This window comes from Thamnophis sirtalis, unplaced genomic scaffold, assembly GCF_051295495.1.
Source record: "Thamnophis sirtalis isolate CommonGarterSnake01/CBP01778 unplaced genomic scaffold, rThaSir2_p1.2 scaffold_15, whole genome shotgun sequence".
NCBI lineage: Eukaryota > Metazoa > Chordata > Lepidosauria > Squamata > Natricidae > Thamnophis > Thamnophis sirtalis.
In genome coordinates, this window is record NW_028261395.1 from 31,488,272 (window position 1) to 31,560,360 (window position 72,089).

The window sequence follows — 72,089 nt, forward strand, 5'->3', positions numbered from 1 at the left end:
AACATCTTCTTAAAGTCTTCCAGTGTTGGGGCATTCACAGCTTCTGGAGGCAAGTTGTTCCACTGATTAATTGTTCTGTCAGGAAATTTCTCTTCAGATCTAAGTTGCTTCTCTCCTTGATTAGTTTCCACCCATTGCTTCTTTTTCTACCCTCAGGTGCCTTGGAAAATAGTTTGACTCCCTCTTCTTTGTGGCAACCCCTGAGATATTGGAACACTACTATCATGTCTCCCCTAGTCCTTCTTTCTATTAAACTAGACATACCCAGTTCCTGCAACTGTTCATGTTTTAGTCTCCAGTCCCCTAATCATCTTTGTTGCTCTTCTCTGCACTCTTTCTAGAGTCTTGACATCTTTTCTACATCGTGGTAACCAAAACTGTATGCAGTATTCCAAGTGTGGCCTTTCCAAGGCATTATAAAGTGGTATTAACACTTCACGTGATCTTGATTCTATCCCTGTGTTTATGCAGCCTAGAACTGTGTTGGCTTTTTTGGCAGCTGCTGCACACGGCTGGCTCATATTTAAATGGTTGTCCACTAGGACTCCAAGATCCCTTTCACAGTTACTACTGTTGAGCAAGGTAGCACCTTTACTGTACCTGTGCCTTTCATTTTTGTTGCCTAAATGTAGAACCTTACTCTTTTTACCATCGAATATCATTTTATTAGATAGTGCCCAATGTTCAAGTTTGTCAAGATCCTTCTCTATCTTTAGCCTATCTTCTGGAGTGTTGGTTATCCCTGCCAGCTTGGTGTCATCTGCAAATTTGATGAGTTCCTCATTTATTCCCTCATCCAAATCATTGATGAAGATGTTGAAGAGTACTGTGCCTAAAACAGAGCCTTGGGGTACTCCACTGCACATTTCCCTCCATGAAGATGCAGTTCCATTGAGGAATACACGTTGAGTGCGGTTGGTCAGCCAGTTACAAATCCATCTGGTGGTGATGCTGTCTAACCCACATTCTTCTACTAATGTATATGTGTGTGTCTGTGTGTGTGTGTGTAACCCACATTCTTCTACTAATGTATATGTGTGTGTCTGTGTAATATATATATATATATATATATATATATGTATGTATGTATGTATGTATGTATGTATGTATGTATGTATGTATGTATGTATATGTATATATATATATATATATATATATATATATATATATATATATATATATATATATATATATATATATATATATATATATATATATATATATATATATATATATATATATATATATATATGTATGTATATATATATATACTTAAAGTCACAACCCCTGGTATGCCCAAGTATGGGAGGAAGGTCACACTTCCACTCTCTGTCATTAGTCTCGTCACAAGAGACCATCCAGACAGAAACCCAATATTTTTTTTACTGTTGTCTTTTTTGTTACATTTGTTATATTTATGCTGATAAATAAATAAAGGGAGACTAGTATAGATCTATTTCAAGCTATTTAGCTCTCATCAGCTAGCCATACCCAAGTTTGGGAATCGAACCTGTGCTCCATTGCCTCCCAGGCAGGGAGTTAACCATTTGAGCTACAGAGATGTATATATATGTATATATAGTGTCACAACCCCTGGTATGCCCCAATTATGGGAGGAAGGATGGGAGGATTATTTATCAGCACAAATACAACATATACACTATATATATAGTATTTGTGCTGATAAATAAATAAATAATTTATTTATCAGCACAAATACAACAAATGTAACAAAAAGGCCGTGGCACAACAAAACCGCGGTCCACTAAAGCGCGCCCGATTAAAGCGCGTACCTGACGTCATCAGCAGCGCGACAAATACCACCGCGGAGAAAAAAGGGCGCTTTAAAAAGCGCTTTTAAAGCAAGCCGATTCACGTAAAGGTAAGGGTTAGGTTTAGGTTTAGGGTTAGGTTAAGGGTTAGCGTTAGGTTTAGGGTTAGGTTAAGGGTTAGCGTTAGGTTTAGGGTTAGGTTAAGGGTTAGGTTTAGGGTTAGGTTAAGGGTTAGGTTTAGTGTTAGGTTAAGGGTTAGGTTTAGGTTAAGGGTTAGGTTTAGGTTTAGGTTTAGGGTTAGGTTTGGGGGGGTTAGGGTAAGGTTTTCGCGTTAATTTTAACTTTACCGCTCACAGCGTGATGTTTTCGTTGCGCTGTGATGACGTCAGGTACGTGCTTTCGTCGAGCGCGCTTTAGTCTACCGCGGTTTTGTGGTGGAACCCAAAAAGGCAACAGTAAAAATATTGGGTTTCTGTCTGGATGGTCTCTTGTGACGAGCCGAAGGACAGAGAATGGAAGCAGTTAGCTTCCTCCCATAATTGGGGCATACCAGGGGTTGTGACTTTATATATGTGTGTGTGTGTGTGTGTGTGTGTGTGTGTGTGTGTGTCTGTGTATACATATATATATATACACATACATATACATACATACATACATACATACACACACACGTATACACACAACACATACATACATACATACATACATACATACATACATACATACATACGAAACTTACAAAATCTGCACAGACGAAAATAGAAAACACTTACTTCACAGATCTGTACATTGGGGAAACAAAACCACTTCACAAATGCATGGCACAACATAGGAGAACAAACCCATCAGCACTAGATTCAGCAGTCCATCTGCATTTATAAGACACAGCCCACTCTTTTGAAGACAGCAAAGTCCACATTTTGGACAGAGAGGACCACTGGTTTGAAAGAGGGGTCAAAGAGGCCATCTGTGTCAAAATTGAACAGCCCTCTCTCAACAGAGGGGGGGGGGATACAACACTATCTCCTGTCTACAACACAGTCCTTTCAACAGCTCCAAGAAGGCTCCACACCCATTTGCACCGCTGAGGACACAGAGAAAATCTCCAAGTGGCCTTAACGGATCTCCAAAAGGATGCAAATGGCCAGCTGTCTGCAAGGAATTCAAATCATCTTAACAAGAAGTTGCTTTTGCATTTCTTTACGGGACTATAAGGGACTGCTTCTCTTTAACCTAAGAAAGACATAAAACCATCTTCTCCTATCAAAGGTATTTAATATATTACATACTTAAACAAACATGTTACAAAAATACCATTTATTATTAATGATAGAGAACCTGAGCCAACAAGTTCAAAAACACTTCAAAGAATGAGAAAATATGGATCAAGAAATCACATTTTTTGTTAGACTGTTCCGTATAAAGGTAGTCTCAAACAACGACCGCAACTGAGACCAGAAAAAAAATCCATCATGATGTGACTTCACCCCCATTTTTAAATTCACTCTAAACTCTCACCACAGTTGTGAAGCCAGAGATCGCAGGATCTGTGACCTGTGACCTTCCTTGCGGGTTTCCACATGGACGTTGTTGGAAGCCAATTGTGATCATGCGACTGAAAGACACTGCAACCGTTGTACGTGAGCCAGTTGCCTAGTACCCAAATTAGTCATGTGGTTCGGGGGTGGGAAGAGATAATGTGACAGTTGTAACTTGGAGGATGGGTTGGAAGCCACTTTATTCGGCACTGCTGTAACGTTGAACTGTACAAATGGCCATTAATTTGAGGATACCTATATACGGCGTTTTCAACCTTCAGCGAAATGACTAGTAGAGAGTTATAAATTCACATAAAAGGGGTCATCACATTTCAAAATCTGATTAAAGACACACGTACATGGCTTCAATTTTTAACTCTGCTCGCTTAATGGAGATGTGTGCAATCAGTTACGGACTACAGCATGGCTATCTTCAGCTTGTCTTCGGCAGAATACAAGATGGCTGCTTACGTCAACAGTTCAAATTCCTCATAAACACTCCCCGCCCCCAACATGCAAGGACAGATAAGAGATATTTTCTGTTTCTTGTTTTGCAGGAGCCCTGACTGCAAATTCCATTAGTGTAGGATCCTGGTAAAATCAGAACCTACCTTTAGATCCCTGAGATAAAGACGATGGTACCAATGATGTGGATCACCAGCCTTAACTACATGCTACATCTATGTTACGAAACTGAAAGTGGAGATCTGGGACAGTAATCTGAATTAATCTAGCAATAGCAATAACAGTTAGACTTATATACCGCTTCATAGGGCTTTCAGCCCTCTCTAAGCGGTTTACAGAGTTAGCTTATTGCCCCCAACAATCTGGGTCCTCATTTTACCCACCTCGGAAGGATGGAAGGCTAAGTCAACCTTGAGCCGGTGAGATTTGAACCGCCAAACTGCAGATAACAGTCAGCTGAAGTGGCTGCAGTACAGCACTCTAACCACTGCGCCACCTCGGCTCTCCCCCATCCCAAAAAAAAGGGACGATGGGAAATCCGTTGTGAAATTCACGGCTCACGGTATGAACCAGCGAACCGTCTGGGTTTAGAATTTCTGTTTTAATTGGGCGTGGTAAGCTTAAAAGTTCAAAAAATTGAATTAATAATCCAGTTTGTCTACTTACAGTCTCAAATAGCTGTGGCAGCTATTTAAATCTACTTTTAAATAAAGCAAAATGCAACCCAACACTGGTTCTGATACAGAATTGTAAGAGGAGAAATATACCGTTGAGTATATACGTCAGCCATCATGCTATATTTACAACGGAGGATATACAACGGAATTCAATCATCAGGAGTTTTCCCTGATGACTGAATTCCCTCATTCAAAGCTGCATCTGAAATAAGTAACGTTCATTATTATTATTATTATTTTGCAAGTTAATAAAAATATTCCGGTTGTTCTGGTACCATAGTCCTAAATTCAGATTCTAAGAGCACCACATTCCTTGCAAGGCTAATTCTAAGCAGCCCAAACAAACATTGTTTCTTTTCTTGTTATGATCCAGGCACAGGAGGAATTTCAGATGAACGGTAAGAAATCCATTAATTCCATGTTTACGGCTTGGTGGCTTCTTCAGTCTTCAAGTCACAGAAACCTGAAAAGTTTTAACCGAGAGGCAATATATTCTTCTAAGAGTTTGTGTTTGAAGTTTAAAGGGGAAGAAGCTACTATGAAGCCATCTTGACTTAAATGGCCTACACAATCCTACTTCCACTCGAAATGGGGGAAAGAATTCAAGTACCAATTTAACCAACGGCAGGATAACCTTTTAATACAATCCAACTAGCTACAGTTCTCACATCTTCCGCTACTAAGCTACTGTGGGTAGAAAATTAAAATGATACAAGTTATTGAAACTAGGAGTTCAAGGTGATTCAAATGACAACTGGACTTCTTCATATACTTCAGCGGTGTCCAAGGGGATGAACCGAGAAATCTCTCTAAGTAAATAGTTTTGAGACATTCTTTTCTGCTTCTCTGATTCTTCAGAGAAGACATCTTGAGGTCACAGGTTGAATGATCACAGCTGGCCACAGTCGGTGATGACTATCTTCTTTGAAGTCTTTCCGCTCTTTGACCCAAAGCTTTCAATTTTTTTCACAACGTCCATTCCTTCTTTGACGTGGCCAAACACAACATGCTTTCCATCCAGCCTGCAATGCAAACAAAATAACAGACAAATGACAGACTGTCAGAATAACAGAGCTCGAATGGCTCAGACCACGAACAATTCAGATGCCGACTGAAAAATCCACTAAATGTTTCATTCAGGTCATGAACACATTCTCAGGTGCTGAATAAACACAGCCGTGGCGATTTCCCCTGCCGCAATGATTTCCCCTTCCTCACCATTTTTTTTGTGTGTGCATGCATGCACAGTCATTCTTGCTTCTGGTCACAACCAAATCAGGTACCAACCGAAGTCCTAGAACGGATTACGGTCGGCACCTGAGGTCCCACTGTAGGTTGATCCCCTCTTCCTTGGGGCAACCTCTTAGACATTGGAACACTGCTATCATGTCACCCTCTAATTCTTTTTTTCACTAGAATAAGGTAAAGGTAAAGATTCCCCTTGCACATATGTGCTAGTTGTTTCCGACTCTAGGGGGCGGTGCCCATCTATATTTCAAAGCCAAAGAGCCAGCGCTGTCTGAAGATGTCTCTTTGGTCATGTGGCCAGCATAACTAAACGCCGAAGGTGCACGGAATGCTATTACCTTCCCATCAAAGGTGGTTCCTATTTTTCTACTTGCATTTTTACGTGCTTTCGAATTGCTAGGTTGGCAAAAACTGGGACAAGTAACGGGAACTCACTCTGTTACACGGCACTAGGGATTCAAACTGCCGAACTGCTGACCTTTCTGACCGGCAAGCTCAGCGTCTTAGCTACTGAGCCACCACATCCCCTTTTCACTAGAATAGACATATCCCATTCCTGCAACCATTTTTCCTATGTTTTAGTTAAAGTTGGTGTATAAAGTACTGTTGTGAAGCTACTTCTGTGACAACATATTAAAAATGGACATTTTAGGAAGCTCCACCTAAAAGAAACCTTTCTAATGTCCCTTCTTTGGTGTTTTTTTTTAAAAACAACTATTCGCCATGATAAAAGCTGAACTAAGATGGGTTAGGAAAGTTGGCGCCATGCCAGAATTAGCCAGCCTTAATTTGAAACCACCCAGCAAACAATGATATAACATGGTTTGGAACAACATTGCAAACAAAGGGCTCTTCAAAGTAAGAAGGTAGTTACTAATTGGAAACGAAATTTAAAAAGTATAATTCTAGCAAAGACTCATTGGTAATTTACAGCACCACAGATTTACAGAGGCTATCCTTAAGGAAGTTTTAAATTCAATGTGATGCAAGCAAATTCATGTCTTTGTCAGGGATACAGGCTGGCAAATCCTCAGAAAAATATTCCTCTCTCCTATTATCTCCCAAGCAGCTTTATTCATTTTTAATCCAACATTCAAACTCCAAAAGTTGCAGTTGGGTACATTCGGAAATCCCATTAGCCAGATCTGTACTGGTGTATTGCTTTTGAAGAATGAAAATTAGTTTAATGACCATAGTTATCAATATCAACTGAATTATTCTTCGGGAGTTGGTCTTTTTCCAGTGGTGGGGTTCCAAATCTTTTCATACCAGTTCTATGAGAGTGTGCTTTGTGCACACGTTCACACTTTGTGCGTGTCAAAGACCGCCCTCGGTGTCAGCGCTGGTGAGCTGAGCTGTTGTTTAGCTCAGCTGAGGTGTGGCAATCCATTCTGCGGAAAAGAGAGAATATAGGACAGGGAACGGGGGCGGGAGGGTGGGGCCAACCAGAGGTGGTATTTGCCGGTTCTCCGAACTACTCAATATTTCCATTACCGGTTCGCTTGAACCGGTCTGAACCGGCTGAATACCACCTCTTGTCTTTTTGTAGTAGAAAGCTTGGGAGACTGATCAAAACTTCCTACTGTATCACATTCAGACCAGAAAGTTATTGGTTAACTTGTCTCAACAATACTTTCCTAGAACAGATACAGATTTTGAGTTTTAAGATTGAGTCCAGATAACCCTCAACTTACCACCACAATGCATTCCAACATTGATGTTGCTAAGCGAGACATTGGTTAAGTGAGTTTTGCCCTGTTAAAACCTTTCTTGCCACAGTGGCTAACTGAATTACTGCGGTTGTTAAATTAGTAATACGGTTTTTAAGTGAATCTGGCTTCCCCCATTGACTTTGCTTGTCAAGAAGGTCACAAAAAGGGGATCATATGACCTTGGGACACTGCATCTGTCGTAAATATGAGTCCGTTGCCAAGGGTCTGAATTTTGATCATGTGACCATGGGGATGCTGTTAATGGTCATAAGTATGAAAAACTGTCATAAGTCCCTTTTTTAGTTAAACCATTGTAACTTCAGTCACTAAATGAACTGTTGTTAAGTCGAGGACTACCTGTAGCTAAGGCTATTTTCACTTCAGAATAACTTTTTACCAACTTGGTCTGCCCCAGATGTGCCATGCTCAAACTCTCAACGTGGCTACTGTTTGCAGACAAGCGGAAAAGTTGGGAGAAAGAGTGGACCATATTTTTCTGAGTATAAGACGCTCCGGAATATAAGACACACCATAGTTTTTTGGGAGGAAAATAAGAAGAAAAAAAATTCTGCCTCTGCCTACCAGCATCCATGGGATTCAGCCGGCTAGCTTCCTGACTTGGAATGCATGTTAACAAGGTCAGCCAATGAAGAGGCATAGCAACTAAGTCAGCCAATAAGGGCTATTTGGACTCTGAAACAGTATTTGCTGTGTGAGCAACAAGGAGACTGGAAGGAGCCTGGCTTAGCTGAGAACTGAAAGTGAAACTGCTTGTGTTTTCCTTGTATTTACTGCTACTTTGGAAAACCGGCTTTTGGTATTGCATTGTATATTGTTATTATTTTGAATCCTGCTGAATCAGTTGCTTGTGTGTGCTTTCTGAATGTGATTCCTGCTGCAAACTCTGACCAACTAGGTCAGCTTCAGCACTTCAGCCTGATTCAGCACAGCTGATTGGCGGGTGGATTGGGCTGTTGGAATACCCATAATCAGCTGTTTCAGGCTGCAGGGATTGCTATAGACCATCGCTGCCTCCATGCTTCGCATTTTTGGCCTCTGATGGGTGTGGATGTGGGTGGGGCTACATTTGGTATATAAGACACACCCAAATTTTCACCCTCTTTTTTGGGGGGGGGGAGGTGCGTCTTATACTCCGAAAAATACAGTAAGTAAAAATCTTAATTTAATAATTAAGATCAGCCCTGGAAAAATTAGACAAACACTGAACTTTGGTAGGAAGGCTAACTGAGAGGCAGGATCGTCAGAAAAAAAATGCTTTTGCAACAGAAAGTTGAAATGTTGACAGAGCTCAAAGGCTGGTCAGCAGGGCAATCCCTGCTCCCAAAAGTGTACAGGATCATTGATCAGCTGAGTTGGTCTTTGACTCCAGTTGAGCAAACAAAATCATAGATAACTTGATGGCCAGTAGACTTTTGCTGAACACCAAGAGTAATTAAAAAGAAGAAGAAAAGAAATCAAAAGCCTCAGATTCCCCTCCCCGCCCCAAACCTGTAGCTCTTCTTTGTGACAACCCCTCAAATATTGGAAAACCGCTATTACATCACACCTGGTCCTTCTTTTCATTAAACTAGACACACCTAATTCCTGCAACCGCTCTTTGTATGTTTTGGCCTCCAGGCCTTTGATCATCTTAGTTGCTCTTCCCTGCAATTTTTTCCCCCAAAGTCTCAACATCTTTTTTGTAATGTGGTAACCAAAACTGGATGTGGTGTGGTGGTCTTATTAAGGTTTTATGTAGGGTCCAATCGAAAGAGATTTTATGCATGAAAAAGTCAACACTCAAATATTGGAAGACAGCTATCATGTCATGTCCTTCTTTTCATTAAACTAGACACAACCAATTCCTACAACTGTTCTTCATATATTATAGCTCCTAGGCTTCTAATCATCTCTGTTGCTCTTAACAGAATAACAGAGTTGGAAGGGATCTTGTCAGTCATCTAGTCCAACCCCCAGGTGCAAGAGACCCCACAACATTTCTGACCAATGGCAGTCCAGTCTCATCTTGAAAGCTTCCAGTGATGAAGCTCCCACAACGTCTGAAGTCAAACTGCTCCATTGTTTGAAGGCAAGCTTGTTCCATCTTCTCTGAACTTAGTGACTTCTTGTTCAGCAACCATTCAAAGTTACAACAGTGCTCAACAAGAAGACTTATGGCCGGTCCTTGAAGTTGTGGCTGTCCCCACAGTCACAGGATCATGATTGGGGCACTTGGCAACTGGCACACAGTTACAATGGTCACAGCTTTCCACAGCTACATCACTACCACTTATGATCTTCACTGCCAGTGTCCAATAAGTAAAGTCAATGAGGAAACCAGCCACCACCTGATGTTGTGTTTAATGACTGCAAACGATTCCTTAACAACCACAACGTGAACTGTCATTGTACACGGAAGATCACATTAATTTTGTTGTACAAGGTGCAGTGACAATAAAGTAAACAAAACTAAACTAAACTCTTTCCGAAATCTCAACATCTTTGTTGGCATTGGCCCAACCAAAACTGGATGCCATATTCCCGTGGAGGATTCTGGACCCCGTCACAATCGGGCCAGGGGTCCTAGTTGGGCATGCACGCATGTGCATGCCACTGCCCTGCAATACCCAGCTGCTCGGCTGTGCGCATGTGCGCAATTAGCCGGTTGCGTTATAAACAGCTATGGAATGAGGGCAGGTGGGCAGGCCAAACGAGCCACTATACCGATACGATGGCTGCTCTTCCTGGCTACTACCAGTACAGCTGTACCGGGCCGTACCACCCGGAACCCACTACTGCCGTATTCTAAGTATCAATCAATCGAATTGAGTACATGAAGAACACCCCGAGTCACGTTTTAGGCATTCCTTAATGCTTACCAATCTGTTTTGGCTGTGCAAATGAAGAACTGAGATCCGTTTGTGTTGGGGCCGGCATTGGCCATGGAGAGGATACCTGCAAGAAACAAGAGGGCGATTTAACTTCGCTAAACAAAAGCAGAGAACAGCCAATCATGGAGAGAAGTTTTCTCATGGAGCCAGAGGGGGGTTCCTACTGGTTCGGACCGGTTCAGCCGAGTAGGTAGTAACTCAGCTGGCCACGCCCCCGAACCAGTTCTAGCGCATCCCTGAGCAAACTGGCAGGAAAAGAAGCCGGAACCCACCCCTGCATGAAGCCTCTTCTTTGGTGGGTTTTATTTTTGGGGTCTTGTATTCAAGCTTAGGGAATGATGTGACATCCAAAAGGAAGGACGGGAAAACCTGCTTACCGGGTCCAACATGTTTAAGAATGAAATTTTCATCTGGAAAGCGACTGCCATATATCGATTTTCCTCCTGTGCCATTGTGATTCGTAAAGTCACCAGCCTGGGAGGTAAAAAAACAAACAAACATGTTTGTGTCAAATTACATACATGTTTTAAAGAAATGCAATCCTAGAAGACTGAAATTTTCAGCAATCGGAGGCCCTTTAAGTTTATAACAAAAGTTTTGCTAAATGAGAAGATTCACTGTACAGCTATTGTAGGTAACCAATTTAGTTAATACTGTTTACCCCACTTTTCTTTCAAATAAGAATCAGGTCTTAACCTGATATTTTAAAATATTATACAGGTTGTCTTCGACTTACAACAGTTCATTTAGTCACTGTTCAAAGTTACAACGGCACTGAAAAAAGGAATTTGTGGCTGTTTATCACACACACGACCGTTGCAGCATCCCTGTGGTCACGTGATCAAAATTCAGATGCTTAGCAAACTGGTTCATATTTATGACGGCCGCAATGTCCCAGGGTCATGCGATCCCCTTTTGTGACTTTCTGACAATGGAGAAGCCAGATTCGCTTAACAACGGTGCAACTAACTTAACAACAGCAGTGAATTGCTTAACAACTGCGATGACAAAAGTCGCAAAATGGAGCAAAACTCACTATTCTATTCTATTTCTATTCTATTTCTATTCTATTTCTATTCTATTTCTATTCTATTTCTATTCTATTTCTATTCTATTTCTATTCTATTTCTATTCTATTTCTATTCTATTTCTATTCTATTTCTATTCTATTTCTATTCTATTTCTATTCTATTTCTATTCTATTTCTATTCTATTTCTATTCTATTTCTATTCTATTTCTATTCTATTTCTATTCTATTTCTATTCTATTTCTATTCTATTTCTATTCTATTTCTATTCTATTTCTATTCTATTTCTATTCTATTTCTATTCTATTTCTTTCTATTCTATTTCTATTCTATTTCTATTCTAAGACACAAGGACAGTTTTTCCCGAATGCCATCACTCTGCTAAACAAATAATTCCCTCAACACTGTCAAACTATTCACTAAGGCTGCATTACTATTAATTTTCTCATCATTCCTATCATCGTCCCACTTATTGACTTGTATGACTGTAACTTTGTTGCTTGTATCCTTACAATTTATATTGATTGTTTCCTAGTATGATTTGATTGCTTATTTGTATCCTATGACTATCATTGTTGTACCTTATGATTCTTGACAAATGTATCTTGTCTTTTTATGTACATTGAGAACTTATGCACCAAAGACAAATTCCTTGTGTGTCCAATCATACTTGGCCAATAAATAATTCCATTCCTATTCCTATTCCATTCCATTCCATTCCATTCTGGAAATCAATTTAACACATTATGTGCAAAATTTGTATGCCTCATTCCCAAAACTTAACATGCCTGGAACCACACCTATCATTTAGCGAGGCTGACAGATCAAAGCCCTGTACCTTTAATTGTTTAAATTAGCTCTGCCACTCAGAGCTTAAATGTAAATTGTGGAATGATAGACATTGTTATTACAGCTCTTTATAATACACACTTAAGTGCAACTTACTTTTAAGTGGCAATACTTCAGATAACAATGCTATTTAGAAAACCTGACAACAGAATTCAAATATATCCAGAATGCAGGATGTATTATACATTTCCACTGGACCACTAATGATATTTCCAGGTGAAGTTATTTATGAATTATCTAAGCTCTTATCCTCATGTTACAGTATTTAGTCAATGCGATAGGGATAGGCGTAGGCATAGGAGAGAATAAAGTAGAGTAGAATAGAATATAGAATAGAATATAGAATAGAATATAGAATATAGAATAGAATATAGAATAGAATATAGAATAGAATATAGAATAGAATATAGAATAGAATATAGAATAGAATGGATATAGGCTAGAATATAGAATAGAATAGAATATAGAATCGAATTGAATGTAGAATAGAATATAGAATAGAATATAGAAAATAGAATAGAATAACAGAGTTGGAAGGGACCTTGGAGGTCTTCTAATCCAACCCCATGCTTAGGCAGGAAACCCTATAACATTTCAGACAAATGATTGTCCAATCTCTTGTTTAAAAACCTCCAGGGTTTTTAAGGTCTACAAACCTGATTACACTTGTATACAGGTAGTCCTCAATTTACAATTATTCATTTAGTGATTGTTCGGTACTTTAAAAAAGCCCTAATGAGTGAAGTGATCCTCCGTGCTTTGCCTGCTTTTTTCATTGCTGCTCCCTCCGATGATCAGCTGTGCTCTAGAACCATTTTTTCAACCCAAATGAGGCACTGGTGAGTGAAACGATCTTCCATGCTTTGCCTGCTTTTCTTATTGCTGCTCCCTCCAACTATCAGCTGTGCTTTAGAGACTGTTTTTTTATCCCCAACTAGGGGATAAAAAGTGTCCATGTGCACACTCAAAACCAGCTAACTTATGTGCTGAAGCTGACCAGACTAAAGACGCTAGCCAAATGAATACCTGGTAGGCAGATTTCCCCCCCTATTTTCCTCCCCAAAAACTAAGTCGCGTCTTATCCTCCAGTGCGTCTTATCCTCTGAAAAATATGGCAACTTTGCAAAATGGACATTTGGGATTTTATTACCTGGCACATGAACGAAGGTATCACTCGATGGAAGGTGGATCCTTTGTACCCAAAGCCCTTTTCCCCAGTGCATAAAATTCTGAAATTTTCTAAGGAGGGGGAGAGAAAAAAAAGCATTTTTTATTACTAAGGAAAGGTCAGCGATGCGATCATGCAGGTAAATACATGGCAAGGGCTGCAGAAGCCCTGAAAACAAAATATAGGCAGCCCTTGTTTAGTGATTGTTTTGTTTAGTGACCATTACAACGGGGATTTGAAAAGTTCACAGTGACCAATCCCCACATTTTACAACCTTTGCAAGTCTGGAAAAGCAAAGGGGAAGTGGAGTGAGTTCATAAAAACAGCATCCATTTCCCTTAGCAAACGCTTTCCGATTGAGGTCATTAAACAAGGACCAACTGCACAGTACTAAAATAATATTTAGAATAATAAGCTAAAGACATCCATCTATTCCCCACACTCTTGGACCCAGGGTGGATAAAAATCATTGATTTAAAAAAAAAATTAATGGCTTTTTAAAAATGTAAATCAGATATTTTAATATATTTTTATCAAATTTATTTTAACAAAACACTTTTGGTGTAAAAATCTATCTAAAACTAGTTTTCGATTTAAGATACATTAATGATTTAGGTTACTTAGCATGAAATGGAACTTAGTTTATGTAGCACGAGGTTGTATGTTGTGCAATATTTACATTTTTGGTAAACTCATTCAATGAATCCAAGCTCTGCAAGCTGAGAGAACACGCACTGCATTGATGCATTTGCACCATTTCACTATGTGAACTGACTATGAGATATACATCATAAAAAAAAGTTCAGGAATATTCCTTTATCCCATTGTTTTGCAAATCTATGTACACTACAAGCTGTATGTTTGAAGAGAAATGCATCTGTACCACCAGGCTCTAAGTGTGAAGAGGAACGGCAAGCAGTAAAAATGAAAGTGAAACCTTCTAAGCAGCTTATAAATATAATATTAAAGAGCACCTGTCATTTCAGATCCATCATGGCAGTGCCTGTTAGCGGGCATCCATTCACCTGCTGCCTGCCACGTCCTTCACCTCGTCGTGTCACTGTTGCATCACCAGCCGTCCCATTAAAGTGAATGGGACTGTCGGTGTGTCAACAGTGGGTCAGAGGAGAAGCCGCTGCGGGACAGAGATGACAGTTGATCTTTAAAAAATTACGATTTAAATCGAGTTGATTTAAATCAAGCCTTTTTACTAGTGATATCAATCGACTTGATTTAAATAAAATCCACTCTGCATGGACCTATATAGAGCCACAGAGATGGTGCTAACAGTCTTTTACACTTTTCTGTCTGCTATTCTGAGTCGCTAAGAAGTGCATATCTGAAATGTATGGGGGCATAGAACACTTTTTAGCATGCAGGAAACAACAACTATCAAGAGATGCTCAGAACTTGGTTTGTGCAAGTAAGGCCAGCCAGACCATTTACATGATCTGATGGATTGTTTTCTGGATTGAAGCTAGACCCAGAAATGCTCTCATCTGAATGGCGGGCAAGCTACAACCCAAAACAACCAGGTTAAATGTTGGCAATGTTTTTGTCTTCTCTGTAACAGCAAGGAAACCCACTGCTTCCTCTGCCACTTCCTGGTTTCTCTGCTTCCCCCCCCCCTTCTTCGTGTTTTTTTTTTTTTTTTTTTTTTTTTTTTGCTTTGGGGAGTTTTTAATATTATCACAGACAGTCTAGGGTTGAGAGCTGAGGTCACTGTGGGCTAAGACTAAGTCTTCAGAGCTAGTTTTACAACTCAGGTGGATGTACTGTCCAACATGACCATCAAGAAGCAAAAGTCCTGGAAATAGTATCATCTATTATGAATGAATGAATGAATGAATGAAGAATGAATTTGCCTGTCTGTCTATCTATCTATCATCTACGTATCTACATATGTCTCTATCATCTATCTATAATCTACATATCTCTATCTCTATTATCTATCTCTCTATCTCTATATATATATCATCTACGTATCTATCCATCCATCCATCCATCTCTCTCTATCTCTATCTATGTATCTCTATATCTCTATATCTCTATATCTCTATATCTCTATATCTCTATATCTCTATATCTCTATATCTCTATATCTCTCTATCTATCTATCTCTATCTATCTATCTATCTATCTATCTCTATATATATGTATATGTATATGTATATATCTATCTCTATTTATTTATATCTTTCTATCTCTATTTCTATCTATCTATCTATCTATCTATCTATCTATCTATCTATCTATCTATCTATCTATTTATCGCTATCCATTAATTTACTATCTATTTACTATCCTCTATCATCCATCATTTATCTCTATTTTCTATCTATCAATCTATCAATCATCCATCTATCCATCCATCCATCAATCAATCAACAATCAATCGATTATCCATCAATCTACTATCCTCTATCATCCATCATCTATTTCTGTCTATCTTCTATCTATCTATCAATCAATCATCTATCTATCTATCAATCAGTTATCTATCAATCAATTATCTATCAATCTATTATCCTCCATCTATCTATCTATCTCTGTCTATCTATCATCTATCTAATCATTTATCTGTCCATCTATCGCCCCTCATCTATCCATTCATCCAGAACTTGTCAAGATAATCAAAGTATTAAAAAGGAAGGAAAAAAAGTGGGGGAAACCCCCCAGAATTTGGATTGCCTCTCTTTGCTAATTTGCTCTCTTCCCACCCTATTAAGACATCTTTTTAATCCCCAGAGGCATAAATCATCAATTCGGTCTTTCCTTTTTTTCTGCAAAAAGTCCCTATCAGGCTTCCAGTTTTTGACGGTTGGGTAACGGATCAATAAACAATTACCTATGATTATTTAAACATCCTTATGATTTTAACTAGATTAGCAGAATCAGAGCGTCCTAACCCAAGGAGAAAAACCACAGGAAGAATATGCTACAAGTAAGCGAGACGAATTTTGTTTCTGAAGAAAGTATTAATTCATTATTTAAAAGCATTTCAATTCCCCTTCGTTTTCTTGCTGGGATGTTCTCTGAGGAAATCTTAAAAATATCATTAAGGGGTTTCTTACCTGCTGTTTTTGGCACCACATCAGCTTTTAGCTGTTAGAAGAAGAGCATAAAAACACAAATTAGCCTCATGAAATATACACCCATATTTCAGGAATAAATTACATAGAGTCATAACAGTGTAATAGGAGATTGCAGAATGAATCCAGTCCTGAGCATACTTTGAAATTAAAAGTAGAATCTAATTGTCCCTGACTTTTAAGTGAAACGTTTTTTAAACCATCAGTTTCAAGCATATGCTTTATAAGAAAGTTCTATGCCAGTTAAAAATATAGAACCTGAAATATAAAACATGGTAGTTCTGTTTTATCTGAAATATAAGGTAAAGGTTCCCCTCGCACATCTGTGCTAATCGTTCCCGACTCTAGGGGGCGGTGCTCATCTCCGTTTCAAAGCCAAAGAGCCAGCTCTGTCCAAAGACGTCTCTGTGGTCATGAGGCCGGCATGACTAAACGGGGAAAGTGCACGGAACACAATTACCTTCCCACCAAAGGTTGTTCCTATTTTTCTACTTGCATTTTTTATATGCTTTCGAACTGCTAGGTTGGCAGAAGCTGGGACAAGTAACGGGAACTCACTCTGTTACGTGGTGCTTGGGATTCAAACTGCCGAACTGCTAACTTTTCTGATTGACAAGCTCAGCGTCTTAGCCACTGAGCCACCACATTATTTTTAACTATGCCACTTAATATAGAATCTGAAATATAAAACATGGTAATTCTATTTTATCTGAAATATAAAACACAGCAATTCCATAATTATTTCAGCTGTACTTGCCACGTGGAAAGAATAGAAGAAAAATCAGTCAAATCATCATTTTATTTACCAATAATACATATAGCATCATAGTCTAACTTATTGGGGTTGTTTTTTTTTAAAGATTTGCACTAACACATAATTTCTTCCAGCTGCTCCATGTACACATGACATTTGTAGCTTTCAGGGAGTCCTTGACTTACAACCATCCGTTTAGTGACCATTCAAAGTTACAACAGCATAGGAAAAAAGTGATTTAGGATTGTCCCTCACAACTTACAACCACAGTTAACATCCCCTATGATAACTTGGTCCTTGTATGTATTTACGACAGTGGCGAGATTTGTTTAATGACTATGAAGAAAAGGTCATAAAATCAGGAGTGACTCACTTAATAACCGCCTTGGAAATTTTCAATAGAAATTCGGAGTCAATTGTGGTCATAACTGGAGAACTGCCTGTATACCTAAAGATTCATGATGTATTATCGCCGAAGCCCTAACACCAGAGGTGGGTTGCTGCCGGTCCGGCCTGGTTTGATCGAACCGGTAGTGGTATTTTGAACCGGCAGCAACAAAGGCTGGCCATGCCCCCAAACAGTTTCCTGGTCACCGCTGCTGATATGTTGTTTAGTAGCATGTGGTGTGTGTGTGTGTGTGTGTGTGTGTGTGTGTGTGTGTGTGTGTGTAGGCCTTTGGTTATTCGGGTTTTCTGCCACGTAAAATTGGAAGTATCTTGGCGACGTTTCGACGAAGTCTCATTCGTCATCTTCAGGCTGATTTACTCGGCTTCGTGCTTCCAGGAGCAAAGTGTCACCAAGACACTTCCAATTTTACGCGGGAGAAAACCCGAATAACCAAACACCTACATACAAACACCCGCGAAAACCTCAGAAAATTTGGATACATGAAAGGGATACAACTAAAAAGAAACATTAGGACAGGGACAGTAGGCATGTTGGTGTGCTTATGCACGCCCCTTACAAACCACTTAGGAGTAGGGTGACGTCGTCTTTTCTGCAATCGAGTTTGGAGTGGTTTACCTTAAGTTTGTATCTATTGTGTGCTGGTATATTGTTGTGGTTGAAGTAGTCTTTGACGTTGTAGCAGATAATTTTATGTACTATGCTTAGGTCAGACCAAAGGCGGCGAAGTTCTAGGTAGTCTAAGCCCAAAATTTCAAGCCCGGTGGCATAAGGTATTCTGTTGCGAGCAGAGGAGTGGAGGATTCTTCTCGTGAAATATCTCTCTCAATTGTATTAATGCCCAATATGCAGTGCAGGTTCCAGACAGATGAGCTGTATTCGAGAGTTGGTCTAGTAAAGGTTTTGTATGCTCTGGTTAGTAGTACAGTATTACCGGAGAAGCTACACAAGATTAGGTTAACAACTCTTAATGCCTTTTTGGCAATGTTATTACAGTGAGCTCTGGTACTTAGATCATTTCTCAATCTTGGCCATCTTTAAAAAAAGACATTTTCATTCCAAAATACACTTAATCACCTGGGATCATAACTCAACACCTTTTTCTGCCTTTGTGCAGGAAACAGAAACAGCTTCTACATTTTTTTAAATGAAGAACCTTGTAAAAATTCCTCCTTTTACACACAGCACTTAACCTCTTTCACAACCTAACCCCTTCAGGGGTGCTTAAAAATAAGTCACAAAGTGATATCTCAAATTTCAACTAAAGCCGCAGAAATGCCCCAGATCAGACAAACTAAATTACTGCTGAAGGGCCAAAGAAATTTCACAGCTCAACATTTTACAGCTTTCATTTTCCTGTTTGTCTAATAACTCTTCTTCCCAATGATTTTGAGAATCTGTCAGCTTGTTATACGGGGCCTCAGTTATTGTATTGTGGTTATTTGAACTCCGTTCTTCATTTTGTTCACAGAAAGTTTCATTTTCTTGTTTTCATGTGAAATTGCTGTCCAAAATGATGGGTGCAAGTTGGGACAGGAATATAATAAATATTCTAAACCAGTTTAACATTCTTGCTCAGCTTAATATCATGTGACATTTTCTGGATGGTTATTCACAGCCATTTGTATGTGTCACTAGGTCAGCTTATGATGACATAAGGCACAACGCACATGGCTCATGGGTGTGATACTGCAAGTATTTACATGTGAATACATTACATCATAATGATTCAGGGAAAGAACATTCCGGAAATTGCCTTACACACGAAGTGTGGCAAACGTTAAGATGCATCTCATGCCACTGAATGTGTGTGTGTGGGGGGGGGGGGGATTCCAAGAATATTTTAAAATGTCTAAGAATAATCCTGACATATCATGTGGGACTTACCGGCAGGTAACTAAATGAGATATTTAAAATCTTCCCTCTCAGATGGGGTGTCAAACTCATTTCATTGAGGGCTGGATCAGCATTGTGATTGTCTTCCGGAGACCCGGGGGGGGGGGGAAGGGGCATGGCCAGGGTGGTTGCGACTGACTGGGCTTGGCCTGGGGGTGTGGCCAGCTTTACGTCACTCATATGGGTGGTGCCTGTGGGGGCGGGGCAGGTGGAGTTGGGGAGGGAATCCAGGGGTCTCCAGTGAGTGGGACGGTGGGCAGGAGGCTCATCCCACAGGATGGCATGGGCCAGGCCAAAGCAATGCGAGCCAGCTCCTTAGTTTCCAGGATGGTCACCCAGGCCATACCGGACCATATCGCGGGCAGGATTTGGCCCCTGAGCCTTGAGTTTGACACCTGGTCTGACATCCTGACATCCTGGTCTACAGGATGAAAGGGATAAGGAATTTAGGATCCTTTTTAAAAAAAAACCAGATTTCAAAAATTTTGAACATTTCAAATGGGGTTTTCATGCTTCCTTCGAATCAGTTGAATAAGAAATGCATTTATTTCGAAGAATTAATTTTATTTTGCTGGCTACAGCCAACCCAACCTTCTTACAGGCCCGCTAATCAAACTCTCTCTGAAAGCCCAAAGAGATACAAGTCAATCAAGGTGGACACAGGAGGTAGATGTGACAAGTGACAGAGTCAGCATTGCATCACTGACAGGCACCTTCTGCTTGTTTTGCTCATGCATCCATCTCATGCACATAAAAAGGGGGCAGAGCCAGCATTGCAACCCCACAACATTGCATTTATTCCCGCAAACAAGAGAATGTAGTAAAGGGACAGATCTGGACCAGATGACAGACTACGATTAGAAAGGCAAGGGAGAAAGATAAAAATCACAATCTGTTCCTGAGGATCTCAAATATCTTTGAAGTTTGTTACCTTGGGGGTGGGTGGGTGGGTAAAAAAGATTCTTTTTTAAAAAGGCAACTGGGACTTCCTTGGTTTTCCTTGAAGACGTTTCGCTTCTCATCCAAGAAGCTTCTTCCGTTCTGATTGAATGGGGGAGATGGGTTGAGACTGAATTCTCCGCCATTCTGTCAGAACTGAAGAAGCTTCTTGGATGAGAAGCGAAACATCTTCAAGGAAAACCAACCAAGGAAATCCGGTTATTTTTTTAGAAAATGACCTTTGGGACAACCATGACCTAGATAACCGAGAATCTCCTTAAATAACCAATCCCAAAAGCAAGAAATAGACAAGAACAGTTGGAAGAGGTCAACGGAATTCTGAAAGTATCCTTCAGTATAGGGCTGAAAATTAATCTGGAAAAGAAAATATCACTAAAGAAGTGCTTTATTTGCAGATGATGTTGTTCTCTTATCAGAAGACCCAAAATATCTACAAAGAAACATACAGTACAAGAGCTGCACAAAGCAGGAGAACCATTTGGCTTAAAAAATAAATCTGAAAAAGAACCAGGTTATGTTTAATAAATTCACCAAAGAAAGAGAAAGAAAAAATATTATATCTGGACTATACATAGTAGACCAGTGCATATAGCTTGGCCAATATGGATCTCAGTGGAAGGCGATACAAAAAAGGAAATTGAACGCCATGTTAGAGAACTTAGAATAACTTTATTGTCACTTTGAATGTACTCTAATCGGCATACATTAAAGTGACATTTCGTTGTATACCAGCTCTCAAAGGGTCACCACCTCCAATATACACTACATAAACATGACAAAATAGTAAATACAAAATTATGCATGGGTAAAGGTAAAGGTTCTCCTCGCACATATGTGCTAGCCGTTCCCGACTCTAGGGGGCAGTGCTCATCTCCGTTTCAAAGCTGAAGAGCCAGCAGTGTCCGAAGACGTCTCCGTGCTCATGTGGCCGGCATGACTCAATGCCGAAGATACACGGAATGCTGTTACCTTCCCACTAAAGGTGGTTCCTATTTTTCTACTTGCATTTTTTATGTGCTTTCAAACTGCTAGGTTGGCAGAAGCTGGGACAAGTAACGGGAGCTCACTCCATTACGCGGCACTAGGGATTCAAACCGCCGAACTGCTGACCTTTCTGATCGACAAGCTCAGCATCTTAACCACTGAGCCACCGTGTCCCATATATATATAGCAGACATGTTCAGCATCACAAGACAAGATAGAAAGACCTGTACATGGATCAGAGAGCAAACGAAAGTATACTACGCCATCAAGAGAGTAAAAGAATGGAAATGGGCTGGTCACAAAGCAAGAATATTTCACAAGAAGAGTCCTCGTCTGCTCGCAACAGAATCCCTTATGCCACCAGACGTGAAATTTTGGGCTTACAACTTAGAACTGCGCCACCTTTCACCTTCTCAACTCCTCCTCTCACCTTCACCCTGCTTTTCCAGATGATTCAGAAGAAGAAGAAGAATTCCTAAGCGGAATACATAAAATTATCTGCTACAACGCGCTTTTGTGGTGGAACCGAGCATTCCAGGCGTTGACCCCTCTGTTGCTGAAGTCGTATTTTCTGCAACCGAGTTTGGAGTGGTTTACCTTAAGTTTGCATCGATTGTGTGCTCATGTGTTTTGATTGAAGCTGAAGTAGGACATTGTAGCAGATAATTTTATGTATTCCGCTTAGGAATTCTTCTTCTTCTTCTGAATCGGTTCCACCACAAAAGCGCGTAGGACAAAATCGCGCTCGACAAAAGCGCGCTATGACGTCATCACAGCGCGACGGAAAAGATCGAAAAATGTAAAAATAAAGCGAAAACCTTACCCTAAGCCCCCCAAACCTAACCCTAAACCTAACCCTAAACCTAACTCTTAACCTAACCCTAAACCTAACCCTAAACCTAACCGTTAAAGTAACGAAAAACCTAACGCTAACCCTTATCCTAACCCTAACGCTAACGCTAACGCTCTAAAGCTAACCCTAACCCTTAACCTAACCCTAACCCTAACCCTAAACCTAACCCTTACCTTTATGTGAATCGGCTTGCTTTAATTTAATTTTTATTAATTTTTATTTGAATTTTTCGATCTTTTTCGTCGCGCTGTGATGACGTCAAAGGCGCGATTTTGTCGATCGCGCTTTTGCCGTCCGCGCTTTTGACGGGTCACGGGAATGCTCTACCTGACTCTGTTGTTACATCCTCAACCCCCCAAAAACTTTCACCTTAGACTGTCTACTGTGGATCTCACCCCATTCCTAATAGGTCTGTAAGGGGCGTGCATATGCACACCAGCATGCCTACCGTCCCTATCCTAATATTCCTTTTTATTCATATCCATTTCATGTATCCAAAATCGTGTTTATACTTATATATACTATCTAATGCATGCTTGACGAAATAATAAAATAAAATAAATAAAAGAAGAACTGAGGGCAGGTGGAACCAAAGCAGTTGTAGAATGGATCCTACTGGATCAAAAGTATCCAGGAAAGAGACCTAAAACGAGATGGATGGACGACATCAGCAAGTATGGCGGGTCCCAAATGGCCAAAGGAAGCTCGGGACCATATGGGTGGGAACATCCTACAGCCCATAGACAATGGCTAAAATGATGATGATTTTTTTAAATGCGGCAAAAAACAACCTTGCTTTGTTTTGTAGCTGTTCAGGTACAGCTACAAACAGAAGCATCAGTGTGACAACTTCAGGGTGGATTTGATTTAAATCCCTATTTAAATCCCTAGCAAAAAAGCTTGATCAACTCGATTTAAGTCATAATTTTTAAAGAGCAACTGTCATCTCTGTCGCGCAGAGTGTTGCCACTCCCCCTAACTATTTACATTTCGTAGATTAACGCAGAAGGAGGTACCAGCTACGGAGTTCTAAATTTCCTCGAAACAGGATGGGGGAATTAATAAATCGGGATTAAGGATGCACCCTTAATGTCCACGGGTAATTTTGGTTTTTTACATTTATTATACATTCCATAGTGGGAGGAAGAAGAAAAAAGCCACCCAAATTCCTCCTAATTCCAGGGTGGGATGCTTTGCCTTAAAATCAAGATTGTGTTATTTTGTTGGGAAAATGTAATAAGCATCAGGACTAATTGAAAGCAACAGGACTGACTCCAACAAATGGTAGGATGGAAGATCTGAATGATGATAAACTTAAGAAGGAGGAGGAGAAGGAGACAAAGAAGGAGAAAAGGAGGAGGAGGAGGAGACAGAGAAGGAGGAGGAGGAAGAGGAAGAGGAGAAGGAGGGGGAGACAGTTCTCCTTAAGCTGGAAATAAAATAAGAGTGGTGTAAATTCTCCCCACAATTGACCAATTGACTTGCTTTTCTGGTCTGTTTTGGCCTCTGAAGTACCAGTGTGAACTTCACAATGGATGTGTGTGAGGAGCCAGCCATTTGTTGTCTGCCAACTGTAGAAACACAGAAGGCCTTCCTTGGTGCTGGTATTATGGGATGGAGAGGAGAAGAACAGGGACCAAACAGCCTGATTGCCATCAACTGGCAAAACACAGACAGAAGAGAGTAACTGACAAGAGATTAAACTGCATTAATCTTAATATTAAACTGTTCTGCCAATTACAGCTTTACTTAGGGGGAAGGGAAGCCCCAACCAGCTTCAAATTTTAAGTTGATGAAGTGAAGGGGAGCATGGATACAGTTCCATTCCTTAAACCACTAGTGCAAGATCGGAAGAGGTGGAGAGACTTGGTCCATAGAATCACCAAGAGTTGGACACAATTGAATGGATGTCGTTGTCATCATCATCATCATCATCATCATCATCATCTTTTCTACTACCTTCTTCTTCTTCATTCCATATGCCAGCATGGATGGCATTACCTAATTGGGTCATAAAACGTTCTGCAAGAAAACAAGCGAGCCCCAGAGAGAACCAAGGACCCCTTGTGCCAACCCTGAACTACAAATATTCTCCTTGTTGGTAAGCACCAACAAAAGTTCAAGGTGTTGTGGCCCACCAGTGGAGTTGGCAGCAGATTCGGACAGTGAGGAGGTCGGGGAGGAACATGGGCCAGTCCTGGAGACTGGGGAAGGCTCTGATGAGGGCTCTGTATCAGAGGCAGAGATGGGGCCAGGGCTGTATGTCAGTTATCAGCTGCCTTCCGAGTTGGACATCAGTGAGTCAGAACAGCTGGAGGCAATAGCAATAGCAATAGCAGTAGACTTATATACCGCTTCATAGGCCTTTCAGGCCTCTCTAAGCGGTTTACAGAGAGTCAGCATATTGCCCCCAACAATCTGGGTCCTCATTTTACCCACCTCAGAAGGATGGAAGGCTGAGTCAACCCTGAGCCGGTGAGATTTGAACCGGTGACCTGCTGATCTAGCAGTAGCCTGCAGTGCTGCTTTTAACCACTCCGCCACCTTGGCTCTGCACCATCCACTGGGAGGCTGTTCCCAGTGTGTGCATGCATAGAGTTGCCAGACCAAGGGAACAGCTAAGGAACAAGAGTCAACTTGGGAGTAAGGCCACAGGTGGTTGGTGAATGGCCTTTCCCATAGGGAATAAGAGAGGAACGAAAGGGGAGGGAAGTTTGCAGGAGACTATTAGTTCATTCCTGCATTCTTGCCAGGTATTGTGGTGTCTGAAAGATATCGGCCTGCCCACTCTCCAAGCCTGATAAAGGTCGGTAATTGTGAACTCTCTTGAAAGACTGTGGGAGAGGAAGTCACTGTAAATTAAATAAAAGGGATTTATCGGGACAAGGAATCTGCATTGTGCTGCTGGGGAAGCCTAGGTCAGAACACAAGTGAAACTGGGAGCCACTCAGGAGCTCCTCATCCCTTGGCACAATCGCCCCCAAGGACGGCTCTTCAAAGGAGAAATCCCAACTTATAAGTAGACCGCAATTTCAAAGCAAAACGTGAGCGCAAACCCCATCAAAGGCAACACATGTAGAAAGCAAACATCTCCAGTAAACTATGCTCAGAGGCAGCAAGAAAGCTCAGGATCTTTCTCCCTGCTGAGGTGGGAATACAGGTAGTCCTCAATGTACGACTCCAATTTAACCCAAAGGTTATGTTGCTAAGCGAGACATTCATTGAGTTTTGCCCTGTTTGACGACCTTTCTTGCCACAATTGTTAAGGGAATCACTGGAGTTGTTTAATAACCCCGGTTGTTAAGTGAATCTGGCTTCCCCATTGATTTGGCGTGTCAGGTGGTCACAAAGGGTGGATGACATCACCCGGGGACACTGCAACTGTCAAAAAGATGAGTCAGTGGCTAAGAGTCTGAATTTTGATCACGTGATCACAGGGATGCTGTAATGGTGTGGAAAAACAAGCCCAAGTCACTTTTTTCAACGTCGTTGTAACTTTGGTCACTAAATAAACTGTTGTAAGCCGAGGACTGCTGCAAATGAGGAGAGACCCTGCCAATCACATTGGGCAATCCGTAAAAGGTCAAACCAATGTCCCTCTCACTCCAAGGATGGGAGCTGGGAGAAGGTGAATCCTGATGGGCAACTCCCCAATCAGTCACTCAGAAAAGAGCCGGAAGGGACCTTGGAGGTCTTCTAGTCCAACCCCCTGCTCAAGCAGGAGACCCTATACCATTTCAGACAGGTGGCTGTCCAGTCTCTTCTCAAAAGCCTCCGGTGATGGAGCACCCACAACTTCTGGAGACAAGAAGTTCCCCTGATTGTTTTCACTGTTAGGAAATTTCTCCTTAATTATTGCTTCTCTCCTTGATTTGTTTCCATCCACTGTTTATTGTTTGGCTTTTTGGTGCTTTGGAGAATAAGTTGACCCCTTCTTCTTTGGGGCAGCCCCTCAAATACTGGAAGACTGCTATCATGTCTTCCCTAGTCACGGGTCATACCCAATTCCTGCAACCGTTCTTCATATGTTTTGGTCTCCAATCCCCTAATCATTTTATTTGCTCTTCTCTGCACTCTTTGTTTATGTTTATGTTGTTTATTTCATTTGTATGCCGCCCTTTTCCCCCGAGGGGGACTCAGGGCAGCTCACAACTCAAAACAAGGGAAGGGGGGATACAAACAATTTGACAACAACACAAAACAATACATAATTTAAAAGCGCAACAATCATACCATTCGAGATAGGGGCACGGTTCTTTAGCCCCAGGCCTGTCGGAACAGCCAGGTTTTAAGGGCTTTGCGGAAGGCCTGGAGGGTGGTGAGGGTGCGAATCTCCACGGGGAGTTCGTTCCAGAGGGTCGGAGCAGCCACAGAGAAGGCTCTCCTCCGGGTAGTCGCCAGTCGACACTGGCCGGCTGATGGAATTCGGAGGAGGCCTAGTCTGTGGGATCTAATCGGTCTGGTGGAGGTAATTGGCAGCAGGCGGTCTCTCAAGTCTCTCAAAACATCTTTGTTTTATATCATGGTGACCAAAACCCTGGTCTCAATATGTCCCTCTAGTCCTTCTTTTCTCTAGACTGGCCATACCCAATTCTTGCAACCGTTCTTCATATGGTTTTAGTCTCCAGGCCTTTAATCATCCTTGATACTCTTCTCTGCGCTTTTCTCAAAGCTTCAACCATTTGTTTTTGTGATGTGGGGACACAACCTGGATGCAGGATTCCAGATTGTGGGTCTTGCTTAAGGCTTTATAAAGCCTTAAAAGTAAGACTTAAGCCTTAAGGAAGCTTTAAGGTGCCAAAAAAGCCAACACAGTCCAGGGCTGCATTAACAAAGGGATAGAATCAAGGTCACACGAAATGTAAACATTTTATAAAGCCTTGGAAAGGCCATACTTGGAATTCTGCATCCAGTTTTGGTCGCCAGGATGTAAAAAAAAATGTGAAGACTCTAGAAAGAGTGCAGACAAGGGCAGGACAAGCAGCAATGGGTGGAAACTAATCAAGGAGAGAAGCAACTTACAGTAGTGTCCAAAATTGTGGAAACCTTTTGGGGAAAGTGTATTTTTGAGGTTTGATGGCTAATAACACCATTGGGGGGGATAGTACCTTAAAAGTATATATCAATGGAAATATAATTTAATCAAGAATGTAATGCAACAAAGTTTGTTCAGTTGTCGTTATCCTATGAAAAGTTATAACCAGCAATAAAACCCAATTAATAGAAGCAATCATTCAATCTTGGTTTCACATTATAACAGCTGCAGAACTAAAAGACTTGGTTCACTCCATGAGAAGATTTGTTAACTGACATGGTGATAATTTTTGGGTATTTCGTGCTTTTTTGTACGTGTTTCACTTTTCTTCTTTGTAACTGCTATTCTAATAGCAAATCCTTCATAAAAGTTATTGCATTACATTCTTGATTAAATTATCTTTCCATTGATACATAATTTTATGGTACTACTAAAAAATGGAGTTATTGGCCATCACATCTCAAAAACACTGTACACTTTTCCCAAAAGGTTTGCAAAATTTTGGCCACTACTGTAGAACTAAGAAGAAATTTCCTGACATAACAATTAATCAGTGGAACAACTTCCCTCCAGAAGTTGTGAATGCTCCAACACTGGAAGTTTTTAAGAAGAGATTGGATAACTATTTGTCTGAAGTGGTGTAGGGTTTCCTGCCTAAGCAGGGGGTTGGACTAGATGTATTTTATCTAAAGTATTTATCAATACTTTAAGTATTGACGGAGGGACAACGCACAGCCAGGGTTTCAAACAAGAAGAACTCTTTATTCGGTTGAAGGCGATTCAAGGGACGGGAAACTCCCGCCAAGGTATTTATATTCTAGTTTAACCAATCACAGGCCGGGGACGCGACAGCAACTGCTGACGTCAGTCCCTCGGCCAATCAACAATAACAGTGTGTCGGCAACACCCTCTGGAGCTCCCAGCCAATCAGAGAGCTCAGAGGATGTTACTGACAGTCAGAACAATTCAACAATATTTAACACCCCTTTCCCCCAGTTCTGCGCATGCCCGAAACAGAGCATGCGTAGTCCTTAAGATATGCTGGGCGGCGCCGGACCCGCCCAGATCTTCTCATTGCAGGAGAAGTCGTCGGCGGAGGAGGACCTCCTCGTGGTAGCTCCTCCCCGAAGGGAGTGTAGCTCCGAGGCACGCCCTTTCGGGAAGGCCCAGAAGGCGGGCTCAACTGCAACGGTAAGTGTAGCCGTGGGGGCGCGTCACTTGTCGTGGGGGGAATTCTCTGTGCGTCCTCGGCTTGAGTTGTTGGATTGGCGTCCCCTTGGGCGGCGCTTGGGTAAGCAGGGCCTGGTGTGGCGAAGGCCCCCGGTTGCGGACTGCCGGATTGAGGACGCTGTTGTTGAAACAGGAGGGGGCCTGGTGTGGCAAAGGCCCTTGGATGTGGTTTCTCGGATTGAGGGGTTTGTGCTTGGTGCAGGTTGAGGCCTGGAGTGGCGAAGGCTTCACATTGCAACCCCGGGGCTGCGGTGTTGTCCCTCAGGGGTTCGCGGCCACCAGCCTGCGACGGGAGACGCCTCCTCAATTGATCCAGGTGGCGTCTCCATTGGGTTCCATCTGCCAACTGGACCCTGAAAGAACATGGGCCAGTCAGGGCAACGATAGCACCCGGCACCCATTTTGGTTCCCCCGTAAACGACCGAGCCCACACTGGATCCCCTAGCTTAAAGGACCGGGGAGGGAGGACCCCCAGATTGCTCGGCTGATCCCCTGAATAGAGCGGGTGAAGCCTATCCAGGGGAGTCCGCAGGCGCCTGCCCATCAAGAGCTCCGCGGGGCTTTTGTTGGTAGTTGGGCAGGGGGTGGAATGTTGGCTTAGCAGGTAAGCCGCCACCCTCGCCTGCCAGTCGCCCCGGTCCATGCGGCTCAGTGCCTCCTTAGCTGAGCGGACCGCCCGTTCCGCCCGGCCATTGCTGGCCGGGTGGTACGGGGCTATGGGCGCATGCCGGATCCCTTGCTCGGCCAAGAACTCCTGGAAGGTGGTGGACGTGAACTGTGGCCCATTGTCCGAGACCACCACGTCCGGCAACCCGTGGGTTGCGAACATCCTTCGCAGGGCCCTGACCGTACTCTCGGCTGTGGTGGAGCCCATGAGGACTAGCTCCACCCATCGAGAGTAGGCGTCCACCACTACCAGGAAGTTTTGGCCGTGGAAGGGACCGGCGAAATCGATGTGGAGGCGAGACCATGGGCCTCTCGGAGCCTCCCACTCACGAGCAGGCCCGGCTGGGGGGTTGGGCCTGGATAATTGACAGGTCGTGCAGCGGCCCACATGGGCCGCTATTTCTGTGTCCAGCAAGGGCCACCAGACATAGCTACGGGCCAATGCCTTCATTCGTGCTATGCCCGGGTGGTCCTTGTGGAGCAGATCCAAAACCAGTGGCCGGAGTGCGGTGGGGATCAGCACCCGATCCCCCCAGATGAGACAACCCCCGTGGAGGGAGATCTCAGCCTGGCGATTTTTAAAGGGCTGGAAGCCCTCTGCCACTTTGTCTGCTGGCCATCCCCTTAGAACCCAGGAAGAGACCTGGGACAAGATCGGATCGGCCTTCGTGTGGGCTGCCACGTCCGCGGCAGAGAGTGGGAACCCGGAGGCGGCAATGGAAAGGACTGAGAGAGAGGGCACTGGGGCGGTGTCCGTCTCCGGGAGTGGGCAACGGCTGAGGGCATCTGCATGCCCTAGCTGTTTGCCTGGACGGTACAGCAACGTATACGAATACGCTGCGAGGAACTCCGTCCAGCGAGTCATGCGGGGGGATAAAATGGAGGGGGTCGGCTTGTCCCCCGCCAAAAGCCCAAGGAGTGGCTTATGGTCGGTGACAAGGGTAAAGTGCCGACCGTAGAGGTAATCGTGGAACCTCTTAATCCCGGACACTGCAGCCAGAGCCTCCTTGTCGATCTGGCTGTAATTGCGCTCCGCCGAGGAGAGTGTCCGAGAATAAAAGGCCACAGGGGCTTCTGAGCCATTAGGGAGGATATGGCTCAGGACAGCCCCTACTCCAAATGGGGAGGCGTCACACGCCAACGTCAGAGGCAACCCATCATGATATTGAATGAGGACTGCCGATGACGTCAGCGTCTCTTTGACAGCCGCGAACGCATGCGCTTCGCGGCTTCCCCAGCGCCAGGCCGCGGATCGGTCGAGCAACCGATGCAGCGGCTCGGCTAGTGACGCCTTGTGAGGAATAAAGGGGGCGTAAAAATTGAGCAGCCCTAGGAACGCCTGTAGCTCCGCCCTGGAGGTGGGAGCAGGGGCGTTCCTAATGGCGGCAATCTTAGAAGGTGTAGGGTGAATGCCTTGGGCATCTATTAAGAAGCCCAAGAATTCTACCCTAGGGACAGCAAATGAGCATTTGCTGCTCTTTAATTTTAATCCCGCGCCCCTGAAACGACAGAGGACCTTCCTTAATACTTCGATGAGTTCTGAGCGGCTTGTAGCAGCGATCAGAACGTCATCGAAATATGGCACTACCCCCGGAAGTCCATGGAGCAGGCGCTCCATGAGACTTTGGAAGATCCCCGGGGCCACGGATACGCCGAATTGCAGGCGGCGACAACGAAAAGCCCCACGATGAGTGACGATGGTCTGGGCAGCCGCCGCATCGTCATCCACCGGGAGCTGTTGATAGGCTTGCGCCATATCCAGTTTGGCAAATATGCAACCCTGCCCCAGGGAATGGAGCAGGTGTTGCACAACAGGGACTGGATAGGGGTTTGCCTGAAGGGCCAAGTTGATCGTCGACTTGTAGTCGGCGCAGATTCTCACCGAGCCATCCGGCTTGACCGGAAGAACTATGGGAGTCTCCCATGGAGCATGATCGACTGGCTCGATGACACCCTGCGCCAATAATTTGTCCAGTTCGGCGTCAACTTTGGCCCTTAAGGCAAAAGGCACCCTGCGGGCTTTCAGCCTAATAGGAGCAATCTGAGGATCTAAGCTAAGGCAAGGCACCCTGGCGTTTTGCGGTGCGGCTGTGGATTGAGCAGGTGGCTTCCGCCGTGGTTGTGCGCGGACTTGATCGATGTTGTCTGGCTCCCGGTCCTCACAAGGGATTATATCATCATAGTCAATGTCATGCACTTGTGAGGCCGGTGCCGGGTTAGTTGACAGCTGTAGCCGCTCCAAATCGGCGGTCGATTGCTCCGAGAGCTCAGCTGCTCTTGCGATCTCGACTGCTTGGAGCAGCGTAATGTCATGGTGGCGGAACATGCGGCTTCTTAAGTGTACATCCCGCACACCACACACAAACTGCTCGACTAGGTTTTCTTCTAAGTTCGAAAAATCGCACTGGGCCGCCACAGTGCGCAGGGCTTCCAAAAATTGACTGATCGTCTCCCCCGGCTTCTGTACCCGCCTTCTGAATGCGAAACTGCGGGCAATCTTGGATGGCGTTGGGGCATAGTGCCCCTTTAACTTGGCCATCAAGTTGTCCCAGCCCAATTTGTATGCGGGTCTGGGAGCAGCCATGGCTCTGGCTGAGGCAAACATTGAGGGTTCGCAGCATGATAAGAAAAAGCTGCACTTCTCCTCATCCGTTTGAGCCTGATTTTTAGTTGCGATTAGATATGTTTCAAAGCGCTCCATGAATCCTTCCCAGGATTCGCCGGCGGAGCCGAAAGGAGCGAAAGGCGGCAATGAATTCATACTGGCTCAACTGACTGTGAGGAGCGGATGGACTGAAGTCGTGACAGGAAAAATTTTCCTCAGCGTTCGGTGCTGGCGCGGACAGCGACTTACAGCAGCTAGCTGGAATAAACTCTCTGTCTTTAAACCTAGGCTTGCGTGGAATCGCCGGATCCCACCTTCGTCGCCAGTTTTAAGTATTGACGGAGGGACAACGCACAGCCAGGGTTTCAAACAAGAAGAACTCTTTATTCGGTTGAAGGCGATTCAAGGGACGGGAAACTCCCGCCAAGGTATTTATATTCTAGTTTAACCAATCACAGGCCGGGGACGCGACAGCAACTGCTGACGTCAGTCCCTCGGCCAATCAACAATAACAGTGTGTCGGCAACACCCTCTGGAGCTCCCAGCCAATCAGAGAGCTCAGAGGATGTTACTGACAGTCAGAACAATTCAACAATATTTAACAACCTCCAAGGTCCCTTCCAACCCTTGTCATTCGGTTTCCTAAAGCCCTGTCCTGTGCTGATCCGGATTCCCCCCCCACCCCCACCCCCCACCCCGTTTTTTCCGTTTTATGGCTGCCCCCGATCGCAACCCAAGGGCACCTTGGCCGCTGCAAGCCCGGCTTACCTCCAGCACGACGCGTCCCAGCGGCTGGTTGTCTGCACCCACTTCCAGGAAGACCAGCGGATTCTGCGAGCCGCTTCGGCCGCTGCCGCTGCTGCTGCAAGCCCGGCAGCCGGGGCCGGGGCTGCGGGCGCCTTCGGAGGCGGCAGCAGGGCTTCCCCGCAGCAGTTCCCGGCCGGCAGCGCCCAGGCGGCCCAGTGGCGGAGGCTGCGCCCAGAGGAGCGGCAAGCGGCTGGCCGAGCGCAACGCCAGCATCTCGGAGGCAGCAGGAAAAGAAGACGGAGGAGAAGGAGCCGAGCAGGAGACTCAGGAGGAAGCAGCCGGCCCCACACGCGGACTGACGGCAACTGACGAGGCTGGAATCTCGACGCCCTTATAAGCGCTTCCTGCCTGCAGGCCTGCTGACCTGCCTCCGCAGCGCCCCGCCGGGGAAGGAAGGGGAGGCGAAGGCGTCTGGCCTTGGGTTTTGCAAGCGGGAGTTTGAGAGGAAGGAGAAGGACGGAGGGAGGGAGGAGAGGAAGAGGAAGGCAGCGAAAAGGAAGAGAAAGGGGAGGGAAGGAGGGGGAGGGATGAAGGAAGGAAGGAAGGGGAAAGGAAGAGAAAGGGGAGGGGAAGAGGAGAAAAGGAGGAGGGAACGAAGGAAGGAGAGAAGAAGGAAGGAGAAAAGAAAGAGGAAGGGGAAAGGGAAATGGAGGAAAGAAGGAAGGGGAGAAGAAGGAAGGGGAAAGGAAGCTGAGGGAGGAAGATGAGAAGGAGGGAAGGAAGAATAGAAAGAAAATGGAAGGAAAGGAGGGGGAGAGATTAAGAAAGAAAGAAAGAAAGAAAGGGAAGGAAGGAAAAGATGGAAGAGGAGGAGAAGGGAAGGGAGAAAAAGGAGAGAAAGGAAAGAAAGACTGAAAGAAAGACAGAAAAAGGGGCATGGAGGGAGAAAGGAAGGAAAAGATTGGAGAGAAGGGGAAGGGAGGGGAGAAGAAAAAGAAAGAAAGAAAAGTGGGAGGGAGCAAAGGAGAAATATTTCCAACTCTTTTCAAAGCTCACTTTGTAAATCAATGTCCTTATTGAAAGCCATGCTGATTAGCCCTGAAGTCAGTTCACTTACACAACACGTGGTTTCTATAAAGATCATTCAGCTGCTTCCACCATGGGAAATGTAAGTGTATGTGTGTGTTAGAGAGAGAGAGAGAGAGAGAGAGAGAGAGAGAGAGAGAGAGAGAGAGAGAGAGAGAGAGAGAGAGAGAGAGAGAGAGAGAGAGAGAGAGAGAGAGAGAGAGAGAGAGAGAGAGAGAGAGAGAGAGAGAGAGAGAGAGAGAGAGAGAGAGAGAGAGAGAGAGAGAGAGAGAGAGAGAGAGAGAGAGAGAGAGAGAGAGAGAGAACACACACACACACACACACACACACACACAACCTCAAATGTTTAGGTTTTTGGCATGAAAGATTCTTGGATGTATTTATATTATTTTATTTAAGAAAATCATAGGGCCATCTGAATTGAACAAATGTATCCACACCAGAAAACAATAAGCTTAAGAACTGTAACAAACGTTAATCAACAGTTGGAACCTGTTAAATGTAAAACCCTACCTTCTTTCTAAATTATTCTGTATCTGAACCATACGTTCCTTTCATCATTGCAGAAGCCTTTTTTAAAAATCTCAACATAATGATACAAATGGGGAATATCTATTCCAAACCATTGGCATATTCTAAGGAAAAATTGGCACACAAACACACAGCATCAACCCTTCCCTAGGAAGACAATCCACAATGACACTCAGATGTGTCCGGTGAATCACATTAGTGGCTTGCTACCAGCTTTGTATATTGTCCCTGCGATGGTTGTGTGACACTATGAATTGTTTGAATAGTTCTCCTCAAATATTTGGGCGAGGTGGGGGCTTTTTCACTGTCAGGTTCACAGACCGAATTGAAGGGTCAAATTTGTATCCAAGAGGCCAGTGTGGGAGAAAGAAATGGTGGAAACTGGGGACGGAGTCAAGAGAGGGACCAACCTAGAATCTCTACATAGTCACAAATGAATTAAGTCCAACCTCCCTTGAATTCCCTTGAATCTTCTCTAACTCCAAGCAGGGTCTGAACATTAGTTGAGAAGATTCTGTCCACCTGCTATTTAGCAGTATATCAGTTTATTTAAACAGTCACATGCGGTTGGTCGTGGTCTTTCACATCAGACAGCCTGTCCCCTCAAGGTCATTAGTCTAGAGCCATGATGGCGAACCTATGGCACATGTGCCACAGGTGGCATACGGAGCCCTCTTTGTGGACACATTGAGCCGTCGGCTCAGCTCAGCTCCATGTGTGCGGGTCCTGCCGTCCAACTGGTTTTCTGGTCTCTGCCGTGCATGCGTGGGGGATGCGCACATGCAAGATATGTGTAGGCATGCATGAGGATCATGCACTCATGCATGGGGGGCGGCGGAACCGGGGTGTATGGCACCACCTCCTGTGGCCCGTTTGTGGTCCAAGGAGGCTTCAGGGAGTCCTGCTAGGCTCAAAATTGGGCATGGGGTGCAGCATGGGCCCCCACTCCCGTGCCCTGTTTTTGGTCCCAGGAGGCTTCAGGGAGGCCTGCTACGCCCAAAATGGGGTGGGTGGGTGTTGCGCCGTGTGTGTGTTGTGCACGCATTGCATTATGGGTATGGGCATGTGACGACAAAAAGGTGAGCCATCAGTGATCCAGAGGTTAGTGAGGAATGGCCTTGCCACTGTAGTGAGTGTCATCGTTGGGTACTTGAGAGACTGCCTACTGCCAATTACCTCCACTAGACCGATACGATCGCATCGATTAGGCCTCCTCCGAATTCCATCATCCAGCCAGTGCAGACTGGCAACTACCCGGAGGAGAGCCTTCTCGGTGGCTGCTCCGACCCTCTGGAACGAACTCCCCGTGGAGATTCGGACCCTCACCACCCTCCAGTCCTTCCGTGCCGCTTTAAAGATCTGGCTGTCCCGGCTGGCCTGGGGTTAAGATTCTAACCCCACCCGAATTGTGTGACTGTTGTGTTTTCTTTTTAATATGTTGTATTGTCTTCATGTTGGAAAATTGTTTGTCCTCCCCCCCCCCCCCTTTTTGAACTGTGAGCCGCCCTGAGTCCCCCCAGGGAAAAGGGCGGCATACAAATAAAGGGAAATGAAATGAAATGAAATGCTTTCGATGAGGGCTTTCACAATCCTGAGTTTAATATTATCCTTCTGTTCTGTGTTAATTAAACATAGGGAAGGAATAGGTTGTCACAGCAATTCTTCTACACTGACCAAAATTGCTCCTATCCTTATTGTTTTAAATGCCAGTCAGGAGAACATGAACTTTTCTTCCTGTTCCTTGCTTGGCATCGGGATATTAGTGTTAGGTCTGAGTTCACCATGGATTGCTAAATAAACCTGTTTGCTGGGCGAGGCTGGCACTGATCTCAGCCCGCAGAAACTAATTTGGGTATAACTTCAGGTCAGCTTTGCAAGTTGCACATCAAATGTTTGCATTCAAGGTACATGATTTTTTAAAATTATTATTATTAACCTGTCTGGCTTACCATGAACAACTGCTTTGGAAAAGTTGATGTGAGTGCTTCTGCCTATACTTGATGTGAAGAATTCCATGTTGGAAATTTGTAGGGTAATCAAGACAGTATGAACAATAGCACTTAGATGCATATATGCCTCTACCTAGGATTGAACTCGCAGCCTCCTGGTTGTGAGATTGTATTCACCTCTAAGCCACCACACCACTCCCGATAGACATGACATGGCTTGTTGTAATTATAGTTCTTACCTGGAATACATCTTTAATGACATAACATAATTCTTCTGCTATTTCAGTGTAAGTTTTCTGTTGTAATGATGATTGTTCTGCTCAATGAACCAACTGGTGGATGTCTTGATATCTAAGGGGGTTTCTGTAGCCATCAGATATCTAATCCATAAAGTTATTGTTATAAATATAATAATAGAATAGAATAGAAAAGAATAGAACGTATTTAGAATAGAATAGAACAGAATAGTATAGAATAGAATAGAATGTATTTAGAATAGAATAGAATGTATTTAGAATAGAATAGAACAGAATAGTATAGAATAGAATAGAATGTATTTAGAATAGAATGTATTTAGAATAGAATAGAACAGAATAGTATAGAATAGAATAGAATGTATTTAGAATAGAATAGAATGTATTTAGAATAGAATAGAACAGAATAGTATAGAATAGAATAGAATGTATTTAGAATAGAATGTATTTAGAATAGAATAGAACAGAATAGTATAGAATAGAATAGAATGTATTTAGAATAGAATAGAACAGAATAGTATAGAATAGAATAGAATGTATTTAGAATAGAATGTATTTAGAATAGAATAGAACAGAATAGTATAGAATAGAATATAATGTATTTAGAATAGAATAGAATGTATTTAGAATAGAATAGAACAGAATAGTATAGAATAGAATAGAATGTATTTAGAATAGAATGTATTTAGAATAGAATAGAACAGAATAGTATAGAATAGAATGCATTTAGAATAGACTAGAAGAGTTGGAAGGGATCTTGGAGGTCTTCTAATCCAACCCCCTGCTTAGGCAGCAAATCCTACACCCGTGATGGCCAACCTATGGCACGTGTGCCACAGGTGGCTCGCAGAGCCTTTTCTGTGGGCACATGAGCCTTCGCCCCAAGTCAGCTCCACCCCACATGCGCACACGCCTCCCGCCAGCCAGCTGATTTTCAGGTCTTTGCCACGCATGCGTAGAGGGTGGGGTGCATGTGGGAGATGCACATGTGTGTGGGGAGCATGGGGATTTGGGGGACCCACCCGCAACCCGTTTTTGGTCCCAGGAGGCTGCAGGAAGGCCTACTAGGCCCAAAACTGGGGGTGGGGGGGTGTCTCATTGCATTATTGCTTTTGGCATGCGACGACAAAAGGGTTGGCCATGGCTGCCCTATACCACTTCAGGCAAATGGTTATTCTAACATCATCTTGGCTATAAGCACAGCAAGCTCCTTGTTGGAATGGGCCAATGCCCGGCCTCATTTCTAAAAAGTAATTATTCTTGTCTTCGCACTCTTGATTTGCAAAAGCTTTTCGGCTGATTTCTACGTCAAACCAACTGTGCCAATTTTTTGAAGGAAAGGCGGTCTGCTTTCCAGCTGATGACGCCCCTGGGCAAGGCTGGGCAGGTGCAGAGAGTTCAAGATGTACAATGCGAATCAGATGAGCCAGTTTTAATTGCCTCTTGCAATTTGCCGGCATGATGAATGGCACGCAGACGAGTTTCTAAGACTCACGTGGCTGCCGGTTGTTGCTTTTTGCATATGCAGCCGTTGAAAGAGGTCATTATCGGCAGTGAGTCATTGTTTATAAATAGAAAAAAAAAGTGAAACAGCTTAGGGCAGGGGTATCCAAACTTGGGAACTTGGGAATTTTTTGTCATTTGTCATTTATTTGTCATTTATAGGCCGCCCTTTTCCCTGAGGGGACAGGGCGGCTTACAATTCGTGGGAAGGAGTGCAAGACAAAACATAAAATATGTGAATAAAATAAAATAAAACAGTAAAACACAACATTCATTCAACATTCGGGTGGGGCGGATTAGGATCTTATCCCCAGGCCTGACGGGATAGCCAGATCTTAAGGGCTATGCGGAAGGTCTGGACGGTGGTGAGGGTACGAATCTCCACGGGGAGATTGTTCCAAAGGGTCGGAGCTGCTACTGAGAAGGCTCTCCTCCGCGTAGTCGCCAGTCGGCACTGACTGGCGGATGGAATTCGGAGGAGGCCTAATCTGTGCGATCTGATGGGTCGAAGGGAGGTAATCGGCAGAAGGCGGTCTCTCAAGTACTCAGATCCACTACCATGGAGGGCTTTATGGATGGTAAGTAGCACCTTGAAGCGCACCCGGAGATCAACAGGTAGCCAGCGCAGCTCACGGAGGATAGGTGTTATGTGGGTGAACCGCGGTGCGCCCACAATCACTCGCGCGGCCACATTCTGGACTAGCTGAAGTCGCCGGATGCTCTTCAAGGGCAGCCCCATGTAGAGCACATTGCAGTATTCCAGCCTAGAGATCACAAGGGCTCGAGTGACTGTTGTGAGGGCCTCCCGATTCAGGTAGGGCCGCAACTGGCGCACCAGGCGAACCTGGGCAAATGCCCCCCTGGTCACAGCTGACACATGATGGTCAAAAGTCAGCTGTGGGTCCAGGAGGACTCCCAAGTTGCGAACCCTGTCGAATCATGCTGGCTGGGGAATTCTGGGAGTTGAAGTCCACAAGTCTTAAAGTTCCCAGGTTTGGACACCCCTGGCTTAGGGACGCATCTTCCTGAACGCCTTCCCACCACCACCAAAAAAATGTTCAAGGTGCCCTATTATAGTCCTCCAGTAATTCATGAACCTTACTGGATAATTATGTGGAAATGAGTTACTTAGGGATACCTTAATATTCTACTACTAATAAAGGTGTTAAGTTGGGTTATCTTAGAAAGTGTGATGTCTATGGAGATTTCCGGTTATCCAGGTCATGGTTGTCCCGAAGGGGCTTTGTCAAAAGGCAGTTGGACTTTCTTGTTTTTTCCTTGAAGATGTTTCCCTTCTCAGAACGGAGGAAGCTTCTGGGAGGAGAAGCAAAATGTCTTCAAGGAAAAAACTAGAAAGTGCAGCCGTCTTTTGACAAACCTTTGGGACAATTAGAATGTTTAATTTCTCATTAGCAAGCAATGGCTAAGATTGCCCTAGGTTCGTTTGTTCGTTCCTTCCTTCCTCCCTTCCCTCCTTTGTTCCTTCCTCCCTTTCTTCCTTTCTCCCTCCCTCCCTCCTTTTTTTCTTTCCTTTCTCTGTTTCTTTCCTTTCTTCTTCCTCCCTCCCTCCCCCTCTTCTTTTTTCTTTTTTCTTTCCTTCCTCTCTTTCTTTCCTCCCTTTCTTCTTTCTTCCTCCCTCTCTCCTTTCTTTCTTTTTTCTTTTCTTTCTCTCTGCCTTTTTTCCTTCCTTCCTTCCTTCTCTCTCTCTCCCTCTCTCTCTCTCTCTCCTCTTTTCCAGTACCTGGATCCATTAAATAAGATACTAATTTTTTTAACACTGTTTTCAGCATGCCAAACAATATACTTAAATCATGAATGAGCGCTGATTAGGGCAGTGATTTCCTAAGACTCTGAAAACAATCTAAATCAAACAAAAAAATACATATAAATGATGAGATCTAAAAAGAGCCGAAGCAGCCTGGATCACAAGTGGGCACAATCTTCCTAGAAAGATTATCCCACTTAAATCTAGTTCCCTTAACGTGATATTCCAGGATTGGTCAATATGATCTGAATGCAAGCATTGACTAACACTTGACAGCAGGACTCTTACACCTACACTTGCTAGAGAAAGAAGTAGAGCAGAGCATAACAGCTAGAAAGGAAGCAGCTGGGATGTTGAATATTGCACTATAAATGCATGATGTAAGAAAGGGTGATGTGATTGAGTAAAAATAAATGTGTCATTATAAGCTTGTTGTACAGGAAGGTGGCAGCGGGGCTGTCATAAGTTGACATAAGCTCTCGATCAGCTCTGGAACAAGTTCCACGCTAGCTTTTGTTGGCCAATGCTGCCACCCCTTAAATACAAAGTTCCATGCACACTGGAGAACAACTATGGAGAAAGGTAACTATGAGCTAAAGATAGTGTCCGGTTTCCTAAAAATTCCCTAATTGATTCATGAGTATCGAGCCAAGTTTCAATACAAAACTAGTCATTTATTAGGAGCACCATAGGCAAGGCCTTTTTTGCAGTCAGATCTAAGCTTTGTTTGATGTAAAGCTGAACTTTACCCTTGTTCCTTCCCTTCCTTCAGTCTGTGTCATAAATCACATTCCCGAATGAGGTGCACCCCTCCCAAGCCTGCTGCAGTAATCTGAGATCCTAACTTTAGCCGAGAGTATGCGTGGAATGCGGTTCCACCACAAAACCGCGAAACCCTTATCCGCGCCGACATAAGTGCGGAGGGCAAATCCGCGCCGTCCAAAGCGCTAAGGAAAAACGCGACCCTACCGCGATGACATAACCACAGAGGGCAAATCCGCGCCTTCCGAAGCACTCAGCACCCTAAACCTAACCCTAACCCTAAACCTAACCCTAACCCTAAACCTAACCCTAAACCTAACCCTAAACCTAACCCTAAAGCAAACCCCTAAACCTAATCCTAACCCTTACCTTAATTTAAATCGGCTTTCTGCTGCCGCGCTGTTTTAAAGCGCCCTTCTGTCGCCGCGCTGTTGTCGCGGCGGTGATGACGTGCGGTGATGACGTCGCAGCTTTAGCGACGTGGTTTTATCACCGCTATTATGACGAGCGCGGTTTTGTCGTGCCACGGTGGAATGCTCTCCCCCTTTTCTCACTGTGGCAACTTTAGGAGTTGACAGGTAAGGACAAGTGTGTGTGTTTGTCAACCGAAGACCAAAGATCACACAGCAAAATCAAATCAAGTCCAATCCCCTATTTGCTCACACCTAACAGACAGAATCTTGCCAGACTAAAGCTATAACCTTCTGTGCTGCCACCATTTTCAGGTGGCTTTTCAGTCTCTTCTTAAAAACCTCCAATAATAAAGCACCCACAACGTCTGAAGGCAACCTGTTCCACTGGTTTATTGCTCTCACTATTAGGAAGTTTCTCCTTAATTCCAGGTGGCTTCTTGATTGTAATGAAAGTATCTCCAAGAATTGAGGGCCAAAAGATTTGTGTTAGAGAAACTGAGCACACCAAATGATTTAAGAAGAAGAAATTCTTGTATAAGCACTCTAGTTCCTTGCCAAACTTATTGAAACTTTCAGGTTTCCTGTTGAGCATAGAACACTTTACAAAATCAAATCTGTATGATCTTTGAGGCTATTTGTGAATCTATTTGTGTAACCTGTGCAAATCATAGCCTATTTGTTAAACTGAAAGCAGCTTTGCTTACAAAGACATATTCCAGGTGGGTTTTTTTTAACCACACTCATTTAATTATTTGAAAGTTATGCTTTTGGTTTGTGTCCCATCCCTCTGCTTTGATGAGCATTCGGATCCAAAACTCTGACACACTGCATAATTGTTGGAAGAATAATAAAATTCTCCCTTCAGTCAGTAATAATTTCAAACATATGTGACCATTCTCTCTGCTGTTCTAATATATTTTTAATGTGTGAGGCTGTATCTTCTCTTTCTCTCTCTGCCTCTCTCATCCATCCATCATATCTATCTATCTATCTATCTATCTATCTATCTATCTATCTATCTATCTATCTATCTATCTATCTATCTATCTATCTATACCTCCACCTACGTATCATCCATTTCTATCTATCCATCCATCCACCCATCTATCCATAATCTATTCCAGTGTTTTTCAACCACTGTGCCGCGGCACACTAGTGTGCCGTGACATAGTGTAAGGTGTGCCGTGGGAAAAACACTTTATATATAGTCAATATAGGCACAGAGTTAAATTTTTTTAACATTTTCTAATGGTGGTGTGCCTCGTGATTTTTTTCATGAAAAAAGTGTGCCTTTGCACAAAAAAGGTTGAAAAACACTGATCTATTCATCCATCCCTATCTATCTATCTATCTATCTATCTATCTATCTATCTATCTATCTATCTATCTATCTATCTATCTATCTATCTACCTACCTACCTACCTACCTACCTACCTACCTACCTACCTACCTACCTACCAACCAACCATATCTATCTGTCTGTCTGTCTGTCTGTCCGTCCGTCCATCCATCCATCCATCCATCCATCCATCCATCCATCTATATTTATCTATCCATCCATCCATTCATCCATCCATCATCTATTTCTGTCTGTCTGTCTGTGTCTACTTCTGAACTAACAGAAATTAATTTTTAAGTTCTCATTGTCATTCTCATTGTCTATTCATTTTCGTCTCATTTTATGATAGATGTTAAACGATGAACAGCAATGAGCGATCTGTATTATGAATATCTGCTTATAACACACAACATGTGCTAATGACTTATACAGGCTAATGCTGAACCAGTTCGTCCGGTATTACATAATGTCCGTACTCACCGTTCTGAACATTGCTGAATGATTGACAGCATCATTAAAGAGATGACACAGAAGCTTAATTATTCCCCCCCCCCACTCTCTCTCTGGAATCAGCATAGCACACAAACCAATGAAAGCTCTTCAAAAGCAAATCAAAAGACCCAACAACCCAGAAGAAAAAAAAACCAGGAGTCATCTACAACATACAATGTAAAGACTGCAACAACCACTATGGAGGACAAACAGGCAGAAGCCTGGAAGAAGACATCCACCAACACCAACTGGCAGTCAGGAGGCACGATGAAAATTCTTTAATTTCACAGCACGTAGACCGATTTAACCATAGTTTCAACTGGGAAAATGTGACCATCCTAGACTGGGTCAAGTCTAAAAATGCCAGGGAATTTCTAGAAGCTTGGCACTCTGACAAATCAGACATCAATAGCACAGAGACATAAACCCAGAACACAGCCGCGCGAGCGATTGTGGGTGCACCTCGGTACACCCATGTTACACCTATCCTCCGCAAGCTGCACTGGTTACCGATCAGTCTCCGGATACGCTTCAAGGTGCTAGTCGTAACTTATAAAGCCCTTCATGGTATTGGATCTGGGTACTTGAGAGACCGCCTGCTGCCAATTACCTCCCACAGACCCATTAGATCTCACAGGGTTGGCCTCCTCCGGGTGCCATCTACCAGCCAATGCCACCTGGCTATTACCCGGGGGAGGGCCTTCTCTGTGACAGCTCCAGCCCTCTGGAATGAACTCCCCACAGGGATTCGGACCCTCACCTCTCTCCAGGCCTTCCGAAAAGCCATCAAAACCTGGCTTTGGCGGCAGGCCTGGGGGTGATGAGTTCCCTCCCCTCTCGACATGTATGGTTGTGCGACTGTTGTCTACTTTTATTATTTGTATTTTGTCTTTTTATGTTCCCCCTTTTTTCCCCCCTTGAATTGTTTGCCGCCCTGAGTCCTCCCGGAGAAGGGCGGCATACAAATAATAAAATACAAATACAAATAAACAACATCTATAGACTATGCAAAACCAACCAACCAGCTCTAAAAGAGAACAAAAGGACTCCAGCACCTCTCCACCAGTAATCAGCACCCAGATCAGCATAGATGAACTCCAAGGTTAACCTCAGACCAACTATCAAGTAAACATGATAAAGAAACAGCCAAAGAAACCAGCAACAAACAGCCCAAACCAAAGAATCTCTAAGATCATCCCCACCAGGGGTGGGTTCTGGTCGGCGTTACTACTGGTTTGCTCGTGTGCACACTTTGCGTGCGTGCGCTGCATGCACATTGTGCATGCATGCACAGTTCAACAGAAATTGCTCTGCGTATGCGCAGAACTAAAAAAATCACATGGTGATGGTGGCAACCGGGGAACTGGTTTAGAGGCGTGTCCACCCTGGGTCACTGCCAGTTCTACAACCCAGGTCAGCATACCACTACCGGTTCTGCCAAACCTGGTTGACCCGGTAGGTACCCACCTCTGATCCCCATCAACAAGATGGATCGATAAGACACCAGAATATAAACTGACAGCAAACTCACTCCTTTCTAGCCCTGATGATGTTGCCTAGTTGGGTAATGAAACATCTGCAAAAAAAACAAGCAAGCTCAGAGTATCTTATTTCTATCTATCTTCATTTCTGAGCCTACAGAATAGATCCCTGACACTCAAATAGCTGGGTCTGGGTCCTAATTTCACCCACCTCGGAAGGATGGAAGGCTGAGTCAACCTTGAGCCGGTGAGATTAGAACCGCTGAACTGCAGATAACAGTCAGCTGAAGTGGCCTGCAGTACTGCACCCTAACCACTGCGCCACCTCTGCTTGATAGAACATCTTATGAGGCAAAAGAAGAAAAGTTAAACAAGACCTACAAATTTGGAAAATTGAGTGGAAGCAAATTGGCAGATCCTGAGGACTATAAACATTATGCATTTTGAGGAACAGTTCCGGGATTGAGTACATTTTTCTAATATTGGCGTTTTGTTGTGATGGACAATTGGGACATTGGGATCTTGGTAAATTATTGAGTAATCCTTAGCCCATTAAAGGAAAGAAAAATGTCCCAATGTATTCAGGAAGCTATGATAAAGAACAATAGGGAGGTGAAAGAACTGATACATGACCCAGATATGAGAAACTGTCCGCAAATGATAATGAAAAATGTACAAGAATTTCAAGAAATAGAGGAGAAAGTAGAAAGAGTAGAGGAAGAAATAGAGGAGACGAATCAACAAAGGATACAAACAGATAAAGATGAGGAAGAGATAGTAAAAATTCCTGAAACAGAGCAGGCAGACCACACTTTAAGAACTCAAAATATACAGGAGGACAAAGAGAAAGGACTCCCAGGAGTGATGACAGAGTCATTGATGGGGATGCTAGAGATTTGACAACAAGAGGTAGATGTAAAGGCAGATGAAATATTTACATTAAATAAGAGTGATGTAAGGAGATGCAAAATCCCAAGGGAGGAGAATGGGACATTGGTCAAAAAAATTTTTTATAAGAGATGAAATACTGAAAGGGCAGAAGATGATGGATAGATTAGGGGTGGTATTCAGCCAGTTCTGACAGGTTCTGGAGAACGAGTAGCGGAAATTCTGAGAGTGGGGTGGGAATGGGGATTTTGCAGTATCTTCCCCTGCCACGCCCACAAAGCCCCGCCCACAGAACCTGTAGTAAAATTTTTGAATCCCACCACTGGGAAGTATCTATCCCAGTGGTGGGATTCAATTTTTTTTTACTACCGATTCTTAATATAAGTTTCGTTTGATTAAGAGTTAGAAAATAGAGGTAGAAATTAGAAATGGGGCAAATATTACTAGGTATATTGCTATATAATATATTATAATTAACATGCAGATACAAAAGTTAGAAGTTGAAAGACTATAATCAGATATACCTGAATAGTACTACCATATTATCGTCATGAGCATTGAGCATAAAGTAAATTGATGATGATGATGATGATGATATACTTTATTTATTAAACATGAAACTCAGTCAACTGAACATTCAAAAGTGTATCACATTGACTGGTGCTAATGGTTGATATGGGTTGTTGCCAGCATCCTAGGTATCAACCAAGTACCTTCTTAAAATATACGATGTTCTGAGTAGCACAGTTTTTGCAGTTTCATTGGTGTTTTTTTAGAAAGCTGCAATTTGTTGATGTCTCTCTCTTATAAAATTCTTGGACCTGGTACCAAGTGCCCTGTTGACAATGTGTATCGCTGTCACATGTTTAATTCATAACCGCGTAGTTTCGATGGCCAAGTCGCAATATTTCATGATTTTTTCCAGTTCTTTTTCTTCGACTCTGGCATCTCCTGGTACCGCGATGTCAATAGATTGTACGTTTCGGCCTTCTACAACCATGATATCTGGTGTGTTGTGTTCCAAATGATGATCCGTCTGTATTTGAAAGTCCCACAAGATCTTCACCTTATCATTTTCAGTAACTTTTTCCACTTTGTGCTCCCATGACTTTTTGGATACAGGTAAGTTGTATTTTTTACATAATGACAAGTGGATTAATTTAGCAACTTGGTCATGTCTAGCTTTGTAATCAGTTTGTGCAATTTTGCTGCATTCACATATTAAATGTGAAACAAAGTTTCAACTTTGTTCAGTTTGAATTGTCAGTGGATTTTTGTATCTTCGCTTTCATGGCATTAGTTTGTAGTGCTTGTTCTTGAGCAGCCAGTATTAAACCTTCCGTTTCTTTCTTGATGGTTCTCATCTTAAGCCATGTCCATGTTGAGTTGTCATCAGATTTTCCTTCAATGTTTTTCAAGTGCTGTCCATGCAAAGCTTTGGTTTTCCATCTATTTAATCCATCATCCAGCTGTTTTTCCTTATATTCTGCCTTTGTTTCTGTTGTTTTTATACTGTTCTCCGTTTTCACAGCCTGTAGCAATTTTTTTGTACTTTGGTACACATGATCATTCAAACTTCGTTTTTCTCCTTCTACAGTTTGATGGATTTGCAATAGCCCCCTATTATTATTATTATTATTATTATTATTATTATTATTATTATTATTATTATTTCAACTATTATCATTAATATCAGAATTATTTTTATTATTATTTTGTAAACCTAAAATGACTCAGACAATACAATGTTCATTAAGCACCTATGTATGTTTAAGGAAAAAATGGATAAATAAAATTTTAAAAAAGGAAGTAAATAATCTGGGTGAATGTTTAACCTTTATAATTATTTGTAAATTAACTTTTATAAACTCTAGGTTAATGTTTAACCTTTACAAGAGGAAAGAAACTACAAGCCGCACAGGCATAAGCTTACTCACACATAAAGGCAAATATACATGTCACGGGAGAATCTGTCTTGGTTACCTGGACCTTCTAAGCTTTTGCGTTCATGCCAGAGCCCATCCTCAGGGAACTTCTCCCTCACCAGAATGTGTGAACCATCTTACTGTTGATGATGAAGATTTGAAGGTAATCATCATGTGGTGTCATCCCCTCCCAACCGCAAGGTTTCAAAATTGGGATTAGCACCATAAAGAGGTAGAAAGGATGAAGACTCTGAAATGTAAAACCACATCACAAAAAAGAAGGATATTTCTATGACACCTGAGATCGCCGTAGCTCCAGCCGTGGTCTTCTCAATGGTCTCTAAGCTGTAAAAACGAAAATTTTGGAAAGCACAATAAGAAGACAGAGCATTTCTTGGCATTTTGAACTCACAGTTCTTTCCTAAAAATACCTTGGACTTCAACAAAAAGTATGACTTGGAAAAAGATCCAAGATAATATTTGCACTTTTTAATCTTTATTGACTATCATCATTTCTATTAACAAAATTCACTATGCTTTTATAGATTCTTTAACCTTAAAAGCGGGTGGTGGAAGATGCTGTAGAATGTATTGATTTTAGAAATATCATTGCTGGGAAATTTGTAAGAAAATGAAATTCCCTCCCCCCTTTATCCAAACCCACAGGAGGACTTTTGGAATGAATCAGTGCTTGAAATTGTTCCTTGTCTCACAACTATTAAGTGTAACAGACTGGGAAAAGACAGAACTTAAAAAAAGCAATGTATCTGCAGGAACTTTAGACTTCCGACTGCAGTTCCAAAACAGTTCATTTATAAAAAAGAGGGATTTACTTTTTTTGCTCGCTTATAAGGCAGAAACAATTTCAGTGTAGAAAGTTGTGCGGCCTTATCATTGTTTCAATGTAACGCAATCTGTTTATTTCTTGCCCAAGCTAAAATCCAACAGAGCCATGCATTTTGTGCAGGGAGAAGGCTGAAAAGAACAATTCATCATTTTAGAGGATGTGACTTGGCCAGCGGTGGGCTGTTACGGGTTTGTCCGGCTTCAGGAGAACCCGTAGCTAACGTTATGGCTGGTTCAGAGAACCTCCAAATCCCAGCCCTGGCTGGCCATGCCCACCCTGCCCCTCCCCACCCAGGAGTCTCCACGCGACCCATTTTGGATACGAGGTAAGTGCAGGGCCAGCGCGAAGGCTCAGGGAGGGGGAAAAAACAGATGCTTGGTGACCGACTCATATTTAGGACAGTTGCAGTATCCTGAGGTCACGGGATCCTTTTCTGCGACCTTCTGACGAGCAAAGTCACTGGGGAACAAAGTCAACTGCAGTGATCTACTTAACCTGTACACTGACCTGTATACTGCATGAGTCAAAAAGAGGGTTGTAAAAATATCTACAGACCCCTCACATCCTGGACATAAATTGTTTCAACTCCAACAATCAAAATGACGCTATAGGGCACTGTACACCAGAACAACTAGACACAGGGCAGTTTTTTCCCCAAATGCCATCATTCTGCTAAACAACTAATTCCCACAACACTGTCAAATTATTTATTAAGACTGTAATATTATTATTATTATTCTCTTCCTTACTAGTATCTATCTCTTCCCACTTATGATTATAACCATGTTGCTTGTATCTTTCAATTAATATTGTTTTTGTTTCCTAGTATGATTTGATAGCTTATTAGTAACCTTAACTATTACTGTGTTTTATCTTTTATTCTTGATGAATGTATTTTATTCTCCTTATGTACACTGAGAGCATATGCACCAGTGGTGGGTTTCAAGTTTTTTTTGGAACCTATTCTGTAGGTGTGGCCTGTTTTGTGGGAGTGGCTTGGCAGTCATGTGACTGGGTGGGGGTGGCCAACTTGATGTCACTCACCAGATGATGTCATGGGTTGGGTAAAATGTGGTGAAGCTCACTTAACAACGCCCTTGCTTAGCAACCAAAATTTTGGGCTCAACGTCATAAGTCAAGGACTATCTCTGCCTTCCTCTGCATGGCAGTCTTGTCCTAGTAAACTATTTCTCCTTTCTGGCAATTTTCCTCTCTGGTAGAGGCACCAAAATAACCCATACAATGTAAGGTTTCCTGCTGCAGCAGGGGGATGGACTACATGACCTCCTAGTAGCCTTCTAGCCCTAAATTGCTGTGCTGTTTTTCTTTCTTTCTGCTAACAAAGAAACCTGCCTGAGGCTCATTCCACATGCCTGCCAGATAGAGATAATGAGATAATGATCCTAGAGAAAGTTTGGCTCCATTCACAAGCCTTTTAGAAACACAATGCTCATATTGCACAAACCCCAAAACTTCAAAAACATAAAACCATATAACATATAACCATATAACCAATTTGTTCTTTCCTGCACCTTTTCAATCTAAAATTATTGACTTGTGGACTTCAACTCCCAGAATTCCACAGCCAGGCATGCTCAGTTCCAAATTTAAAGCGACAGCATTTGCTTTTCTCATTTGTGAAAGAAGTTTCCTTCTTTCTTTTTTTCTTTTCCCTTCCCCTCCTTCCTCCCTCTCTCCCTCCCTCCCTCCCCCAAACACACACACACACACACACACACACACACACACACACACACACACAAGTTGGATTGGATGATCTCTCCTACCCCCTTCCCTCTCTCACTCACTCACTCTCTCTCTCTCAAACACACACACACAGAAACACAAGTTGGATTGGATATCTTTTCCAATGGCTTGAAAGCAGCTCCTCTGTCATCCCGCCATCCCCCTCTGCCTTCCCCAAACACCTCTCCCATTGCAAATGCAGCCTGCTGTCTGGGTGGGAAATGCCTGGAACGCAATAAAGCTCACCCATTCACCTCCTGCTGGCAGGCTGGGTTGAGAGGAGAGGCAGAGAAGCAGGAGGGGAGCCGATCTGAGCCTTCCAAAAGAGAGAGGCTAGGGGAAAGTGTGTGTGCTACAGCATGGCTCTTTGCCTGGCTTCCTGCCTCCTCCTGTGGTCTCCTCAGTGCTCGCTTGTGCTCTCCCTCCTCAAGTGTAGTTTGATTACAGGCGGAGTCACGTTGCCTTTTCAAACTTGTAGTCAGTGAAGCTGGGTTGGATTTTTATATAGTTTTATCCAGCTGTGTGTCTGTGTGTGAGAGAGAGAAATGGATGAGGGCCTGGGGAGGAAGTCACTACACTTGGGGAGGGAGAACATGAGCGAACACTGAGGAGACCACAGGAGGAGGCAGGAAGCCAGGCAAAGAGCCATGCTGTAGCACACACACTTTCCCCCAGCCCTGGAAGGATCCCCTATGTAAAAATCCAGCCAAGCTTCACTGATTACAGGTTTGAAAAGGCTAAGTGGCTCTGCCTGCAATCAAACTACACTTGGAGAGGGAGAGCACAAGCGAGCCAGGATCCTTCCCTCCAGCGTTTGCCCAGAGGCAAAGCACCAGGAGGATGAAGTTTGAATTCCTCCCCCTCCCTCTGACCCACATGTGCCTTTTCCAGCTGCTTCAGAGAAGACTTCAACTCTGCTCTTGCCTCGGGTTCTCTGAAGGAGCCCCGCCTTCACTTCCTTCTCTTTGAGAAGTGCCTTGCAAATGGGCTGCAGGGCAGGGGAGCGTACCGGTATGGGGGCGTGGCCACGCCTCCGTGGAATGGGTACACAAAAGTACGGCAAATTTTTGGAATGCCCGAAGATGCGCGAACTGGCAGGAACCCACCTCTAATATATGCACCAAAGACAAATTAATTGTGTGTCCAATCACACTTGGCCAATAAAGACTTCTATTCTATTCTATTCCTATTCTATTCTACTCTGTTCTATTCTATGTTCTATATTCTATTCTATTTTCTATCCTATCCTAATTCCATTCTATTCTAACAACGGTGGCAGGAACGGTTGTAAAATGAGGCAAAACTCACTTAACAACAGTCTCTCTTAGCCAACCAGATTTTGGGCTCAATTTTTTTATATTTTTTTTTAGCAATAGCAGTTAGACTTATATACCGCTTCATAGGGCTTTCAGCCCTCTCTAAGCGGTTTACAGAGTCAGCATATCGCCCCCACAGTCTGGGTCCTCATTTCACCCACCTCGGAAGGATGGAAGGCTGAGTCAACCCTGAGCCGGTGAGATTAGAACCGCTGAACTGCAGATAACAGTCAGCTGAAGTGGCCTGCAGTACTGCATCCTAACCACTGCGCCACCTCGGCTCTTATATTAATTTTGGTTCTAAGTCAAGGACTAGTAGTGTCATACAATTATTATTTTTCTTGATATAACATCAGAAACAGAAGCTCGAGGTGTACAAAACAGCTGCCCAATGATCAGTCCATGATTTTTTTTCCAAATTTATTTAGGAAAAGAAAAGTAACATGAGCAAAAATGAGCGTAGTTTCAGTGTTACAAGAAAGTATATATAAACGTCTAGCAAATAATCAATCTGATTTTTAAATACAAAATAACGACATGAACACCTAATATACAGGTTTCATTCGAATACATATTTATTAGATAAATATTAGGTTTGTCACATCATCTAACTACATACAATTTTTGCAAGACTAAAAATCACAATTCTTTTTTTGTTTCTGACCAGTTTTAAAGTATGAAATGACTGGAGTTGTACTGTACATACAATGTACAAACAAAGACAAAATGGCCATTTTTGCATGTTAATTCAGATTGTACTTTTTTTTTTTTAAATTCTCGTTCGGATCACAATATCAAAAAATTGTACAAAGTATGAATTTGGTTACAATCTTTTATTATTATCATTATTATTATTATTATTTAATCCCCTTATTTTCTTCATTTTTTTTTTCTTTTCGTAGCACCCTAAAAATACACAGGTGATAAAGACTAATACACTGAAGCTAATTATTACATGAAGGTAAAACAAAACAAAACAAAAGCAATCTTTCCCCCCACAAAAGATTCAGAGTATATTACAAGAAATGAAACAAAGGTGGAGACTTCACAAACGCTAACAAACAGGATTCATTTCCCACATAAGATGATTCTTCAAGCTTTATTTATTTTTTTTCCTGTAAAATAAAAACAATACACAATCCAAGGAAAATGAATGCATTTCTGTTAACATGTCTCTATTTTCCATTTACATATGTACAGATGTCCCTTGGAGTCTCTCTACTGCAAACGTGTCTGTGTGTGTGTGTGTGTGTGTGTGTGTGTGTTCGCGCATGTATGTGTTATCCTCCTATAATAACAATAACAACGATAATAACAATGCCTTGGCAGTAGAACTATAAATCTTTGTGTATGCTTTTCCATTTAAATTGGGAAAATTTAAAAAAGTGGAAAACTCAAACAAAATGCCCCTAAAACAACAAATTGTGTCTGTGGATAAATAAACCCAAAACACTATCTAAATTTGCTTTTCAATACACACAGACAAAAAAAAACCTCATTAAGGCCATAACTTATATTTCTTCAGAATAAGTTGCAGTGAATGAAACAGGACTGACTTTTTAAGGATTTGACTGCACGCTGCTTAGCAGATATTCTCTGTATTTTAACAGTGATGGCAGTGTAGTTTACTTATTTTTCCTCCCCAATACAATCTGCTGATGAATCTTTTGTGTTTGTTTGTGTGTTTGTGCATTTGTGTGTGTGTATGTGAGTGCAGGGTTTTCTAGGCTGATTTTTGGAAAGCGCGTTCTTTTGATCAAATCCATACCCTATTCCTCAATTTAGCCGCAGAGATGCCGTGTTCAATAAATACGCTTCTTCTTTTTTTGCAGGCCAAAGCCACATACCTCATCTACCTCTACCTACCACGCAGATTTAATTTCTGTTATTTGAGGAAAGAAACCTTCAAATAATGGGGAAGCTTCATACCCACAATAGCCTCAATCGTAGATGTCTTCCCTCCTATCCAGCTTTCAAAAAAAAAAAAGTGACTTTTTAGCGGCTTTTATCTAGATCCCCGTGAGCCAACTCTTTCTTCAACACACCTGTTCTAAAATAATTTGGTTTCCAATTACGCGGAAAAGCAAGAGGGGTGGGGAGGGAAGTCCTTGTTGGAACAGATATGTGCTTAATAATAAAGGGGCCATGTTAAGAATTGCGCAACACAATCTATGGCTTAAGATTGGCCTCCCAAAAATTGCATCCATTAAGCTGAAGACACTCAGCGTCTTCTGACTGACATGAAAAAAGCACACACACACCCAAGCTTGTTGTGGGCAACCAGACGTAGCTGTGTGAACTTGATCACAAATAAATTTGAGGAAATATATTAAAAAAAAGGAAAGACCTCCCATACTTCTATCTTCTTCTGTTCTGATGGCTTGCCATCTACAGCTCCAAGCACTGCCCCCTTTCTTCTCTCCTAGGTGTGGATAAACGATGATTCTCAGATGCATTTAAACAAGGATCTTTAAAATAATAATAATAATATATTTGTCTATAAAGCGGGTGACAGTCATAATCCTTGCTGTTTGATGTATGTGTGTATGGCCCGTTAGCAAACGGGGCTTATGGATGATATGGATTTGCAAACTGATCTGGGCTAATATATATATATATATATATATATATATATATATATATATATATATATATATATATATATATATATATATATATAAATTAAATGCTACCTTAGTTCAAGAACCTTTAGCTGGGGACAAAGGGAAGAAAGAAAGAAAAAAAGAAAGGGAAAAAAAAGAAAAAAGAAAGAAAAGGCCATTCCCTTCCCCACTCCCAGGCTATGTATTTTAAAAACAGACGTAAAAAAAGTGTTGGCTATTATAATGAATGACAAGGCTAAAATATTCACAAAAGATATTTACAATATCGATTCTTAAAATAATTGATTTTGCATAATGAACAGCACTTTTTTTCTTTTTTAAAGAGAGAGAGAGAGAGAGAGAGAGAGAGAGAGAACTGGAGCAAAAGTAAAATGCAAGAACAGGTCTATGTAAAATATTTTTTTAAAAAGTCAAAATAACGGTTGGAGAAGTATAAAGGAACTGAAACTGCCATTTCCTGTTTCCTGTTTCCAGAAAGATGCTGCGGGTTAGCGGTGGAACAAATGCTCCAAGAATTTTACAAGCATGATTTCAACGAAGAGAACAAATGCACAATGGATGCAGAGTTTTTCTTTCAACATGCCATTAATTGAGCAGAAGATGACAGAAGATGGAAACCAACCAGCCACAGAATCGCTGGCCTAAATATGGACAGGAAAGGGAGCAATAGTGATTTTTTTAAAATGGAAGGGAGGGAGGAGTTAGAGAGAGAAGAGGAAGGAAGGAAAAGGAGATTTATTTATTTAGCCTATGACAAGGAGAGCGAGGAGGGGATGTAGGAGATTGAGGAAGGAAGGAAGGAAGGAAGGAAGGAAGGAAGGAAGGAAGGAAGGAAGGAAGGAAGGAAAGCAATATCTACACACAGAAATCAGCTGTTTAAATGTTGGCCTGTGACAGAGCAGAGTTGGCACACATGCACTTTTTTAAACACGTAGTTTACTGTACATGCTTTATAAAAAGAGGACGACAGCATAACAGTGGGCTCAGAAGTGACTGGAAGTGCATGCAAGAAGGAAGCAACTGAGGGAGAACCACAAACGCCAGTGAAGCATTCGGCATGGGAATTGGCAGGAAAATTGCACCAGAATGACTTCATTTCTTCCCCATGCCCAATTACCTTGGAAATCCACTTTTTGTTAAAAAATGAAGAAAGAAAGGAAGGAAGGAAGGAAGGAAGGAAGGAAGGAAGGAAGGAAAGGAAAGAAGGAAGGAAAGAAAGAAAGAAAGAAAGAAAGAAAGAAAGAAAGAAAGAAAGAAAGAAAGAAAGAAAGAAAGAAAGAAAGAAAGAGGAAGTGGTGCTTTCAGGTGAAATGATAAAACACAAGGTCAAAAGGATGAATCGCAACACAGCCTGGAAAACCCAAGACAAGCATTTAGGGTTATTTGGTGTTTCTCTTCATATAAACGCCTGTTTCAATTTTTCACAAATTTGGCTTGGATGAAGCGGACAGTCAAAACAATCAAGATTTTAGCTGTGATGTGATGGAAACCTACCACTTTTTTAAAAACTTACCACGCCTCCACCCTGTAGGGTCAAGGACCATGATGACGAACCTATGGCACGTGTGCCAGAGGTGACACGCAGAACACTCTGTGGGCATGCGTGCCATCGCCAGCTGCTCTTCTGGTTTCTACTGTGCGCCAGCCAGCTGATCTTCCTGCGTGCCGAAGCTCAGGAAACCCGAAGACCAGCTGGCCGATGCACACATGCATGCAGTCTTTGGATTTCTGGCGCACACATGCATAATGGCCAGCTGGTCTTCAGGTTTTCGGTGCTCCGGCGCACGCGTGCACATGAGTGCGTTCAGGTTTGAGCACTCGGTGCCGAAAAGGTTTGCCATCACTGGTCTTAGGACAACTCAGCATGGCCAACTCACTGCGGGACAATTCATCGTTACACGAATATCAAAGAAATGGTGAAATAGAATAGTTAAAGAAAAGATAACATGAAATGCAAATGACCAAAAGTTAAAATCTTTTTTTAAATGATTTGAAATCCTTACATTGAATGATTGAATTGCCTCGTAACGACTTGTCCTGTGGCGGGTTGGCTGTGTGGTGAGTTGTCCCATTCAGTGCCCTGCAGATTAAAAAGGGGTGGAGTTTTGATCACCTGTTTATGGTGGCCATAATGGATTTTGAACTTTTTCCCTCACCTTGCTGGGAGGGGAGGGGGTTCTTTCCCGTCCCTTCCCCTTTCCTGTTTTCTGTAGGAACGGAGCAATTTTTTTGACTGCCTAAGTAAAGAAAAGAGAGACGTTCTCACGGCTAATATGTTGCAGGGATTTCTGATTTCCTATGCAAAAAAAAAAGGTTCGCGCCTTTCTCCAATTTTTCTTTCCTTTTCCTTTTTTCCCCTCCTCAGAGACTGGCCGTTCTGTGACCCAAAAGACAATCAACGGAGTGAAAGCATTTGTCGGGGAAAAAAAAAACACGAGACGTCGGACCACAACACGTTGTGTAAAGGGAAAGAGCTGTTCTGCCCACAAGAGTGATTAAATCAAATCAAAGATGCTACAATTGACTAGGAAAAAAAAACACCCCATGCTTGCTACAACCTGGAGATTTCACAGGACCATGTGGGTGGATGGGTAGGTGGGGAAGCCCCACTGTCTGATGTCTCCCTCTGACACATGTTGTATATGTTACCCTACTTGTGACATGACTGATTTCTTTGTGCTTTTTGGTATTTTTGAGTTCCGAGTCTGAACTGTGCCGCCAACGGTTGTCCTTATTTTGTCCGACAGGTAGACCGGAATCTGCATAACTTGGAGAGGACCGAGCGGAAAGACAGGAGGAAGGAAACGCATGGAAGAACATCGGTTGGAAAGACACTCTGAAACTGGTCAAGGATGGACCTGGGGCCCTTTTTCTTTCTTTCCTTGCTGAGAGTGGCTGGGATGTTCCTTGCTAGATATCCCAAAAAGTCATCCACTCTTTCGGTCTGTAGAACCAGAGAGTGAGGGTTTATTTTTCCCATAGCTGTACAAACGGTCTGGGATGTGGACAGGCAGTCTAAGAGGTCAACCCCAGATTGTCCTCTTGCTTCTCTTCACCGCCGCGGTCCAAACTTGGGACTCGAGCAGGTCCGAGGTGAAGACAGGAAGGAGTGTGTGCTGCTGTACGCTCGAGCGGTGAGCTTGACCTCGTGGGAAAGAGTCATTCGCGATGCCTCGCTGTGAAGCTACGGAGGTGTCCGACGGGAGGGAGGTGGGTTGGGAGTGAAATGAAGAAGGCTTCAGTTGTTCTCAAAGAGAGAGAGAAGGTCATCGTTGCTATTGCTTGGTAAGTCAGGAGGATCCAAGTAGGAAAGTAGCTCATCGGGATTCGTGAGCTCGGGAAGTAGCTACAACAGAAAGAGAAGACAGATGGTGAAGCTCTTGTCAAGAGTGCAGGCATCCATTGGCCACGTTGATTGGAAGATGCAACTTCTAAAGCATTGACAGAGACTCTCAATCCCACTAAATGACAACAGAACGTTGACCTGCCGTGATGCCTTCACTGATGGAAGCCAAACAGAAATGACTCTTTGAGCATCGTTGTCTCTTGCACGCAACCACATAATTTGTCCGTGTGCATAGGTAGCCTTCCATGGAAAATACTAGCTGAGTCCTTTCTCCCCAAATTGCATATTTAAGGAAACTCTTCATCAGAAGGACCTTTCGGTATATTTACTCCCTCATTTTCATAAAACAGATGGCTGAAGTTTCACTAAGTGTTCTACTCATCTGTTCAATACATTTCTTAGGTATGTCCTAGTCTTTAACTAGTATTCATCTACCCATAGGTTACCCAGTCTCATAAATAAATGTGCTTGATAGACCTGCTGACAGTCAAAAATGTTTAGCAGTTCTCCGGAACTTAAAATATATTACCCACTTAATTTTTGTTAGCCTCTGCTAACATTGTCAGAGTGTAAAAAATACCATGTCTGAAGTAAAAACAACAGAGCTAATTATGGATGGGTGGCAGGTGGATAAGCCTATCACATGCACAATGGCCAAATTGATCAATGATGTATAAAGGTAAATATCTCCTCAATGGTAGTTTTTACACTCTGATGATGTTAGCAGAGGCTAACGAAAGCTAAGTGGGTAATATATTTTAAGTTCCAGAGATCGCATTGTCTGTCTCTTCTTTTATATAGTTGTTCCTGACTCTAGGGGGCAGTGCTCATCTCCATTTCAAAGCCAAACAGCCAGCGCTGTCCGAAGACATTTCTGTGGTCATATGGCCAGAATGACTAAATGCCGAAGGTGCACAGAACGCTGTTACCTTCCCACCAAAGGTGGCTCCTATTTTTCTACTTTTCTACTTTTATGTGCTTTCGAAGTGCTAGGGTGGCAGAAGCTGGGACAAGTATTGGGAGCTCACTCTGTTACGCGGCACTAGGGATTTGAACTGCCGAACTTTCTGAACAACAAGCTCAGCGTCTTAGCCACTGAGCCACTGCATCCCCCATAAATATTTATATTTATATATAAATATTTCTACTATGGTGTTCTTAAAGCCAACGTCCTTTCCTAGTTGTATTCAGGCATGTTTAAACTCAAATTTTAGTGGGAGAAAGTCTTCAAAAAATTTGATTTTGCAAGCGTTCATCAATTATCAGAATAAATAATAAAGCCGAACACTGCTGTCTAATTCACTAATATCATGTAGCTTGTCTGATCCATTTATTCAGGACATTCCACACTCTGGAGTTAGGGGCAATGAAATGTGAGGCTTCCTGAGTGAAAACACTGTTAAGACCTTTTATTTTGCCAGCATCGGAGATATAAAATCACATCCCACCTTTTCCCCTTCCAAATACCATAGATATTTGTCACAGTTTAGATAGTAATAAATAAATACAATAGCAGAGTTGGAAGGGACCTGTCTTCTAGTCCAACCCCCTGCCTAGTTAGGAAACCCTATAGTGTGAACAATCTTATCTGAACGCACAGATGTGAACTGAAAAAGTTGTGTTCACCTACATGGGGGCTTCCATTCACATTTTTGAATAATTTCTCCCCCTAAAAAGTCTTAATGGGACGCGGTGGCTCAAAAGATGCTGAGCTTGTCGATCACAAAGGTTGGCACTTTGATGGTTCAAATCCCTAGCACCGTGTAATGGAGTGAGCTCCCATTACTTGTCTCAGCTTCTGCTAACCTAGCAGTTTGAAACCATGTAAAAATGCAAGTAGAAAAATAGGATCCACTTTTAGTGGGAAGGTTACAGTGTTCTGTGTGCCTTTGGCATTTAGTCATGCCGGCGACATGACCATGGAGACATCTTCGGACAGCGCTGGCTCTTCAGCTTTGAATGACAACCCCATATGTGCGAGGGGAACCTTTACCTTTACTTTAAAAAGTCTTGCATGTTAGCTTTTTTCCCCCCAACTCCTCGGCTAACTTTCTTATTATATGGGGAGGGGGGAAACCATCCATGCTCTTTGCTTACAAATGATTTTGCCCCAGCTCATCACAAGGATGAGTGACTTCCTTGCCAAATTATTATATGACTGCATCTTAGCAAGTACAGACAAATAATAAAGTTGCCTTAGAATTAATTCAACTCTTAATAGCTTTATGAACATTCCATGTAGTTTCTTTGAACAGCTACATTGCCTCCCCCCCCCCGATGTCTTTCTCCCAGTTTCCCAGTTTGTAGTTGTGGAATTTCCTAGGGCTCTATCTGAGGCCAGAAAGGGTCTAACTTACTCAACCTTTTTTTTTTTTTAGACCAGCCTGAAAGAAAACTGACTGGTCAGATCCAAAGTTAATTAGATGTTGCCACCTAGCCTGACATAGCAAACATTAAATGTAAAGATTCCCCTCGCACATATATGTTAGTTGTTCCCGACTCTAGGAGCGGTGCTTGTCTCCATTTCAAAGCCGAAGAGGCAGCTGTCCAAAGACGTCTCCGTGGTCATGTGGCCGGCATGACTCAATGCCAAAGGTGCATGGAATGCTATTACCTTTCCACTAAAGGTGGTTCCTATTTTTCTACTTGCATTTTTACATGCTTTCGAACTTCTAGGTTGGTAGAAGTAACAGGAGCTCACTCCATTACACGAGATTCGAACCACTGAACTACCAACCTTCTGATCAACAAGCTCAGTGTCTTAGCCACTGAGCCACCGTGTCCCTTATAGCAAACATTGCACAACATTAAATATACTAGCTGCAGGAATACCCCGTCAAAAATGAGAAACATTTCTAAGTCTAAAATATAGATGCTTGACACCAAGGTGGTTAATTAGTTCTACAATGCAACAAGGGTTCTGTAAATGGATTTTGGAGATTCTAGCAGGGGACTGCAGTTTCTTGCATTCCTTTGATCTATCTGGGGGTGATCAGATACGACCACTGAGCATGAAGCTTCAGGAGGGACACACATGGAGTGATGAACGGAGAGGGAATGCCCACCTAACTTGCCAGATCAATCCTTAAGATCAATAAAGAGGTACATTTTTCCCCACCAAAGTGGTACCTATTTATCTACTTGCATTTGCATACTTTTGAACTGCTAGGTGAGCTGGAACAAGGAACGGGAACTCACCCCCTTGCGCAGCATATGGGTCTCAAACCTGGGCTGTCAGCATCTTTCAGCATCTTTAAGCATCTTTAACCGCTGAGCGACCACATCTCCTTAAGATCAATAGGGTTACAGCCAGACCAGCCTTGCGTCCTAGTTCATGTCTCTTTAACGCAGGGGTGAAATTCAGCAGGTTCTGGAGAACCAGTAGTGGAAATTTTGAGTAGTTTGGAGAACCAGCAAATACCAGCAGGGCTGGCCCCAGAGTGCGGTGGGAATGGAGATTTTGCAGTATCCTTCCCCTGCCACGCCCACCAAGCCACACCCAGAGAACCAGTAGTAAAAAAAAATGAATTTCACCACTGCTTTAACATCCAATCCTTCATCCTTTGAACAATCGGTGCATATGCACAGTAGTTTTTTTTTTTTTTTAAACAATTGTAGCTGCCTTACACTCTTCTTTTGCTATTGGCTGTGTTCGCAAGAATTATGCAACAAAACGAATGAGGGCTTAACCTTGGTGGCTTCCTGCCACTCTGCCATTCTAGTTCCTTAGTTTGGAATTCAGATAAAAGATTGCCACTTTGGTGAAGCTTTATAAGCTGAATAGATTAACTTCAGGGCTAGCAAGTAGATTGGAAAGCGGTGAAAGCATCCTGAAATAAGACAATGTTAAAACAATTTCCATACTGTTATCAAGAAAGCTACATGGATATGTCCATTTAGGCCACAAGAGTTGAGCTACTCTATCTGCGCTAAGGCAGGGGTGAAATTCAGCAGGTTCTGACAGGTTCTGGAGAACTCGTAGCGGAAATTTTGAGTAATTCGGAGAACCGGAAAATACCACCTCTGGTTGACCCCAGAGTGGGATGGGAATGGGGATTTTGCAGTATCCTTCCCCTGCCACACCCACTAAGTCACGCCCACAGAACCGGTAGTAAAAAATGTTGAATTTCACCACTGCACTAAGGTTTAAAGAAAAAGATCTGTGTTATGGACCTCAAAATGCCTCTGTAGAGGACAGAAGACCATTCTGAACATGGTAGGTGATAAGGAGAAATGGTCCAAAAATCAGATCCATCTGCTTCTATCAATATAAGCCCCTCTAAGGACAGAAGAATGTTATCAGTATCATATTATCCCTAAGATGCTTTCCCGAAAGGCAACTGGACTTTCTTGATTTTTTTCCCCTTGAAAATATCGTGCTTCTCATCCAAGAAGCTTCTTCAGTTTCTTTAAGAAGAAACCCCCAAAAAAGTCCAGTCCAGTTGCCTTTTGGAAAAGCACTTATGGGACAACATGACCTGGATGAATGAGAATCTCCACAGATGTTACCAAGAAGTTATCTTTCAGTTATCTGTTAATCAGAGATTTTATAACAAGCCATAATTTCCATTGGCCTGAGGTCATGTCCCTGAAGTTTATTGCCAGAGAGGAAATGAGGCGCAAGCACAGAATGGATTTGAATTTCATGCATATCAGCTCTACTTCACTTCCCTGTCCAGTTCTTCATTGCCTACATATTTGTAATATTGTTTTAACAATATTTAACAGATATTTTCTGTTGCAGCACGGTAGATGGGACCATAAATTAACCCAAACAGGCTTGGCTTGCCCCAGCTAACTCTTAACTAATATGTGGGCGTAGACTATGTAAACCAGGGCTCTCCAACCTTGGCAACTTCATAACTTGAGGACTTCAACTCTCAGAATTCTTCAGGCAGCATAGCAATAGCACTCAGACTTACATACTGCTTCACAGTGCTTTACAGCCCTCTTTAAGTGGTTTACAGAGTTAGCATATTGCCCCCAAGAATCTGGCTCCTCATTTTAGCCACCTTGGAAGGATGGAAGGCTGAGTCAACCTTGAACGTGGTAAGATTTGAACTGCCAAATTGCAGGCAGCTGGCAGGCAGCAGAAGTAGCCTGCAGTAACACAAGGGTTCCCCCGCACATGCTTGCTAGTAGTTTCCGGCTCTAGAGGCGGTGCTCATCTCTGTTTCTAAGCCAAAGAGGTCTGAAGACGTCTCCGTGGTCATGTGGCTGGCATGACTAAACGCCGAAGGTGCACAGAATGCTGTTACCTTCCCACCAAAGGTGGTTCCTATTTTTCTACTTGCCTTTTTACATGCTTTTAAACTGCTAGATTGGCAGAAGCTGGGACAAGTAACGGGAGCTCACTCCATTACATGGTGCTGGGGATTCGAACTGCTAAACTGCCGACCTTCTGATCGAGAAGCTCAGCATCTTACCCATTGAGCCACCACATCCCCTAGCCTGCAGTACGGCACTCTAACCAATGCGCCACAAAGCTGACATAGCATAGTGGCTGAGGAATTCTGGGAATTGAAGTCCACGAATCATCTAAATGATGACCCCTGATGATAACAGTTATCCTTCCTTCCGCCTTTTCTGACCTCGGATGCACTGTGAAGGGAAGCAGATGACAGAATGACACAGACTTACATCCAGCGAAGGTTCCGGCATGTCAGATGTCCCCTGCCCACCAGGTTGAGCTTCTAAAGCTGTCGAGGGGTTAAAAGCCAGATCGCTGTGAGGATGGTTGCTAGAAGCGGCCTGGGTCGGCTGCCGGGACGGCTGAGTCGGGGGACCACTGTGATGTAATGGCTGCCCTGACTGGCTGCTGGGATGAGGGACGTGCAAACCTTGAGGCATGGAGCTATGGGATTGATCAGTGTTGCCAGGATGAGGGATCTGCAGGAGGAAAGAAGCCGGAGAGGAGACATGAGGAGATGAGGTGGCAAGCTGGGAAGATGGGGACAGCATGGTGCGGGAGGGCGAGGGAATTGTTTCATAAACCATCATCGCTAAAATCCGTCATCATCCAGGAGAAACCCATTTGGGTGCCTGCCTGGCCTTCAAAACACAATTTTTTAGAAATATACATGGAATAGGAAATGGTGATTCTAAGTCCAGATCCAAGCTCATGCCTTGAAAATTCGCTGTCATTGGGAAAGTTGAAACTTCTTTAGTTTTTTCTAGTCCCAAAGATGCTTTTTTTTTCAAGAGGCAACTGGCCTTTTTTTTGTGTTTTTCCTTGAAGACGTTTGGCTTCTCATCCCAGAATCTTCCTCAGTTCTCACTGAGTGAGTCAGAACTGAAGAAGCCTCTTGGATGAGAAGTGAAACGTTTTCAAGGAAAAACAAAGCCCAGTTGCCTTTTGAAAAAAAAAAGCGTCTTTGGGGCAACCATGACTTGGATGACTAAAAAAATCTCCATAAGCATTGACGTTTTCTAGTATGTTAACTTCTACTTCCCTCTCTAGTATGTTGACTTCTTTTAACTTTTCTGGTATGAATTCTATCAAAGCGAGCACAACGTTCTGTGTTTTTCTTTGGGGCAAAATACTTTCCAGCTAAACAAATATGCATCAGAGAATCAACTATTGACAGTTTAGTTGCACAGTGCAAGGAACAAAATGAAATGAGAAAATTAGAAAAGCTCACCTATTTGTTTAAAAAAAGCCTCTCCAACTCTTCTTACTGTTCTGCATATAGACATCCACTCATTCTCTCTCTGTGTGTGTTTGTGTGTGTGTGTCTTTGTGTGTGTGTGTTTGCTTGTTTTTTTTATCAAGTTTTTATTTTATTTTATAACATATAAAATTTCCATTTTTAATTAAACAGTGCATTGTCTGGGTACATAGTTTTAGGAAATAATAATCAAAACATTTACAACAGTGTTCATTACATTAGTATTGATTATAATAATATTAATCATAATGATGATGGTGTTTACTTAACCATTTTAACATACCTCCCTTATATCATTGATCTTTTCCTTATATTTCCTTGTTTCTAACTTCTGCTTTTATCAGCTAACCATTGATAAAATAAATACAGGTCAAAAATTATTCAGTTTCTTTCTTTTCATTAATTGTGTTAGCCTATCCATTTCTGGGCTTGTTTTTTTTTTGTTGATGGACTTTCTTTTTACACAGATCTTCCTTCATAGAAGACTATAATGATTGAGGAATAACAGAATTGAAAGGGACCTTGGAGGTCTTCTAGTCCAACTTCTTCTCAAGCAGGAAATCCTATATTATTTCAGACAAATGGTTGTTCTGTCTCTTCTTAAAAGCCTCCAGTGATGCAGCATCCACAACTTCTGAAGGCAAGTTGTCCTACTGGTCAATTGTTCTCACTGTCAGGAAATTCCTCCTTAGTTCTAGGTTGCTTCTCTCCTTGGTTAGCTTCCAACCATTGTTTCTTTGTATAAAAACAATTTTTATTTGTTTTTGAACAAGGACAAACAAACAAACAAAAACAATCTTCCATTACAAATTGTAGAAAGTGTGTCAGTTGGTTACAGTATTTCTATGCATCTCTTCCATAGCCATCACCTGCTTTTCATATCAAATCGCATATTTTTAATTCACCTATATTCATGTATATCACAATTATTATATCTCAACCTTAATTTGACTATAATTGTTTTTACGTCCTTTTATATATAATATTCAAAATCTAAAATAGGATTATATGATAACATTCCATTAAATCATCCTAAAATCATCCAAACACAATACATCTTTATAACATATTCTAGAAAAGCTTTTAAACCTCCTCTCATAATCTCCATGTGTGGTTTATATAAAATTTCATATTATCAAACTAATATATATATATATATATATATATATATATATATATATATATATATATATGTATGTATGTATGTATGTATGTATGTATGTATGTGTATATATATATATATATATATATATATATATATATATATATATATATATATATATATATATATGTATTGTTATCATTATTAATCATTATTTAACTATAGCTGTTGTTGCTTCATTTTATACCTACTACTAGTAAACTAAATTTAGCTTAATTTTTATTATACATTTTCATTGCATCAACCTGTATCCCTCCAGCAATAGCACAATCTTATATCTCTTGCCATTTGTAGCATTAATGTTCTAGTTACTTTCTTAATAAATCTTGTATAAACCTCCCTTGGCAACATGCTGCTTCTTTCGTATCTCACAAAAGCTTGAAACCCAACATCTGCTCTTTCCATCAGCTTATTTTTGGTTATCACTAGTGCTTCTATCAAGATTTCTCTCCTTCTCTCCATCAATTTTTCTCTCTTTTCTTCTTCTGTGTTCTGAAGTCTGGGGTAGAGTTCCAATTGATCCATTTCCTCTTTCCATATTCTGCTCTTGCCATTGCCAACCACATTCACTTTGTTGTCAGTATCCACAGTTTTCTTATCTCTTTGTTCATTTTTTTCTTCCATCTTTTGAACTCTGTCCTCCACTTTCTTCATTTGGTAAACACCCTCAGTTTCTCCAACAGATTTTTCTGTTTTGTATTCCATATTCTCCAATCTCTTTTCAATTCTCTCTGTCACAACTAATAGATTTTGAATTTCAAACATAATCATTTGCAATGTTACAGTTTCTTTTTCCTGCTGAGCCATTCTTTCAATTTTGTAGATACTGCCACTATAGGGTTCAAGGCTATTTTAATAAACTTCAAACAGGTTCATTTATTATCTTTCAAGTCAAAATGTTGTCTTCCCTCCATAGCTAGTAATAGAACTTCCAAAAGGCACCTGTATAAACAACTTATGCTCTTCCTACTATCACTGTCAGTAAACAAACTGAAAGAACCTTGAATCTCAAGTGATCAAAGAGAAAGAAGAAAAAACAATGTATCCAGCCTCCAGCCTCTAAGTGGCAGTGTAATTACTTTTCCTCCTGTTGTTACAACCCTCTTTATAATCCTTCTTATTTTCTTCTTTATATTCCAAGCTTAAGAAAGAAAAATACCCCCTTAAATGGAGATCAAAAACAATCCAATCAATCAAATCAAGCATTATTTTAAAAAGGAGAATTTTAATCCATAGGTATAAGCCAGTGATGGGCAACCTTTTTGGCGTGGTGTGTCAAAAATCGGCAAAAAATCGAGCATAACTCGCGTTGTGTGTCACTTCAACAAAAACATAAGACTCTCTGTGCCGGCCTGACTGGAGAGAGGCGCGCACTGTTCCCGCGCTCCTCTCCTGCGGGTCCTCCCTCGCCGCACTGATGACGTGTGTGCGCATGGCAGGCACGCCTTACCAGCAGCCCCTGCACTCAGAAAGGGGCGGCGGCGATACAGTAAGTGAGTGTGGGCGGGGGAGATCACACGTCCCGCCCCCCCCGTTCCTCCAGCACAGATTCTTTCATCCTCGGCGGCCGTGCAGGAGCCGAGGATGAATCGCATGAAATCCTGTGTGTGTCACCCCAAATGGCTACGCGTGTCAGCACTGACACGCGTGTCATAGGTTCGCCATCACTGGTATAAGCAAAAGTGAAAAAAGAAGAAGAAAGAATTAATCCATTCAGTTTAAAAAATAGGGAGCCCCTGCAAAAGTTCCATCCATGAAAAAAAAATTAGAAAGTGGATAACACACTAAGTTCAATGCAGATCAATCTTGCTGCCTACAGTCTTCTGTCTTCAATCTTAACTTAACTTTTTTTTTCTTGGATAGTCTCTTCCTCTAATAATAAAATTTCCTCACCAATTCAATACATTTCTCTTTTCGCTTTCTTCCCAGTCTGGAGCTGTCCCAACTTCATTAGCTGCGTTTCTGTCACCGGAAAAAAAAGGCTATTCCTGGATCTTTCAGGGACTTTGCAGTGTCCCTCAGATCAGCAGGAGGTGCCCTTCTCAATCACCATCTCTGCGGGACAGTTTAGGTCCAAGTGGATCATCCAGCGGCAGAAATTCGACTGCAATCTCGGGGCACCAAGATCGTATGTCGTGCCGTTGCGACATCAGCTATCTTCTTCCCAACCATTGTTTCTTGTCCTGCCTTCAGGTTTTTGGAGAATAGTGTGACCTCCTCTTCTTTGTGGCAGTCCCTCAAATATTGGAAGACAGCTATCGCATCTTTCTTTCTTTTCATTAAACTAGACATACGCAGTTCCTGCAACTGTTCTTCATATGTTTTAGCCTCCAGTCTCCTAATCATCTTTGTTGCTCTTCTCTCCATGCTCAACATTTTTTTTTATATTAGAGTGACCAAAACTGGGGGCTTTATGTGTATGAAACCTATATGTATGAATTTAAAAAGAAGTGTCATTTAAATTCACCTGTATATATAGTTGCAAACCCCATACACAAACGTAAGGACACAAAAGGAAGTGCACAAACTGTCAGAACTTCAGCCATCTTTTCTTTTGGATCTTTGGCCTGCCACACTTTCTATTATTCTGCCATGCATTTTCTCTTGTGGGAAAATAGGAGGGGGCATTGTATGGAGTTAGATGCTATGTAGCCATAATGAAATTCTTTCTAGAAAGCCAAGGTCATCCTTTGTCTTTGCACCTCTGCACCTGACTGGAAATGGATGGGTGGACCTGCCCGCATGGCAGTGGGAGATTGGACCATGTGATGGACTTGTGGAAGTGGGGGCAAAATCTTGAACTTTCAACTAGGTGGGGAAAGCGGGAAGCTTTCAGATTCAAGTTTTCCCAGATGTATCAAGATGGCTCTCTTAATAAATTGGAACTTTGAGCAATACCTTGCCTTGGACTCTGATTTACTTTTGGATGCTATTTGGAACCCTGACAAAAACTTCCTAGAACACAGACTTCTGCTATATCATACAGAATTATTTTCGTATATGTAGTCACAGCACACCCTATTTCAACCAGCTCAATTTTCTTCAGCTTTAGACATCTAGAAGGAAATCATTTGTGCTCTCACTTATACTGATGTTCTACTCTTCGAAGAACAATGTAGTTTGTCATTCCTTTTACAGTCATGGTACTCAGTAGCTGCTATTCAAATGTCACCATTTAGAGGTAGGTTCCATTCAAATTAAGAACACATCCCTAATACTTAAAGCATCCTGCTTCCCATCATAATATAAAGCAAACCATCATGCTTGCAGTGTCGACACAACCTGATTCAGGGGATTCCAGCAAATATGTGGGCCTTCTCCCACTGCTACGTTGGTGGTTCATCCTTCCATTCTCCTGGCCCAGTTGGCAGAAATCACTAGTGTGAAATTGGGTATCTGCAACACCGATATCTTTTCTGCATTTCTTAGCAGTGCCACACCTGATTTCGTTCAAAGGTAATGTCTAACCCAAGGGTCAGCAACTGGCGGCTCTGGAGCCGCATGTGGCTCTTTCTTCCCTCTGCTGTGGCTCTCTGTCACCAGCAAAAGGAAGCCGCACTAGGAGGAGACTCTATGGTGGGGAACTGGACTTCCAGCTGGTAAAAGGAAAAAGGATGCTGTGCTAGGAGGAGACTCTTTGGTGAGGAAACTGGACTTCCGGTCGGCAGAGGAAAAAGGACACCATGCTAGGAGGGGACTCTATGGTGGGGGAACTGGGCTTCCGGTCAACTCTAGAATTGAACTGGGGGCTTCCAGTTAGGACCTTTGTGGCTCTTTGAGTGTTTAAGGTTGCCGACCCCTGGACTAACCAAACCCAACTGATTTATTCTCTTGAGGTTGCCCTTGGATGGGTTAGGAGAACAGAGAACATACCACTTGTGATGGTAGTCGAGATGAAAGGGCAAGATGAAGACAACACCCTGAAGAGATGTTGGCGAAGAGATGTTATTGGGACATGTTTGTGCCATGGTGAGATGCAAGACAGGAAACTTAGAAGCCAGGAGGCTCTATATGTGTTACTTGCCCAGGGGGGCAAGCACTAAGGTGGAACATCTGTCTTCTACAAATGACCATTTGGGGCAGGGAGGTGGACTACCTGCCCCAAATGGTCAAGGCCATATGCTAACGTTTGCAACTGGTCCTTCAGATAACACACAGATACAGCAGGACATCTCCCTCTTTTTGAGATGGGGCAGGAACATAATGAGCCAAGCCAGAGTTTGCAGAATTGGCATTTTATATTTGTAAAGAAATCAGAGTAACTTTGCACATTTTCTGTTTCGAGAAGCAGGGACAGAGAAGTGGTGGGAGAGAGGAGATTCTTGCTGTGTTCTGTTATTTTCTTTCCTATCTGGTTTCAGAATAGGGGAAATGAATTTTTTCTCCTCTTTTACAGGAAGGAAGGAAAGAAAGGAGGGAGGGAGGGAGGGAGGGAGGGAGAAGGAAGGGGGGGGAGGAAGGAAAAGGAGGGAGGAAAGGAAGAAAGGAGGAAAGGGAGGGAGGGAAGGAAACGAGGAGGAAGGAAGGAGAGGGAGGATGGGAAGAAGGGAAGGGTGGAAGGAAGGAAAGGAGGGAGTAAGGAAGGAGAGGGAGAGAGAAAGGAAGGAAGGAAAAAAGGAAGGAGAGGGAGAGAGGAAGGAAGAAAAAAGGAAGGAAAGGGAGGGAGGGAGGAAGGAGAGTGAGTGATGAGGGAGGAAGGGAGGGAAGAAAGAAGGAGAGGGAGGGAAGGGAGGGAGGGTGGGGAAGGGAAGGGATGGAGGAGGGAAAAGGAGGAAGGAAGGAAAGGGAGGTTTGGAAGGGCGGGAGGAAGGAAAAGGAGGGAGGGAGGAGAGGGAAGAGAAGGAAAGGAGGGAGAAAGGAAGGAGGGAGGGAAGGAATGAAAGGGATGAAGGGAGGAACGGAGGGCAGGGAGGGAGGAGAGGGAGGGAGGGAAAAGGGAAGGGAAGGGGGGAGAAGGAAGGAAGGAAGGAAAGAAGGGAGGAAGGAAGGGAAGGAGGGATAAAAGAAGGAAAGGAGGTAGAGAAGGAATGAAAGGGATGAAGGGAGGAACGGAGGAGAGGGAGGAAAGAAAGGGAGGGAGGAAGGAAAGGGAGGGAGGAAGGTAAGGAAATGAGAAGGAGGAAGGAAGGAAGGAAGGAAGGAAGGGGAGGAGGGAGGAAAGAGAGGGAGGAAGGAGGCGATTTGCCCCTATTTCTTAGTACCTGGTTAATCTCAGTCCTTGTAAAAGTGTGGGAAATGAAGCTGAATATCAGCTCAATTTCATATATTTTTTTTGCAGACAGTGCTATTTTCCAGCCTGAGAATCAATTGCATTAAGGCCAGCACTGCAGACTGCTTGATCTTACCGTAGCCAAGAGACATTCAAAATGATTTATGAAAAGGCTAAAGTAATGACTTCTGGGAGAGACCTCATGTGGGGGAGTGGATCTTAAATAAGCACAAGCCAGGGCAGCTTCCCTCTTTTAAAGGGGTTAAGTGTATTTTCCTTTCGGAAAAAGGATTTACCTCCTTCTGGATTTCTGAATGTGTGCCTATCATGGCAGCTGAATGGTTAGCTTGCAATGTTCTATAAAGGGAATCTGAAAATAAGCAACCCTAAAATGGGATTTTGGTGTGTGTGTGTGTGTCTTTTTCATTTATTTCGGAAACAAAATAAGTCCATGTGCAAAATGCATTAGTATTAAAAATTAATTGTGCCCTTAGATTTGAAAACTGGTTGCTCTTGGCGACAGGAACTGCACCAACGAGGGACATGCACAGCTAACCAGTTTGAGGTAGAATGTTCTGGAAAACTTTGGCCAAAGGTACTCTTTCAAAAGTCAACTGGACTTTCTTGGGTATCCCACCCCCCCACCCCCGGAAAATGTTTCACTTTGGACAATTCTGCTGTTTCCAGAAGAAATTCTCCAAACCCAAAGGAGATTGAAGATATCTGAGGCATGGTTTGGCATTCTAGTTACATAGACGAGGGGTCAGCAACCTTAAACACTGACAGAGCCACAAAATGGAAGCCCCCCGTTCAATTCTGGAGCCAACCGGAAATCCAGTTCCCCCATCATAGAGTCTCCTCCTAGCACAGCATCCTTTTTCCTCTACCTGTCCTAACCGAAAACCCTATCAATTATGGTGCTGATCGGCAACAGAGAGCCACAGCAGAGGGACGAAAAAGTCACATGCAGCTCTGGAGCTGCATGTGGCTCTTTCATATCTCTGCTGCAGCTTCCTGTCGCCAGTCGGCACCAGAATTGATAGGGCTTTCAGTTGCTGATCCCCGGCATAAACTTATTTCAAGGGTGACACCATGAAATTCTCCTGGAATGCCATGGTTAGAAAAGAGTTAGCATGGCATGGAGGAGGAAGGGAACCAGAAGCTCTCAAGATACATCTTTGCGTGAGGGAAGTTGTTCAGGGATGGGCTGCTATGGGTTTGGCCATGTTTGGGAGAACCCATAGATAACATTATGGCCAGTTCAGAGGACCTCCATATCCCAACCCTGGCTGGCCCCACCCACCCCTCCCCTCTCAGGAGTCTCCACGTGGCCCATTTTGGATGCAAGGTAAATGCAGGGCCTGGGTGGAGGCTCGGGAAGGGGGAAAAACAGACCTCCCGGAAGTTCTGGGAGGGCCTCCAAAGCCTGGGGGGAGGCAGTTTTCGCTTTCCCAGAGGCTCGGGGAAAGCCTCTGGAGCCCAGGGCAAGTGAAAACACCTCCCCCCCCATCATGGTGCAGGAGGCACCCAGCAACCAGGCAGAGAACCCATTGCTGAAATTTTTGAAGCCTACCCTTGGATACGTCTTTGGACGAAGGAAGTTGTTGTGTCTCGTGTGTGTGGTCAGAACGTAAGTTGAGTTCAGCTAAAGTGTGTGCTCGTTTTGTTTAACGAAATGCACAACTCGACTCTCATTATTCCTTAAAGTGAACTGATTTAAGTAAAGGGAGAAGTAGAATTCCGTTTCACAGCAGCACCTCCCACTTCAGAGGACTTCACTTAAGACATCAGTACGCAACTACAGATTGTTTAGGGACCATTCAAAATTACAATGGCACTGGGGAAAAAAGGTGTCTTGTGATCGTTTTTCACACTTATGGCCATTGGAGCATCCCCATTGTCGCCTGATCAAAATTCAGACGCTTGGCAAATGTCTCCTCTTGATGATGGTTGCAGTGTCCTGGAGCCTTTTGTCTGAAATGGGGGTCTTGGAGGTCTTCTAGACCAACCCTCTGCTCAAGCAGGAAACCCTAGACCAGGGGTGTCAAACTTGCGGTGGCACGGCAGTGTCAAGTGATGTATTGGGACTTTTCCCCCCTTCGGTAAACCGGGTGGGGGCAGAGCCAGTATGTGATGCATCCAGCCCATAGACCGGAGTTTGACACTCCTGCCCTAGGCCATCTCAAGACAAATGGCTGTTCTG

At 42.9% G+C, this 72,089-nt stretch overlaps 2 protein-coding genes across 7 annotated transcripts in view; both read right to left on the bottom strand.

Moving 5' to 3' along the window:
• Positions 1 to 5,068: 5,068 nt before the first annotated feature.
• Positions 5,069 to 32,987, bottom strand: PPIF (peptidylprolyl isomerase F). The gene is made up of 6 exons (XM_014063572.2): positions 32,601 to 32,987; positions 16,426 to 16,456; positions 13,334 to 13,422; positions 10,684 to 10,780; positions 10,295 to 10,370; positions 5,069 to 5,477 (listed from the first exon to the last, which is right to left on the bottom strand). Exons 1-6 carry the CDS (start codon positions 32,850 to 32,852, stop codon positions 5,345 to 5,347), a joined length of 678 nt encoding a protein of 225 aa, XP_013919047.1. The 5' UTR covers positions 32,853 to 32,987; the 3' UTR covers positions 5,069 to 5,344.
• A 21,715-nt stretch (positions 32,988 to 54,702) lies between these two features.
• ZMIZ1 (zinc finger MIZ-type containing 1) overlaps positions 54,703 to 72,089 on the bottom strand; it is a 466,283-nt gene continuing 448,896 nt past the window's right edge. For 5 of the 6 annotated variants that reach the window (XM_087702237.1, XM_087702240.1, XM_087702239.1 and 2 more), the window contains 2 exons: positions 62,488 to 62,736; positions 54,703 to 56,847 (listed from right to left, as the gene is read on the bottom strand). In XM_087702237.1, coding sequence (XP_087558363.1) covers positions 56,740 to 56,847; positions 62,488 to 62,736 — 357 coding nt within the window. In that variant the 3' untranslated portion in view covers positions 54,703 to 56,739. The remainder of the gene's footprint in view (positions 56,848 to 62,487; positions 62,737 to 72,089) is intronic. The other variant, XM_087702241.1, reaches the window with a different exon arrangement.

What these genes read in the sequence shown, in the direction of transcription:
- PPIF (XM_014063572.2), bottom strand. Translation starts at nt 32,852, where the DNA reads ATGCTGGCGTTGCGCTCGGCCAGCCGCTTGCCGCTCCTCTGGGCGCAG. An exon ending in TGGGACGCGTCGTGCTGGAG is followed by an intron (nt 16,457 to 32,600) that starts GTAAGCCGGGCT and finishes TTCTTCTAACAG; the next exon opens with CTAAAAGCTGATGTGGTGCC. An exon ending in TGCACAGCCAAAACAGATTG is followed by an intron (nt 5,478 to 10,294) that starts GTAAGCATTAAG and finishes TTTGCATTGCAG; the next exon opens with GCTGGATGGAAAGCATGTTG.